General features: G+C 39.0%; 1 protein-coding gene and 1 long non-coding RNA gene across 2 annotated transcripts; both read right to left on the reverse strand.

Moving 5' to 3' along the window:
* Nucleotides 1-1,163: 1,163 nt before the first annotated feature.
* Nucleotides 1,164-3,775, reverse strand: sox1b (SRY-box transcription factor 1b). The gene has a single exon (XM_061985128.2). It carries the CDS (start codon nucleotides 3,544-3,546, stop codon nucleotides 2,569-2,571), a length of 978 nt encoding a protein of 325 aa, XP_061841112.1. The 5' UTR covers nucleotides 3,547-3,775; the 3' UTR covers nucleotides 1,164-2,568.
* An 8,650-nt stretch (nucleotides 3,776-12,425) lies between these two features.
* LOC133622599 (uncharacterized) lies at nucleotides 12,426-49,109 on the reverse strand. Its single transcript, XR_009817805.1, has 2 exons — nucleotides 48,735-49,109; nucleotides 12,426-12,522 (listed from the first exon to the last, which is right to left on the reverse strand). It is a non-coding gene; the product is annotated as an uncharacterized lncRNA (long non-coding RNA).
* Nucleotides 49,110-72,089: the final 22,980 nt, after the last annotated feature.

Below are 72,089 nucleotides of genomic sequence, written 5' to 3' on the forward strand. Positions count from 1 at the left end.
ATTACAATTGTGAGGTTACGGAATTTAGTTGTAACATTATGGCCATAAAAATCACAGCTCTGCAGTTAAGATCACTGCTCTCTCCCCTACCCTAGATGAACTGTACATTGCCAGGTGCCTCAAAAAGGCCCAAAACATCATAAGGGACCCATTTCACCCTGGACATAAACTTTTTGAACTGCTGCCCCTTGGGCAGGAGATACAGGACGATTAAATGCCGGACAAACAGGTTCAAGAACACTATACCCAGAGCAATAGTGTCGCTGAACACAAGGCATGAAAAATAATGACTGTGCTTGTGAGCTGTGTGCTTGGTGTTTTATGTTTTTTTATGTATTTATTTGTATCTATTTATCTTAGTACCAATGTTTTTATGTGTCATTATGAATTTGCACTAAATGAATTTGCTTGCAATTTTGTTGTACAATGTACAATGACAATAAAGAGCTATTCTATTCTTCTATTCTAATAAATTACTGGAAATGTTACTGTACCAGTAATGCAATTATTAGCCAGTAATTTGTTTTAAATTTTTTACAGTGTTGTTTTTGGTGTTTTTTTCTTTTGTCCGAGTCATGCCAAATATAAATGTTTACTTAGAGGACTCTGCATGGTTCTCATGTTATGGATTAATTATGTAATTAATTACTGGTGACTAAAACATTTTGGTCCCAACAAAATGTATTCAATAATCTCATATTTAAAAAAAAAAGCCTAACCAGGGACAAGGGTTGCAAATTAGCCAGTGGCTATAAGTCTTATGTACTTTGACATTGGTTACTATGGGTACCAATGTTTAATTGTACTGTCCCTGTCAAATAATACATGAATGAATGAATTATCTGAAGCAATGTAAAAAGAATTGTGATCAGCCATTCTGCATTAAGTATAAATATGTGAAATAATTCAATTTGCCAGCAGCCACCTTAAACAAATAAAAAATAAATGGCCTTACCTTAATATTTATACATTAGTTTCCAAGTCTCAATTTTGTATGCATGTAATTCCCCCAAAATGGTCCATGGGTCAGTTTCTTTTTGGTGGGGGTTTAATACATGCTATAGCAAAACAACTCCCCCCCTCCTCCCCTCTCAGCATAGTAGAACTAATCCCCATTTTCCTCAAGACAAAACCCTCCTCCTCACCTTGGCCTCATCCTCCTCTGCTCATTCATCCTACAAACCCACACCGCCTCCCCATCCTGGGACTACAAGTTTAAAGAATGTCTCAATTGAACACAAGGACCCTGTAGTGGAAGTGCAGGCTTTAAGTGGACCCAATTTAGGAGGTCTAGCAGATACCGTTGTCGTTGTTGCCGGATTTGATTTACTGAGGCCATGGTAAATAAACATGGTTTTGCAGTTTTTAACATCCATCCGTCCATTTTTCTACCGCTTGTCCCTTTTGCATGTGAATTGAAAAATGAATGAGGCCCATATAGCCGGTGACACTGCAATTATTCAAGCTTTGGAGAAAAATATATAATTTAGCAAAAAGAAAAAATAGGCGTGGGTTACAGCAAAACTTTATGGGAATGCAGTTTAACCTTGAACATGTTATTCTGCATAACACAGAAAAAAAATATTACAATGGGATTTCAAACACCAAATAATGAATTAGATAAAGTAGTCCTGTTTGTATATTGAATCAACAATAATGGAAAAGAATATGTGATCAATGATTTTCTTTTTTTTTCGTCTCACAATTATGATCATGGAATCCTTGCACATATATTAAAAACAATCTTAAAATAGAGTGCACTCATTAAAAAAAACAATTCATAATCAAACTGCACTGTAATTTTTTTTTTTTTTTTTTACAGGATTTCAAAGCATTTACCAGTATTATTATTTCACAGTAAAATACTGGAATCAAAATGTACTGTAACCTTACAACAAATGACTGTAGACATTACAATATATTTTCCACAGCATTTAACTTCACAGGAAATGACTGTAAATATAATGCAGTTATTAGCCAGTATTTTACTGTGAATTTACCAGGAAAATGTTTACAGCATAGACATGAGAAATAATGAGCTGAAGCATACAACAATGATGAAAGAAGCAAATTGATACAGGTTTTGTTTGCTGTCATTTTTCAGATCACTTTAAATTAAATGGCAAAAATAAATAATAAGGGGGGTGACACTAATAATGCATTTGTACAATTGCATAAAGCGTTCCAGTGGCAATGTTTATTCACAATTTACAAGACTTACAACAAAAACAAAACAAAACAAAAAAAAATCAAAAAAATCACACCGACCGACTGTTTTTACAATTGGATTAAAATTGGGAATCAGTTGAAATTGTCTGCCTGCAGCAAAGTTGTTTAAAAAAAACACATTTTCCACGCCTTCAATTCCACACAAACTTGCAGGATTATCATTTAAATGGTGTGAAAACTTGGAGCGAGTTGAAAGAAATCCGCGTGAAGGAGAAAAATAAAGTTTGTTCAGGTGATTGCATTTTTAGGGCTCTAAAAGCCTTCATTTACATGAGCGCAGCAGCGGCCCAAAAGTATTTGGTTGCGGTTTAGTGCTTTTTTTTTTGCTGATGATGATCATTATATGTGCGTCAAAGGAACCGTCCCGTTCACCGCCGTGCTGCTGCCCTGGTAGTGCTGCGGGTGCAAGACGTGCAGGCGGCCGTGCACGGAGGAGTCTCCCGCCACCTCGCCCGTGGGCAAGTACATGCTGATCATGTCCCGGAGGTCCCCCGAGGGGCAGGTGGGACGCGCCGCGGACACCGGGGGGCTGGCGCTCGGCTCGGACTTCACCAGCGGGCCCAGGGTACCTCCGTGCGCCCCCGACACGGGAGACACGCCGGCGCCCTGGTGCTGGTGCGTGTAGCCGGTGATGCCCCCGTAGCCCGGCGGTGAGGCGCTCATGTAGCTCTGGGAGTTCGAGATGGGGCTGTAACACAAGGCGCTCATGTCGTACCTGTGCGGGTTGTGGTGGTGCGGGTGAGTCCCGGTGCCCGGGTGCTGCTGCGTGTACGCCGCCTCCTGCATCATGGCGTGGGCCGCGGCCGCCGCAGCCGCCACCTGGCCCGGGTAGGCGCTGCTCGGCCAGCCGTTGACGTGCGCGGCATAGCCCAGGTGCCCGCCGCCGCCGCCGGGACTCTCCAGCCGCTGCCCGCCGCCCATCCCCACACCCGCCGCGTGGCCCAAGAGTCCACCGGCCAGCGAGTACTTGTCCTTCTTCAGCAGGGTCTTGGTCTTCCTCCGCGGGCGGTACTTGTAGTCCGGGTGCTCCTTCATGTGCATGGCCCGGAGCCGCTTGGCCTCGTCGATGAAGGGTCGCTTCTCCGCCTCGGTCATCACCTTCCACTCCGCCCCCAGCCGCTTGCTGATCTCCGAGTTGTGCATCTTCGGGTTCTCCTGGGCCATCTTCCGCCGCTGGCCCCGGGACCACACCATGAAGGCGTTCATGGGTCTCTTGATCCGCTCCTGGGGGACTTTGCCGCTCCCCCCCGGGTTGGACGCGTTGGCCTGCGGCCCCACCGGGGAGTGCAGGTCGGTCTCCATCATGATGCTGTACATTCACCTTGTCTCGGAAGAGCCGCTTAGACCCACACAATCATTGAATAGTGCCGGGAAAATAATGACAACTTCTTCCTCACTTCCCCCTTTTTGTCCTTTTCGCTGTCATCCGCCGAGAAGAATAGACCCCCTTTTTTTTGTTGTTGTTTGGAGCCCACTTTGCTGCGAGCTGTGCGGGTCAAAGTTAGTGGAGCTTGCCCGGGGCCGCGCGCGCTGACAGCGGCTAAATGAGCGCGGGCGGCCAATGGAGAGGCTCGAGCGTGGACGTGATTTGCATGCGCGGGCTCGAGCTTCTGCCGACGTCACAGCACGGGACTTGTGATTGGCTGCGGCTAAACCTTCAGTTGTCAAACTCAATGTTGACACAATTCCATGCATTTTGTACCCAAGAAATAGTTGAGCTCAAACTGCTTTTAATCATTTCAAATTGTATTGCATTCAGGGCCATTTTTAACATTTTTAAATGTGTATACAGGCTAAAACCATTCACAAAAAATAGCCTCTATCATATTATATCAACATGTTTGTTGTTTGTTTATCCATCCATTTCCTACCGCTTGTCCATTTTGGAGCCACGGGGGGTGCTGGAGCCTATAGCTCATTATTTTTTTAATACAAAAGTTAAAAAGTTAAAGTACCAATCATAGGCGCCGATCCCGCGGGTGCTTCGGCCCGAGCACCCACGGAGAATGCGAGTACACACGTAGGCTTGATGGCAACTTTCAATCTTTATAATAATTTTTGAAAAATCAATATTGTTGTCATCAATTTTGTGGCCCGTTTTATATGATGTAAAAGTCACAAATCACATACCGTATTTCCTTGAATTATCGCCGGGGCGGTAATTAATTTAAAACCTCTTCTCACTCCGGCGCTTACCAAAGGCATGCGGTAAATTTAGTGTGATGTAAGGATACCATCTTGAAAAGCACATTTAAAAAAAAAACAAACGTATTATGGTCTTACCTTTACTTATAAATGAAGTCCATGCGCCGCTCCTTTTGAACAAAAGCATCGATAACTTGTTTATAGAAGTCTTCTTTATCTTTCTTCAGTTTTAAAAGTCTCTCTGTCTCCATGGAGATCTTCCTTTAATTATTACCTCCTGCTTCGATTGAAAGTCCAGTTTAGAAAACTGTTGTTGTCACTTCTTCTGCAGCCGAGTAGTCGCAAGAATGATCCCTGTGATCACTAGCGCCCTCTACCACCATGAGGCGGGAGTCATTTAATGACTCATATTTGACACACGCAGCTATATTAATACAACATTTTTTCAAAATAAAGCGCTTTGAAAGACGCAACTCCAACAACAAAAAGTCAGCTCTCCACCACTACAAACTAACACAATATTAATAATAAGAATTGCAGTTATACAATAACACAATATTGATATTGTTTATTTAAAGCGTATTTTACAATATTTTTTTTCGTAAATTAAGCATTTCAAGCTTGTAAATAACAATACTACAGTAGTATTGGCCACAAGATGAGACTGACATATGTGTTTAGAAGGTAATAAACTGAGCAGTTCCCTCCTTACTGTTCTTTTTAGCATATTAAATAGCTTGGACCTTAAATCCTACTGAATAGCTCTTTATCTTCTTCCCTTTCTGCAATTTTAAATTATTGAAATTAGCCTCTTCCATTTGGGAAAATGATGCCTTGAAAGGTGAAGTGTCACTCGTGACGTGACGAGTTTGACCCGGCGGTAAAACGAGGCATATGCTAATTATTCTGCTAAACAAGTTTGACCCGGCAGTAATTCTAGGCATGCGCTAATTATTTTGCGAAGCGAGTTTGACCCGGCGGCAATTCGAGGCAATACGGTAGTCTATAATTAATAAAATCTAACCAAGATGTTAAATGAACTAATGACGCAGTCACCTTCACTTTGAACACACTGCACACGAGCGGATGAAGGCCATACTTACTCAACAGCCATACATGTCACATTAAGGGTGGCAGTATGAACAATGCCAACACTGTCCTAAACATGTGCCATATAGTGAAAACACACTAAACAACAACGACAAACACATTTTGGAAGAATATTTGCACCGCAACACAACAAAACACCACAGAACAAATTCCCAGAATTCCCTGCAGCACCAACTCTTCCGGGACGCTACAATATAAACAAACGCCATTGGTGGATCTACACGTAACATCCACTGTGATGATACCACGTACAATAGCGTATCTAGTCGATACTACCACGATTACGTCGATATCTTTTAACATCACAAAACCTTCTTTAGTTTTTTTTTAATTTATATTATGTTCATAAACTCAGGAAATACAACCCTGGAAATATGACTAATGTATGATCCTGTAACTACTTGGTATCGGATTGATACCCAAATTTGTGGTATCGTCCAAAACTTATGAAAAGTATCAAACAACAGAAGAATAAGTGATTATTACATTTTAACAGAAGTGTAGATAGAACATGTTAAAAGAGAAATCAAGCGGATATTAACAGTAAATGAACAAGTAGATGAATAATTAATTTTCTCCCACTTGTCCTTAATAATGTTGACAAAATAATAGAATGATAAATGACACAATATGTTTCTGCATATGTTCACTATTTTATTTAAGGACAAACTTGCAATAAGAAACATAATGTACCCTAAGATGTTTTTGTTTAAATAATGCCAATAATGACATTTTTTGTGGTCCCCTTTATTTAGAAAAGTACCGAAAAGTACCAAAATATGGGTATCAGGACAACACACCGAGCATCCACTGGCAGAAATGTAGATCGGCGCCTATGGTACCAATGATTGTCACACACACACTAGGTGTGGTGAAATTACTCTGTGCATTTGACCCATCCCCTTGTTCCATCCCCTGGGAGGTGAGGGGAGCAGTGAGCAGCAGCGGTGGCCGCGCTCAGGTATAATTTTTGGTGATTTAACCCCCAATTCCAACCCTTGATGCTGAGTGCCAAGCAGGGAGGTAATGGGTCCCATTTTTACAGTCTTTGGTATGATATATACTGCTGGCCAATGAAATCTAAAACAAAATAGGCCCAGTATCGCACTTTGGACACCGCCACTCTAAATAAAAATATTTATCAAAATATATTTTATTTTATATGAGGTTGTTAAAAATGTTATTGTCAAATCAGGTCAATTCACATGTGCAATACTGACATTTCACTCCAAAACAGACCCTGACTGGACTTGAGATGAATTTGTTGGCAAGTTTTGATCAAAGCCTGCTCAGTGGCCTTGTGGCTAGAGTGTCCGCCCACAGGTCGGTAGGTCGTGCGTTCAAACCCCGGCCGAGTCATACCAAAGACTATAAAAATGGGACCCATTACCTCCCTGCTTGGCACTCAGCATCAAGGGTTGGAATTGGGGGTTAAATCACCAAATTGATTCCTGAGCCCGGCTACCGCTGCTGCTCACTGCTCCCCTCACCTCCCAGGGGGTGGAACAAGGGGATGGGTCAAATGCAGAGAGTAATTTCACCACACCTAGTGTGTGTGCGTGACTATCAGTGGTACTTTAACTTTAAATACGTAATGTACATTGAAGTAAAACATAAATAAATGTCACCGGATCACATTCTGACATTAAAATTGCATTTGTGTCAAAATATTGGGGTCTTTTCCAAGTTAATATATGTGCTAGGGAGTGATTCATCCTGATTAATCCAAATTCAAAAACCTTATTAATCTGATTAAAATAGCACTTTTTTTAATTGTAAATCCCAAATGCAAATACCTATTATATTGTAATACTTAGAGATGTAAAAAAAAAGAGCTTTCCCAAACACTAAATTAATTAGGTGACTTTTATGAAGGTTTTTTAAAAAAAGGTTTCCTGACAAGTTGTAGCTAAACCAGTGGTTTCCAAAGTGCGGTCCGGGGGCCATTTGCGGCCCGCAGCTAATGTTTTTACCAGCCACATGCATTCTGAAAAAATACTATTGCAAAAAAGTGGAATAAAAGAGCATATTATGTTTTTTCTTTCAAAAGTATTGGTTGTGAAAGTGAAAAACATCAATATAGTCCCCACATCCTTTGACTTTCTATAGTCTGAGACACTCAGTGGAAAAAGTTTGGGCACCCCTCATCTAAAAACACACAATTATAGATGCCCTTGGAGACTATAGAGATGTGTACATTTTTAAACAATGTGCAAAAATTTGGCTTTTGCCTTGGATTTTTTTTAAATTCTATTTTAATTTTAATTTTAATGTGGTTTATTTTGCATTGCTGCCATTGCTCTACGATGTCGCTGCTCCTGGAACCTTCATCCCCCTGATGGCTCAATTGATACATAATTCATGTGTTTTAAACACACCAAGTTGTGTGTTTTGCATATCTTTGTTTTTTTCGCCACCAACAGGTCTCCCATTCAGCGCCACAGGTGCATTTATGCTGCTCTGTTGCTAGGTAACGCTTGACTGACGCGGAGCACGTGCCATTCAAAGCGCCCTTTTGTTTGCTACCAGAGAGCGCCAGAGAGAACGGCATTTAACCCACACATGCGCGTGCTAATGGGATCTTTTAATACGTTTTAATAAGTGTATTTTTAAAGAATGCCGCAAGGCCTGTTACATGACTCGCACTCCTTCACGTAATCGAAACCTATTTCCCCAAGTCTCTCTATATGACATTTCATATTTTGTTTCCTAATTAGTGACAGTTGATCAACAGTCCTCGCTCTTTCCGCCGTGCTGGATTTCTTAATTTCCATATGCATGCTCCCTCGCACATGCTGGTTATTGGCCTCCTGAGTGCTGGTATTGGATACTCACTGAGTTGTTCCCTTTCTTTTTTGGTCAAACTGAATTAGACAAAGGTTATTTTAATCAATGAGCTGAGATTCTGGCTCCTTGTGGGTGTCCTGCAGACTTTTTCTGCCTAATACCATTTCTGCATGTCTCATCATTGGTGCCGATCTACATTTCTGCCAGTATGTGCTCGGTGTGTGTGTGTATTAGTGTTGTCCCGATACCAATATTTAGTATTTCGGTACTTTTCTAAATAAAGGGTACCCCAAAAAATTTAATTATTGGCTTTATTTTAAAGGGGAACATTATCACCAGACATATGTAAGCGTCAATATATACCTTGATGTTGCAGAAAAAAGACCATATATTATTTTTAACCGATTTCCGAACTCTAAATGGGTGAATTTTGGCGAATTAAACGCCTTTCTATTATTCGCTCTCGGTTGTGACGTCACATCGGGAAGCAATCCGCCATTTTCTCAAACACCGAGTCAAATCAGCTCTGTTATTTTCCGTTTTTTCGACTGTTTTCCGTACCTTGGAGACATCATGCCTCGTCGGTGTGTTGTCGGAGAGTGTAACAACACGAACAGGGACGGATTCAAGTTGCACCAGTGGCCCAAAGATGCGAAAGTGGCAAGAAATTGGACGTTTGTTCCGCACACTTTACCGACGAAAGCTATGCTACGACAGAGATGGCAAGAATGTGTGGATATCCTGCAACACTCAAAGCAGATGCATTTCCAACAATAAAGTCAAAGAAATCTGCCGCCAGACCCCCATTGAATCTGCCGGAGTGTGTGAGCAATTCAGGGACAAAGGACCTCGCTAGCACGGCAAGCAATGGCGGCAGTTTGTTCCCGCAGACGAGCGAGCTAAACCCCCTGGATGTCTTGGCTCACACCGTCCCTTATGCCACCGAAGGTGATCAAGAGAAGAATATGGACCCTAGCTTCCCTGGCCTGCTGACATCAACTACAAAACTGGACAGATCAGCTTTCAGGAAAAGAGAGCGGATGAGGGTATGTCTACAGAATATATTAATTGATGAAAATTGGGCTGTCTGCACTCTCAAAGTGCATGTTGTTACCAAATGTATTTCATATGCTGTAAACCTAGTTCATAGGTGTTAGTTTCCTTTAATGCCAAACAAACACATACCAATCGTTGGTTAGAAGGCGATCGCCGAATTCGTCCTCGCTTTCTCGTCGTGTCGTTTTCGGCGGTTTCGCTTGCATACGGTTCAAACCGATATGGCTCAATAGCTTCAGTTTCTTCTTCAATTTCGTTTTCGCTACCTGCCTCCACACTACAACCATCCGTTTCAATACATGCGTAATCTGTTGAATCGCTTAAGCCGCTGAAATCCGAGTCTGAATCCGAGCTAATGTCGCTATAGCTTGCTGTTCTATGCGCCATGTTTGTTTGTGTTGGCATCACTATGTGACGTCACAGGAAAATGGACGGGTGTATATAACGATGGTTAAAATCAGGCACTTTGAAGATTTTTTTATGGATATTGCGTGATGGGTAAAATTTTGAAAAAAACTTCGAAAAATAAAATAAGCCACTGGGAACTGATTTTTAGTGGTTTTAACCCTTCTAAAATTGTGATAATGTTCCCCTTTAACAACAATCTTACGGTACACTAAACATGTTTCTTATTGCAATTTTGTCCTTATAGTGAACATACAAGACAACTTGTCTTTTATTAGTAAGTAAACAAACAAAGGCTCCTAATTAGTCTGCTGACATATGCAGTAACATATTGTGTCATTTTCCATTCTATTATTTTGTCAACATTATTAAGGACAAGTGGTAGAAAATTAATTATTTATCTACTTGTTCATTTACTGTTAATATCTGCTTACTTTCGATTTTAACATGTTCTATCTACACTTCTGTTAAAATGTAATAATCACTTATTCTTCTGTTGTTTGATACTTTACATTAGTTTTGGATGATACCACAAATTTGGGGGTCAATGCGATACCAAGTAGTTACAGGATCATACATTGGTCATATTCAAAGTCTTCATATGTTCAGGGACATATTTCCTGCCTTTATAAACATGCCGTATTTTTCGGAGTATAAGTCGCACTGGCCGAAAATGCATAATAAAGAAGGAAAAAAACATATATAAGTCGCACTGGAGTATAAGTTGCATTTTTTGGGGAGATGTATTTGATAAAACCCAACACCAAGAATAGACATTTGAAAGGCAATTTAAAATAAATAAAGAATAGTGAACAACAGGCTGAATAAGTGTACGTTATATGAGGCATAAATAACTAACTGAGAACGTGCTTGGTATGTTAACGTAACATATTATGGTAAGAGTCATTCAAATAACTATAACATATAGAACATGCTATACGTTTACCAAACAATCTGTCACTCCTAATCGCTAAATCCCATGAAATCTTATACGTCTAGTCTCTTACGTGAATGAGCTAGATAATATTATTTGATATTTTACGGTAATGTGTTAATAATTTCACACATAAGTCACTCCTGAGTATAAGTCGCACCCCTGGCCAAACTATGAAAAAAACTGCGACTTATAGTCCGAAAAATATGGTAATATAAATTTTAAAAAACCAAAGAAGATTTTGTGATGTTAAAAAAATATCGATATAATCATAGTAGTATCGACGAGATACGCTATTGTACGTGGTATCATTACAGTGGATGTTAGGTGTAGATCCACCAATGGCGTTTGTTTATATTGTAGCGTCCCGGAAGAGTTGGTGCTGCAGGGAATTCTGGGAATTTGTTCTGCAGTGTTTATGTCATACTTGCCAACCCTCCCGGATTTTCCAGGAGACTCCTGAAATTCAGCGCCTCTCCCGAAAACTTCCCGGGACAAATTGTCTCCCGAAAATCTCCCGAAATTCAGGCGGAGCTGGAGGCCACGGCCCCTCCAGCTCCATGCAGACCTGAGTGACGTGTCGACAGCCTGTTTTCACGTCCGCTTTCCCACAATATAAACAGCGTGCCTGCCCAATCACGTTATAACTGTAGAATGATCGAGGGCGAGTTATTGGTTTCTTATGTGGGTTTATTGTTAGGCAGTTTCATTAACGTCCTCCCAGCGCGGTAACAACACACACCAACAGCAGTCACGTTTTTGTCTACCGTAAAGCAGTTCGTCTGCCGTAAACAGCAATGTTGTGACACTCTTAAACAGGACAATACTGCCATCTACTGTACATGCATATGTGACAATAACATCTACGGCTTTTAGAGAGTGCAGTGCGCACACAACAAGGAGACGAAGAGAATGCATCATCAGAGAGGGTGTTCAGCGTGGTTAGAAAAATAGTGACAGAGAATAGAACAAGGATGGACAATTCAACCCTTAACTCAACAATGAGTAGATGAGTGTTATGTGTGTGTATATGTGTAAATAAATGAACACTGAAATTCAAGTATTTCTCTTATTTATTTATTTATATATATATATATACTAAAATAAAAAAATATATATATATAGCTAGAATTCACTGAAAGTCAAGTATTTCTTATATATATAAATATATGAAATACTTGACTTGGTGAATTCTAGCTGTAAATAAACTCCTCCCCTCTTAACCCCCCCCCCCCCCCCCCACACCCCCTTCACACACACCTCCCGAAATCGGAGGTCTCAAGGTTGGCAAGTATGGTTTATGTTGTGTTGCGGTGCAAATATTCTTCCAAAATGTGTTTGTCGTTGTTGTTTAGTCTGGCTTCACTATATGGCACATGTTTATGACAGTGTTGGCATTGTTCATACTGCCACCCTTAGGGCTGTTGAGTAAGTATGCACTTCATTCCTTCGTGGGCAGTGTGTTCAAAGTCAAGATGATTGTGTCATTAGTTTATCATCGGGCACTATAAAGCCTTGGGTAGATATTGTTAATTATAGACTATTTGATTTGTGACTCTTTTATTATGTGAAACGGACCAAACACGCCACTAAATTAACAACAGGATTGTTTTTTCAAAAATTATGTAAAAGAATGACAGTTGCCGTCAATCCCACGTGGGTCCTCGGCCCCGAAGCAGGATCAGCGCCTATGTGTCTCATTATCTAAAGCAGACATTATCAAACCAAATAAGAAGTAGTAAATCCATGGAGAGTTGAATGTTGTTTATATATTTTAATAGTTGAAGTACATGTGCAAGACAGGAAGTTATAGGTGTGCTGGATTCAGATGGGGGGAGTCTTGCTCGGTTGACTTTCTGTAATGACAAAAAAACAAAATTTTTGGTTAATTAACGACAAAAACGCACATGAAGCTGGATGGTCCTGGACACTATGGCTACGTTCACACTACAGGGTTGAATGTTCAATTTGGTTAATAATAAACAATAAATAATAATAAATAATAAATAATAAATAATAAATAATAAATAATAAATAATAATAATAATAATAATAATAATAAATAATAAGTAATAAATAATAATAAATAATAAATAATAAATAATAAATAATAAATAATAAATAATAAATAATAAATAATAAATAATAATAAATAATAAATAATAAATGTTCAATTTATTTTTGTCAAATATGATAAAACAAATAAATAAGTAAAATATTTCTAATGTGAATGCAATCTGACTATGACGTCGCACACACTGCATTGTTTACGGACGTGAACATGGCTTCCACTCTAGTCGGTCGCAGTACTGGCGCATTTGTGGCAATTTCGAGGATTTTGTGCAATTAAAGTCAACATTTTCTGAATCTAATTTTTGCGTGTAGTGCAGTGGTTCTTAACCTTGTTGGAGGTACCGAACACCACCAGTTTCATATGCGCATTCACCGAACCCTTCTTTAGTGAAAAATATATACATATTTTTTTTTTCAAATTCAAGGCAAAGTTATATGTTTTTTTTTACTGCTGCACAAAATGAACCGTGCATGAACATCACCTTGTTCAAAGAACAAAACCAACACAGTGCGTGAACTCACAACAAATTACACACCTGCAAATCAGTCTGACTTCTGCTGTTGCCTTTGAGAGACGTGAAGTGAATTATATTTATATAGCGCTTTTCTCTAGTGACTCAAAGCGCTTTACATAGTGAAACCCAATATCTAAGTTACATTTAAGCCAGTGTGGGTGGGTAAAGTGTCTTGCCCAAGGACACAACGGCAGTGACTCGGATGGCGGAAGCGGGAATCGAACCTGCAACCCTCAAGTTGCTGGCACGGCCACTCTACCAACTGAGCTATGCCGCCCTAAGACCAGTTCAGATATACGTGGCTTCACCTTGGCAAATGCCACTCTCATGTCATTTTAAATTATAAATGATAAAATACAATTATTTATTTATTTTCACAGCAAAGTCTGTTCCTTTTCTTCGTTTTCCACCCAGACATACAATACTGTAATACACAGCTCATGAAAAACAATATTTTTTGTTATTGTCATTGTAAGTGGGCCAAAACACCTATATTAGAAAATAATCTCATGGAAATTACTGCTGTCATTTGATTATAATAATAAAACATTTTATTTGTTATTTAGTCAGGTTTGGGACAGATGTGCTCACATATGCTCCACTGAATGCTCAAGGAGTTTTCGCGTTTGCTCACGCATATGGAAAATTAGAGGGAACATTGTTTGAGGGTATCCATAATACGCCGATAGGGAGAAGTTTTTATTTACACAATGAGTCGGGTGTGTCTTGACCTCCGCCGAACCCCTGAAGCCGACTCACCCGATCGAACCCAGGTTAAGAACCACTGGTGTAGAAGATTAAGAAGGAAGAGGATAAGTATTTCGCAGTTTTATGGGATAATTTGCTTCGATGTCGGCGAGCAGTCGGAGACAGGAGTGGTAAAACCTTCACGTGAGTTCCCAAAACATTTTAGTTTCACCTGTTTTCTGCACCTGTTTAATTTTTAACCGTCGAGTTTGGCGAAGAATTATGACTCTTATGGCTTTCTGATAACGTTCTGGTCGGATGAATGCGACTTGAGGACGCATCGCATATACCGTATTTTTCGGACTATAAGTCGCAGTTTTTTTCATAGTTTGGGGGTGCGACTTATACTCAGGAGCGACTTATGTGTGAAATTATTAACACATTACCGTAAAATATCAAATGATATTATTTAGCTCATTCACGTAAGAGACTAGACCGGGGGTCGGCAACCCGCGGCTCTATGCGGCTCTTTTGCGCCGCCCTAGTGGCTCTCTGGAGCTTTTTCAAAAATTTATGAAAAATGGAAAAAGATGAGGGTAAAAAAATATTTTTTGTTTGTTTTAATATGGTTTCTGTAGGACGACAAACATGACACAAACCTCCCTAACTGTTATAAAACACACTGTTTATATTAAACATGCTTCACTGATTCGAGTATATGGCGAGCGCCGTTTTGTCCTACTAATTTTGGCGGTCCTTGAACTCACGTTAGTTTGTTTACATGTATAACTTTCTCCGACTTTTCAGGACGTGTTTTATGCCACTTCTTTTTCTGTCTCATTTTGTCCACCAAATTTTCAAGGTTGTGCATGAATGCACAAAGGTGAGTTTTGTTGATATTATTGACTTGTGTGGAGTGCTAATCAGACATGTTTGGTCACTGCATGACTGCAAGCTAGTCAATGTTAACATGCTATTTAGGCTAGCTATATGTACATATTGCATCATTATGCCTCATTTGTAGCTATATTTGAGGTCATTTCGTTTCCTTTAAGTCCTCTTAATTCAATGTATATGTCATGACACACTATCTGTATGTAATATGGCTTTGAATTTTTTGCGGTTCCAGACAGATTTGTTTTTGTATTTTTGGTCCAATATGGCCCTTTCAACATTTTGGGTTGTCGACCCCTGGACTAGACGTATAAGATTTCACGGGATTTAGCGATTAGGAGTGACAGATTGTTTGGTAAACGTATAGCATGTTCTATATGTTATAGTTATTTGAATGACTCTTACCATAATATGTTACGTTAACATACCAGGCACGTTCTCAGTTGGTTATTTATGCCTCATATAACGTACATTTATTCAGCCTGTTGTTCACTATTCTTTATTTATTTCAAATTGCCTTTAAAATGCCTATTCTTGGTGTTGGGTTTTATCAAATAAATTTCCCCCCAAAATGCGACTTATATATGTTTTTTTCCTTCTTTATTATGCATTTTCGCCCGGTGCGACTTATACTCCGGTGCGACTTATACTCCGAAAAATACGGTATATCCGATTAATTTCCACATACAAAATAGGAAAAATTAAAAATTGCACTGTTCTCACTGACATGAAAAAATTCAATACAGGTCGCATATGAGCCAAACAAATCTGAATTGATCTGTAATGTGAACAAGGCCTATGTGTCACCTACACACACACACTAGGATGCAGTTCTAGCACAAAATAAAGTTGATTTGATTTGATTTGATGTGGTCAGAGTTCCAGACTTGATTTATCAGATGTTATATAATCCCACGCTTCAAAGGCATTTCTCCTGTGCATTATGGCACAGCGAGTTGTTGTTGTTTTTTTTACTCCCTGTCATAGCAAGCTGTCAACTCCACTGGAGCTCAGAGGCACTGACAGAGCAAACATGCACATATACGCCTCAAAAAGTCTTGCCGTTTCAATGCAGAGTGCAAATGAACCATTTACTGTCATTTTATGATGCAATTTCAATAAAAAGGTTTCTAGAATTCGAGGTTCTTGCATGTGTGGTCGCTGATACCTGACATGGGATAGATTCCTGTTGGTCTCTGTGTAAAAGTTTGGTAACACTTTAGTATGGGGAACATATTCTAAGTAACAAAGACTTAATTTAGAGTTATTTGGACACTAGGGGAACATACTGTATAAGGGTTAGGGTTAGGGTTACTAATAAGCAAAAATTCTGAGGTTATTGAGTGAAACATTCCGCAGAAATCAATGGTCAACTTTTACAACTGTGCCATCAGTAGTGTCCTCACTTACGGATTTTTAGTTTGGTTTGCTAGCTGCACTAAAGCAAACCAACAGGCCCTCCAGCGAGTAGTTAAAGCGGCGGGGAAAATTACAAGGACAATACTCCCAGAGATGAGTGCCATGTACACAACTCGCTGCCTAAAGCGAGTACACAACATCCTGAAGGACAGATACCACCCAGCACATGGCCTCTTCAGCCTGCTACCCTCTGGAAGGAGTTATAGATCGATTCGCGCCAGGACCACCAGAATGTCTCACAGTCTGTATCCTCAGGCTGTGAGACTGCTAAATGAACAGCCTGCCCCTTTGCTGCCCCAGACCATCTTATTACCTCACTCTTCACCACCTCAATAATTGTGCTCTGGACATTGCATTGCTGCAACATTAACATAACACCCATCAGACATCTGACTGTTCCCACCCCCACGTCCCTCTTATCGCGATCTTCCTGACAATGCTAAAATGCTAAAATGTAAACTATTGTCAACCTGCACATCAATTCAGTTTCTATGCCGCTGGACAATGCTCAAACAAAATCTCGTTGTTCATGTATGACTTAAGTGTTATTATGACAATGACAATAAAGGAATTGATTGATTGATTGATTGATTGATTGATTGATTGATTGATTGATTGAAGACTTATAGTAAATGGCTTACTGGTTGTATAATAAGGCCATGCAGAAGAAGGCATTAATAAGTACTTAATAATGACTAATTAAGAGCCAATATGTTACTAATTTGCATGTTAATAAGTAACTAATTAATGGTGAATATGTTCCCCATACTAAAGTGTTACCAAAAGTTGATATGGCCTGCACATCAAATTAGATTTTTTCTTGCCCTCAAGTGACACAAATCAGATTTTTTTTCTTGCCAGTCTAAATGCTCCAAAGTCCTTCAAATCAGATCTTTTCCCATTAAATTCAGGCCACATCAGTAGGTAGTCCGAATCCGAATGTAATATGTAATATATGTAATATATGAATATATGAATATATATTTTTATTCATAATAAATAGCGGTAACACTTTAGTAGGGGGAACATATTCTTCATAAGAAATAGCAGTAACACTTTAGTAGGGGGAACATATTCTAAGTAACAAAGACTTAATTTAGAGTTATTTGGACACTAGGGGAACATATAAGGGTTAGGGTTTGGGTTACTAATAAGCAATAATTCTGAGGTTATTGAGGGAAGACTCTTAGTTAATGGCTTACTGGTTGTATAATAAGGCCATGCAGAATAAGGCATTAATAAGTACTTAATAATGACTAATTAAGAGCCAATATGTTACTAATTTGCATGTTAATAAGTAACTAATTAATGGTGAATATGTTCCCCATACTAAAGTGTTACCAAAAGTTTATATGGCCTGCACATCAACTTAGATTATTTTGCCCTCAAGTGACACAAATCAGATTTTTATTTTGCCAGTCTAAATGCTCCGAAGTCCTTCAAATCTGATCTTTTCCCATTAAATTCAGGCCACATCAGGAGGTAGTCCGAATCCAAATGTAATATGTAATATATGTAATATACTGTATGAATATATGAATATATATATTTTTATTCATAATAAATAGCGGTAACACTTTAGTAGGGGGAACATATTCTTCATAAGAAATAGCGGTAACACTTTAGTAGGGGGAACATATTCTAAGTAACAAAGACTTAATTTAGAGTTATTTGGACAGTAGGAGAACATATAAGGGTTAGGGTTAGGGTTATTAATAAGCAATAATTCTGAGGTTATTGAGGAAAGAGTCTTAGTTAATGGCTTACTGGTTGTATAATAAGGCCATGCAGAATAAGGCATTAATAAGTACTTAATAATGACTAATTAAGAGCCAATATGTTACTAATTTGCATGTTAATAAGCAACTAATTAATAGTGAATATGTTCCCCATACTAAAGTGTTACCAAAAGTTTATATGGCCTAGACACCAAATTTGATTTTTTTGCCCTCAAGTGACACAAATCTGATTTTTTTTCTTGCCAGTCTAAATGCTCCAAAGTCCTTCAAATCTGATCTTTTCCCATTAAATTCAGGCCACATCAGGAGGTAGTCCGAATCCGAATGTAATATGTAATATATGTAATATATGAATATATGAATATGTATTTTATTCATAATAAATAGCGGTAACACTTTAGTAGGGGGAACATATTCTTCATAAGAAATAGCAGTAACACTTTAGTAGGGGGAACATATTCTAAGTAACAAAGACTTAATTTAGAGTTATTTGGACACTAGGGGAACATATAAGGGTTAGGGTTAGGGTTACTAATAAGCAATAATTCTGAGGTTATTGAGGGAAGACTCTTAGTTAATGGCTTACTGGTTGTATAATAAGGTCATGCAGAATAAGGCATTAATAAGTACTTAATAATGACTAATTAAGAGCCAATATGTGAAAAATGTGCATGTTAATAAGCAACTAATGAATGGTGAATATGTTCCGAAATAGCAATTGTGGAAAGACCGTAAATGACACAGTGGGGTATTTGCTTATATGTTACGTGCATTTTGTAAGTTGTTTACTATACATTTTTTTATTTGTAAAAAAAAAAAAAAAAAGTCAGATGCATATAATTCTTTCAAAACCGCACATTCTTCAAGCAATGCTCCTACATTACATCTGTCTTTCAAAATGTTTTATGGAAAAATGACATAAAGGTCGGATAAAAGCTGGAAAGGTTTTAACAGCGGGGGCTCTATTGATTGTCCCTTTTGGAACACTATTTCGATGTCATGTGATGTGACATCATCCGCAGTCGCTACAATTTTCCACGTCAGATGGAATGCCTAAATTGCATGGACTCAACAAAATGTAACTTGTCAATCATTTTAGGACTCACACTGTTCTTATGAATCAATGATTTGTGGCAGCTCTGGTGATTGTGTGCAGAGATGACAAACTTTTTTTGAGTTCAGTAATGACTACTCGGACTTTAAGGGGAACTACAGTTTTTTGGAGTTTTGCCTATCGTTCACAATCATTATGAAAAAAGACAAGATGTATATATTTTTTTAACAATATTCTAAATTTTAAATAAATGCGATCACAAGCTTACAATGGAGTTTATAGAAGTTGCTTTATTCTGGCAATAAAAACCCTTAAAAACATCCAAACACCTCCATTAAGGATTTATTTACATGATCTAAATACAAACCCCAACACCAGTGAAGTTGGCACATTGTGTAAATGGTAAATAAAAACATATCAAATGATTTGCAAATCCTTTTCAACCTATATTCAATTGAATGGACTGCAAAGACGAGCTACTTAACGTTCAAACTGGAAAACCTAGCTATTTTTTGCAAATATTAGCTCATTTGGAATTTGATGCCTGCAACATGTTTCAAAAAAGCTGGCACAAGTGGCAAAAAAGACTGAGAAAGTTGAGGAATGCTCATCAAACACTTATTCGTAACATCCCACAGGTGAACAGGCCAATTGGGAACAGGTGGGTGCCATGATTGGGTATAAAAGCAGCTTCCATGAAATGCTCAGTCATTCACAAACAAGGATGGGGCGAGGGTCACCCCGTAGTGAAAAAATGCGTGAGCAAATTGTTGAACAATTTAAGAACAACATTTCTCAACGAGCTATCGGTCCGTAATATCATCAAAAGGTTCAGAGAATCTGGAGAAATCACTGCACGTAAGCGGTGATATTACGGACCTTTCGATCCCTCAGGCGGTACTGCATCAAAAAGCGGCATCGGTGTGTAAAGGATATCACCACATGGGCTCAGGCACACTTCAGAAAACCACTGTCAGTAACTACAGTTCGTCGATACATGTGTAAGTGCAAGTTATAACTCTACTATGCAAAACGAAAGCCATATATCAACAACACCCAGAAACGCTTCCGGCTTCGCTGGGCCCAAGCTCATCTAAGATGGACTGATGCAAAGTGTTAAAGTCTTCTGTGGTCTGACGGGTCCACATTTCAAATTGTTTTGGAAACTGTGGACGTCGGGTCCAGACTGTGCAAAGTTCAAAATGTTTAAAAGCCAGCATCTGTGATGGTATGGGGGTGTTTTAGTTCCCAAGACATGGGTAACTTACACATCTGTGAAGGCGCCATTAATGCTGAAAGGTACATACAGGTTTTGGAGCAACATATGTTGCCATCCAAGCAACGTTACCATGGACGCCCCTGCTTATTTCAGCAAGACAATGCCAAGCCACATGTTACAACAGCGTGGCTTCATTGTGAAAGAGTGCGGGTACGAGACTGGCCTGCTTGTCGTCCAGACCTGTCTCCCATTGAAAATGTGTGGCACATTATAAAGCGTAAAATACGACAATAGAGACCCCTGACTGTTGAACAACTTAAGCTGTACATCAAGCAAGAATGGGAAATAATTCCACCTGAAAAGCTTCAAAAATTGGTCTCCTCAGTTCCCAAACGTTTACTGAGTGTTGTTAAAAGGAAAGGCCATGTAACACAGTGGTAAAAATGCCCCTGTGCCAACTTTTTTGCAATGTGTTGCTGCCATTAAATTCTAAGTTAATGATTATTTGCAAAAAAAATAAAAATGTTTTCTCAGTTTGAACATTAAATATCTTGTCTTTGCAGTCTATTCAATTGAATATAAGTTGAGAAGGATTTGCAAATCATTGTATTTTGTTTTTATTTACGAATTACACAAAATGCCAACTTCACTGGTTTTGGGTTTTGTATATATGTAATGTAGTAACAGGCACATTTATAATAACAATTAAATTTATATATTTTGCTAATTTCAAGCATACACGCCGCATTCATTTCAAAAACGCATTACAACATTCGCTTTTTTTCCTCCTCATCACTCACTCACTTACTGTGCAATGTCTGCTGTCATTAGAATGCTGACTGCTAGGATGTTCATATATTCCTATTTAGATAAAGAATGAGTGATAATCCTTGCGAAGAAAAGGGGGGTGGAACTAAGCGTCTTTTTGTGTCCTCGCCATTCCGGGGTCTAAATTGGCCGTCAAAGTGTACCAACTTGTCGGAATACGTCCTCATCCTTCTACTATCCAGGTGAGAGGCATGATTTGTGATCGACAACAAAGTTTGACGCGCAAAGTAGACAAGGAAGCAACTTAACACTCGATTATGTCAACATTGAGTGTGAATGTTGTCTATCAATCTGTGTTGGCCCTGCGATGAGGTGGCGACTTGTCCAGGGTGTACACCGCCTTCCGCCCGACTGTAGCTGAGATAGGCTCCAGTACCCCCCGTGACCCCGGAGGGAATAAGCGGTAGAAAATGGATGGATGGATGGCACACAAGCTTGGGATCATGGCGCCGCTATAAATAGTTTGTCTGCGTCAGCGCTTATAATAACAATATTACTAATACTTAGTTAATATTCAAGTAAAGTAAATGGAGTATTTTTGGCATTTTTTTGATGTTTTTTATTGGGTTTTTCGGGCGGAATAGAGGACATCCCATTGGCTCAGCTGTAAGTGGAATTTTACTTTGGTTTATATTAAACATGTCCGATAATATCGGACTGCCGATATCAGCCGATAGATAGATAGATAGATAGATAGATAGATAGATAGATAGATAGATAGATAGATAGATAGATAGATAGATAGATAGATAGATAGATAGATAGATAGATAGATAGATAGTACTTTATTGATTCCTTCAGGAGAGTTCCCTCAGGAAAATTAAAATTCCAGCAGCATTGTACAGAATTGAGATCGAATTTAAAAAGTAAAAAGTAAATAGTGGGTGCATAAATGGAAACAAAATAGAACAATATTACAATAGAATACAAATAAAAAGCAACAATGAGAATAACAATATAACAGTAAAATAATAATATAACAAGTGAAACTAATATGCTAAATAAATAAATATGCTAGATAAAATAAATGCTTTAAAATGTAATATCGGAAATTATCGGTATCGGTTTCAAAATTATCGGTATCGGCTTCAAAAAGTAAAATGTAAGACTTTTTAAAAGAGACGTATGGAGAAGTACAGAGCGCCAATAAACCTTGAAGGCACTGCCTTTGCGTGCCGGCCCAGTCACAAAATATCTACGGCTTTTCACACACGCACAAGTGAATGCAAGGCATACTTGATCAACAGCCATACAGGTCACACTGAGGGTGGCAGTATAAACAACTTTAACATTGTTACAAATATGCGCCACACTGTGAACCCACACCAAACAAGAATGACAAACACATTTCAGGAGAACATCCGCACCGTCACACAACATAAACACAACAGAACAAATACCCAGAACCCCGTGCAGCTCTAACTCTTCCGGGACGCTACAATATACACCCCCCGCTACCCCCTACCTCTAAACCCCGCCCACCTCAACCTCCTCACGCTCTCTCAGGGAGAGGATGTCCCAAAATCCAAGCTGCTGTTTTGAGGCATGTTAAAAAAAAATAATGCACTTTGTGACTTCAATAATAAATATGGCAGTCCCATGTTGGCATTTTTTTTTCCATAACTTGAGTTGATTTATTTTGGAAAACCTTGTTACATTGTTTAATGCATCCAGCGGGGCATCACAACAAAATTAGGCATAATATTGTGTTAATTCCACGACTGTATATATCAGTATCGGTTGATATCTGAATCGGTAATTAAGAGTTGGACAATATCGGAATATCGGATATCGGCAAAAAAGCCATCTCGAGTTGTAATGGGTATCAGGATTATCTCAGGGAGAGCATGTCCCAAATTCCAAGCTGCTGTTTTGAGGCATGTAAAAAAAAAAAGCTCTTTGTGACTTCAATAATAAATATAGCAGTGCCATGTTGGCATTTTTTTCCATAACTGGAGTTGAAGTTGTGCTCTTATTTTGGAAAACCTTGTTTTTGATTGATTGATTGAAACTTTTAGATTGCACAGTACAGTACATATTCCGTACAATTGACCACTAAATGGTGACACCCAAATAAGTTTTTCAACTTGTTTAAGTCGGGGTCCACGTTAATCAATTCATGGTAAAGTTACATTGTTTAATGCATTCAGTGGGGCATCACAACAAAATTAGGCATAATAATGTGTTAATTCCACGACTGTATATATCGGTATCGGTTGATATCGGAATCGGTAATTAAGAGTTGGACAATATCGGAATATCGGATATCGGCAAAAAAGCCATTATTGGACATCTGTAGTTTATATATGAGTTAGAATGCATAAAAAAAAATACATCCGTCATCATGTTTTTCATAATGATTGTGAACGATGAGCAAAAAAAAAAAAAAAAAGTGCAGTTCTTCTTCTTTAAACACACTTTCTTTAATCACCACCACGATTACGGTTGTTCGATCTAAGTGGACATGTCATGTTTAAGTAGCCACGTGCGCTCAACACATTTAATCATCATACCTTGTGCTCTGATTGACGCCTAATGAATCGCCGGGTCTTGCTTTTGCTAATGGAATCTTGTCAGACCGCCGAACGGCGTTGATGCTCCAATTACTCACGGACTTAAAAGTATTCTTCTTGCTTGCGTAAGTGAGAAAAAAACCTCGTAGATTTAGTCGTATTGTTTCCGGACTGTCGGAGCTTGTGCGGGGGAAATGTGACATTTCGGTCCTTTTTGGGATTTCGCTCATTTCAATTCGCAGCAAAAGTTGCGATGTTTTGAGGTAGGCCTGCACGATTTTGAGACAAAGCCTAATTGCGATTTGTCCCTCCAAAATTGTGATTCGCGATTTTTACATTTCATTTTGGGATGGTCTCCTGCTGGCCCCTCTATGGACTGGACTCCCACTATTATGTTAGATACACTATGGACTGGACTCACACTATTATGTTAGATCCACTATGGACTGGACTCCCACTATTATGTTAGATCAACTATGGACTGGACTCACACTATTATGTTAGATCCACTATGGACTGGACTCCCACTATTATGTTAGATCAACTATGGACTGGACTGCCACTATTATGTTAGATCCACTATGGACTGGACTCCCACTATTATGTTAGATCAACTATGGACTGGACTCCCACTATTATGTTAGATCCACTATGGACTGGACTCCCACTATTATGTTAGATACACTATGGACTGGACTCCCACTATTATGTTAGATCTACTATGGACTGGACTCCCACTATTATGTTAGATCCACTATGGACTGGACTCCCACTATTATGTTAGATCCACTATGGACTGGACTCCCACTATTATGTTAGATCCACTATGGACTGGACTCCCACTATTATGTTAGATCCACTATGGACTGGACTCCCACTATTATGTTAGTCCACTATGGACTGGACTCCCACTATTATGTTAGATCCACTATGGACTGGACTCCCACTATTATGTTAGATCCACTATGGACTGGACTCCCACTATTATGTTAGATCAACTATGGACTGGACTCCCACTATTATGTTAGATCAACTATGGACTGGACTCCCACTATTATGTTAGATCCACTATGGACTGGACTCCCACTATTATGTTAGATCCACTATGGACTGGATTCCCACTATTATGTTAGATCCACTATGGACTGGACTCCCACTATTATGTTAGATCCACTATGGACTGGACTCCCACTATTATGTTAGATCAACTATGGACTGGACTCCCACTATTATGTTAGATCCACTATGGACTGGACTCCCACTATTATGTTAGATCCACTATGGACTGGACTCCCACTATTATGTTAGATCCACTATGGACTGGACTCCCACTATTATGTTAGATCCACTATGGACTGGACTCCCACTATTATGTTAGATCTACTATGGACTGGACTCCCACTATTATGTTAGATCCACTATGGACTGGACTCCCACTATTATGTTAGATCCACTATGGACTGGACTCCCACTATTATGTTAGATCCACTATGGACTGGACTCCCACTATTATGTTAGTCCACTATGGACTGGACTCCCACTATTATGTTAGATCAACTATGGACTGGACTCCCACTATTATGTTAGATCAACTATGGACTGGACTCCCACTATTATGTTAGATCAACTATGGACTGGACTCCCACTATTATGTTAGATCCACTATGGACTGGACTTCCACTATTATGTTAGATCCACTATGGACTGGACTCCCACTATTATGTTAGATCCACTATGGACTGGACTCCCACTATTATGTTAGATCCACTATGGACTGGACTCCCACTATTATGTTAGATCAACTATGGACTGGACTCCCACTATTATGTTAGATCCACTATGGACTGGACTCCCACTATTATGTTAGATCCACTATGGACTGGACTCCCACTATTATGTTAGTCCACTATGGACTGGACTCCCACTATTATGTTAGATCAACTATGGACTAGACTCCCACTATTATGTTAGATCCACTATGGACTGGACTCCCACTATTATGTTAGATCCCCTATGGACTGGACTCCCACTATTATGTTAGATCCACTATGGACTGGACTCCCACTATTATGTTAGATCAACTATGGACTGGACTCCCACTATTATGTTAGATCCACTATGGACTGGACTCCCACTATTATGTTAGATCCACTATGGACTGGACTCCCACTATTATGTTAGATCAACTATGGACTGGACTCCCACTATTATGTTAAATCCACTATGGACTGGACTCCCACTATTATGTTAGATCCACTATGGACTGGACTCCCACTATTATGTTAGATCCACTATGGACTGGACTCCCACTATTATGTTAGATCCACTATGGACTGGACTCCCACTATTATGTTAGACCCACTATGGACTGGACTCCCACTATTATGTTAGATCCACTATGGACTGGACTCCCACTATTATGTTAGATCCACTATGGACTGGACTCCCACTATTATGTTAGATCCACTATGGACTGGACTCCCACTATTATGTTAGATCCACTATGGACTGGACTCCCACTATTATGTTAGATCAACTATGGACTGGACTCCCACTATTATGTTAGATCCACTATGGACTGGACTCCCACTATTATGTTAGATCCACTATGGACTGGACTCCCACTATTATGTTAGATCCACTATGGACTGGACTCCCACTATTATGTTAGATCCACTATGGACTGGACTCCCACTATTATGTTGGATCCACTATGGACTGGACTCCCACTATTATGTTAGATCCACTATGGACTGGACTCCCACTATTATGTTAGTCCACTATGGACTGGACTCCCACTATTATGTTAGATCAACTATGGACTAGACTCCCACTATTATGTTAGATCCACTATGGACTGGACTCCCACTATTATGTTAGATCCCCTATGGACTGGACTCCCACTATTATGTTAGATCCACTATGGACTGGACTCCCACTATTATGTTAGATCAACTATGGACTGGACTCCCACTATTATGTTAGATCCACTATGGACTGGACTCCCACTATTATGTTAGATCCACTATGGACTGGACTCCCACTATTATGTTAGATCCACTATGGACTGGACTCCCACTATTATGTTAGATCCACTATGGACTGGACTCCCACTATTATGTTAGACCCACTATGGACTGGACTCCCACTATTATGTTAGATCCACTATGGACTGGACTCCCACTATTATGTTAGATCCACTATGGACTGGACTCCCACTATTATGTTAGATCCACTATGGACTGGACTCCCACTATTATGTTAGATCCACTATGGACTGGACTCCCACTATTATGTTAGATCCACTATGGACTGGACTCCCACTATTATGTTAGATCCACTATGGACTGGACTCCCACTATTATGTTAGATCAACTATGGACTGGACTCCCACTATTATGTTAAATCCACTATGGACTGGACTCCCACTATTATGTTAGATCCACTATGGACTGGACTCCCACTATTATGTTAGATCCACTATGGACTGGACTCCCACTATTATGTTAGATCCACTATGGACTGGACTCCCACTATTATGTTAGACCCACTATGGACTGGACTCCCACTATTATGTTAGATCCACTATGGACTGGACTCCCACTATTATGTTAGATCCACTATGGACTGGACTCCCACTATTATGTTAGATCCACTATGGACTGGACTCCCACTATTATGTTAGATCCACTATGGACTGGACTCCCACTATTATGTTAGATCAACTATGGACTGGACTCCCACTATTATGTTAGATCCACTATGGACTGGACTCCCACTATTATGTTAGATCCACTATGGACTGGACTCCCACTATTATGTTAGATCCACTATGGACTGGACTCCCACTATTATGTTAGATCCACTATGGACTGGACTCCCACTATTATGTTGGATCCACTATGGACTGGACTCCCACTATTATGTTAGATCCACTATGGACTGGACTCCCACTATTATGTTAGTCCACTATGGACTGGACTCCCACTATTATGTTAGATCAACTATGGACTAGACTCCCACTATTATGTTAGATCCACTATGGACTGGACTCCCACTATTATGTTAGATCCCCTATGGACTGGACTCCCACTATTATGTTAGATCCACTATGGACTGGACTCCCACTATTATGTTAGATCAACTATGGACTGGACTCCCACTATTATGTTAGATCCACTATGGACTGGACTCCCACTATTATGTTAGATCCACTATGGACTGGACTCCCACTATTATGTTAGATCAACTATGGACTGGACTCCCACTATTATGTTAAATCCACTATGGACTGGACTCCCACTATTATGTTAGATCCACTATGGACTGGACTCCCACTATTATGTTAGATCCACTATGGACTGGACTCCCACTATTATGTTAGATCCACTATGGACTGGACTCCCACTATTATGTTAGACCCACTATGGACTGGACTCCCACTATTATGTTAGATCCACTATGGACTGGACTCCCACTATTATGTTAGATCCACTATGGACTGGACTCCCACTATTATGTTAGATCCACTATGGACTGGACTCCCACTATTATGTTAGATCCACTATGGACTGGACTCCCACTATTATGTTAGATCAACTATGGACTGGACTCCCACTATTATGTTAGATCCACTATGGACTGGACTCCCACTATTATGTTAGATCCACTATGGACTGGACTCCCACTATTATGTTAGATCCACTATGGACTGGACTCCCACTATTATGTTAGATCCACTATGGACTGGACTCCCACTATTATGTTGGATCCACTATGGACTGGACTCCCACTATTATGTTAGATCCACTATGGACTGGACTCCCACTATTATGTTAGATCCACTATGGACTGGACTCCCACTATTATGTTAGATCCACTATGGACTGGACTCCCACTATTATGTTAGATCAACTATGGACTGGACTCCCACTATTATGTTAGATCCACTATGGACTGGACTCCCACTATTATGTTAGATCAACTATGGACTGGACTCCCACTATTATGTTAGATCCACTATGGACTGGACTCCCACTATTATGTTAGATCCACTATGGACTGGACTCCCACTATTATGTTAGATCCACTATGGACTGGACTCCCACTATTATGTTAGATCAACTATGGACTGGACTCCCACTATTATGTTAGATCCACTATGGACTGGACTCCCACTATTATGTTAGATCCACTATGGACTGGACTCCCACTATTATGTTAGATCAACTATGGACTGGACTCCCACTATTATGTTAGATCCACTATGGACTGGACTCCCACTATTATGTTAGATCCACTATGGACTGGACTCCCACTATTATGTTAGATCAACTATGGACTGGACTCCCACTATTATGTTAGATCCACTATGGACTGGACTCCCACTATTATGCTAGATCAACTATGGACTGGACTCCCACTATTATGTTAGATCCACTATGGACTGGACTCCCACTGTTATGTTAGATCCACTATGGACTGGACTCCCACTATTATGTTAGATCCACTATGGACTGGACTCCCACTATTATGTTAGATCCACTATGGACTGGACTCCCACTATTATGTTAGATCTACTATGGACTGGACTCCCACTATTATGTTAGATCCACTATGGACTGGACTCCCACTATTATGTTAGATCCACTATGGACTGGACTCCCACTATTATGTTAGATCCACTATGGACTGGACTCCCACTATTATGTTAGATCAACTATGGACTGGACTCCCACTATTATGTTAGATCCACTATGGACTGGACTCCCACTATTATGTTAGATCCACTATGGACTGGACTCCCACTATTATGTTAGATCCACTATGGACTGGACTCCCACTATTATGTTAGATCCACTATGGACTGGACTTTCACAATATTATGCTAGACCCACTCGACGTCCATTGCATCCGGTCTCCCCTTACCATGAATTGATTAACGTGAACCCCGACTTAAACAAGTTGAAAAACTTATTGGGGTGTTCCCATCTAGTGGTCAATTGTACGGAATATGTACTGTACTGTGCAATCTACTAATAAAAGTTTCAATCAATCAATCAATCAATCCAAAAAAAAAAAACACACATCTGCGGTCCTCTCCAAGGTTATTCACATTGACATCCCACTGGGTTGTGAGTTTTTCCTTGCCCTTATGTGGGCTCTGAACCGAGGATGTCGTTGTGGCTTGTGCAGCCCTTTGAGACACTTGTGATTTAGGGCTATATAAATAAACATTGATTGATTGATACATAAAAATGCATAAAACTGTGAACATAACAAGAGAAGGAAGACATGTTACTTTAAGACTGTCAATCAACATATTTTTGTTTCAAGGTGCCACACATTGGAACGATAGGCAATAATTTACTTTTAAAAATATTTGGTTTCATGCAGACCGAGTCAGAGCTTACATCATGCTCTCAAACCGAAGAAATAATCAATAAAACTATACTCGTCCTTTGAGGCATTTGTGATATAGATCTATATAAATGAACTCTGATTGATTGATCTACAGTGATTATAATGTAATGCAATCATTAAGGGTGTAACGGTACACAACATTTTCGGTTCGGTACGTACCTCGGTTTAGAGGTCACGGTTCGGTTCGTTTTCGGTACAGTAAGAAAACAACAAAATATACATTTGCTGGTTATTTATTTACCAAAATTTGTAAACAATGGCTACATCCTTTTAACATAACAATAACATACATATACACACAGGGTCCATTGCCAGGGTTAATGCAGTCAACATATATAAAATAAAAACGAAATAAGATAAGGCTCAGAATTGGTTTCTTAACAAAACCTTTCTACATATAAAGTGCAACATTTCTACATATAAAGTGCAACATTTCCAGATATAAAGTGCCTTTAACTCTGGTGACTTTCACTCAATTTTCATGTTTTTTGCCAGAAAAATCCGTTTATCCACATTGTCTGCAGAAAGAGCAGACCTGCTTGCAGTTAAAATGTCTCCAGCTGTGAAAAATACCCTTTGGCTGGGCACGGAAGTAGCGGGTATGGCGAGGTAGTGCCTGGCTAACTTGGCAGTAAGAGGATATATGGGCTCATTGTTCTTCCACCATAAAAGTGGGTCAAAATCTAGTTTTTAATGCAATATGGTCTTAAATCTGCTGCTATAAAAACATGTGTTATTGCTTTAGCCCTGCCTGACTCGCCGAGGAGAGGCTGCTTGAATGCGGTGGGAGCTGTGTTTGTTCGTCTTTCTCTTCGTTGAAGCGATGTTATCCATCCCAAAAATGTGTTTGGAAATAAAGCAAAGGGATTAGGGTCATTGATGTATCAATATCAAGGGTGTAACGGTACGTGTATTTGTATTGAACCGTTTCGGTACGGGGGATTCGGTTCGGTTCGGAGGTGTACCGAACGAGTTTCCACACGGACATATTAAGTAGCGTACCGCACGTTGTGTAAACAATGCACACTGAGGCACAACACACGGCATGCTAGCAGCTAATGGGCTACTAAAACATGTAAAAGCCAGAGCTGGAAGACCCTCCTGCCTCGTTAAGATCTCCCGTTTGGGAACATTTCGGTTTCGCGGTGCGATACGACAATGGATAACATCGCTTCAACGAAGAGAAAGACGAACAAGCACAGCTCCCACCGCATTGAGTCAGACAGGGCTAAAGCAATAACAAATGTTTTTATAGCAGCAGATTTAAGACCATATTGCATTAAAAACTAGATTTTGACCCACTTCTTTGGTGGAAGAACAATGAGCCCATATATCCTCTTACTGCCAAGTTAGCCAGGCACTACCTCGCCATACCTGCTAGCTCCGTGCCCAGCCAAAGGGTATTTTCCACAGCTGGAGACATTTTAACTGCAAGTGTCCTGGCTCCACTCACTTCCACGGCGTCCTCCTGCACACAAATTAAAACGGAGGCAGGCCACGGGGATGAAATCATTTAAAAACACGGAGAATGCTCTCAGGGCTGACGTCACACTTACACGCAACCCTTTATTTCCGCGTAGAAATATTGAGTACGCCCACTCTCCTCACCAGTCTCCGGTGGGACCTACGTGGCCGTACAGAAAATGTGGATAAACTGATTTTTCTGGCAAAAAACATGAAAATTGAGTGAAAGTCACCAGGGTTAAAAGCTGGGGGGGGGGAAAGAAAAGTACATTTGAGGCTGAATTGACTTGAAACTATTTAATGTTGCACTTTTTGTATGTAGAAGAAAAGTTTTGTCATTTTATTTAATCTGAGCAACAACTTGAAGCAGTTTAATGTTGCACTTTATATGTAGAAAGGTTTTGTTAAGAAACCAATTCTGAGCCTTATCTTATTTAGTTTTTATTTTATATATGTTGACTGCATTAACCCTGGCAATGTGTGTATATGTATGTTATTGTTATGTTAAAAGGATGAAGCCATTGTTTAAAAATTTTGGTAAATAAATAACCAGAAAATGTATATTTTGTTTTTGTCTTACTGTACCGAAAATGAACCGAACCGTGACCTTTAAACCGAGGTACGTACCGAACCGAAATTCTTGTGTACCGTTACACCCTTAATCAATATTAAAACAAATTAAATTAAAAAAATGTAAATGGGCGTCAGGTAAACACAGATAATATTAGCTCATTTCAAGGGGCAAAATGAAGACATAACAGGAGGAGAACCTGAACATGAGCAGTGAATAGAGGGAGGGGGTGATGATGCAGGGTGGGTGTAGTAAGTAACCCCAGCGAAAACAGATTAGTCGACCATGAAGAGGATTACCAACAATGATAGTCCCTCCGAGGGACCCGAGAGTCGGTCGGAGCCAATGCAAACACACACACGCACACACACACACACACACACACACACACACACACACACACACACACACACACAACACACCCCTACACCCACACACCCGTACATTCATACATACATACAAATGCTGTGTTTAACCCACCGCTACTTTGTAGTTGCTTTTTGGAGGTCATTTTACAAACCATTACATTTACACATGCAGTGTTATCTTTACAGGGAACTTCTTGTTTTATTATTATTTAAAAACCTGAACTAATAACCCAGAATATTACAAACCCTGTTTCCATATGAGTTGGGAAATTGTGTTAGATGTAAATATAAACGGAATGCAATGATTTGCAAATCATTTTCAACCCATATTCAGTTGAATATGCTACAAAGACAACATATTTGATGTTCAAACTGATAAACATTTTTTTTTTTTTTTTTTGCAAATAATCATTAACTTTAGAATTTGATGCCAGCAACACGTGACAAAGAAGTTGGGAAAGGTGGCAATAAATACTGATAAAGTTGAGGAATGCTCATCAAACACTTATTTGGAACATCCCACAGGTGTGCAGGCTAATTGGGAACAGGTGGGTGCCATGATTGGGTATAAAAACAGCTTCCCAAAAAATGCTCAGTCTTTCACAAGAAAGGATGGGGCGAGGTACACCCCTTTGACCACAACTGCGTGAGCAAATAGTCAAACAGTTTAAGAACAACGTTTCTCAAAGTGCAATTGCAAGAAATTTAGGGATTTCAACATCTACGGTCCATAATATCATCAAAAGGTTCAGAGAATCTGGAGAAATCACTCCACGTAAGCGGCATGGCCGGAAACCAACATTGAAGGACCGTGACCTTCGATCTCTCAGACGGCACTGTATCAAAAACCGACATCAAGGATATTACCACATGGGCTCAGGAACACTTCAGAAAACCACTGCCACTAAATACAGGTGGTCGCTACATCTGTAAGTGCAAGTTAAAGCTCTACTATGCAAAGCAAAAGCCATTTATCAACAACATCAAGAAACGCCTCCGGCTTCTCTGGGCCCGAGATCATCTAAGATGGACTCATGCAAAGTGGAAAAGTGTTCTGTGGTCTGACGAGTCCACATTTCAAATTGTTTTTGGAAATATTCGACATTGTGTCAAAACCAAAAGGCCAAAGGGGAAGCGAACCATCCAGACTGTAATCGACGCAAAGTTGAAAAGCCAGCATCTGTGATGGTATGGGGGTGCATTAGTACACAAGGCATGGGTAACTTACACATCTGTGAAGGCACCATTAATGCTGAAAGGTACATACAGGTTTTGGAACAACATATGCTGCTATCTAAGCGCCGTCTTTTTCATGGACGCCCCTGCTTATTTCAGCAAGACAATGCCAAGCCACATTCAGCAGGTGATACAACAGCGTGGCTTCGTAAAAAATAGTGCAGGTATTTTCCTGGTCCACCTGCAGTCCAGACCTGTCTCCCATCGAAAATGTGTGGCACATTATGAAGCGTAAAATACGACAGCGGAGACCCCGGACTGTTGAACGACTGAAGCTCTACATAAAACAAGAATGGGAAAGAATTCTACTTTCAAAGCTTCAACAATTAGTTTCCTCAGTTCCCAATCATTTATTGAGTGTGATGTAACACAGTAGTGAACATGCCCTTTCCCAACTACTTTGGCACGTGTTGCAGCCATGAAATTCTAAGTTAATTATTATTTGCAAAAAAAAAAAAAAGTTTATGAGTTTGAACATCAAATATCTTGTATTTGTAGTGCATTCAATTGAATATGGGTTGAAAAGGATTTGCAAATCATTGTATTCCGTTTATATTTACATCTAACACAATTTCCCAACTCATATGGAAACGGGGTTTGTATTTAGGGGTGTAATGTATGCTATAATCATGGTTCGGTTCATTTTCGGTACATTATGGGAAGAAAATGCGAAACATGAAAAGCTTTTATGATTTTTAAAATGAAACATAAAACTGCTGGCAGCTAATTCTTTAATAAATGCAAATATAGATGTGGCATAGAGAAAAAGTTATGGATGTATAGGCAGTAAAGGTAGGTTCATATCAGGGTTGTAGTATAGTACCTTGATACTAATTAGTCATATTCGGTACTATACCGCCTCTGAAAAGTACCGTTTCTTTTATTTTTTGGTATCACAACATCTTCATTAGTTTTTTTTTAAAATGTATATTATGTTTATAAACTCAGGAAATATGTCCCAGGACACATGACGACTTTTAATATGACCAATGTATGATCCTGTAACTACTTGGTATCGGATTGATACCCACATTTGTGGTATCATCCAAAACTAATGTAAAGTATCAAACAACAGAATAATAAGTGATTATTAAATTTTAACAGAAGTGTAGATATAACATGTTAAAAGAGAAAGTAAGCAGATATTAACAGTAAATGAAGAAGTAGATGAATAATTAATTTTCTACCACTTGTCTTTAATAATTTTGACAAAATAAAAGAATAATAAATGACACAATATGTTATTGCATATGTCAGCAGACTAATTAGGAGCCTTTGTTTGCTTACTTACTACTAAAAGACAAGTTGTCTTGTATGTTCACTATTTTATTTAAGGACAAACTTGCAATAAGAAACATATGTTTAGTGTACCCTAAATTTTTTTTGTTAAAATAAAGCCAATAATGCAATTTTTTGTGGTCCCCTTTATTTAGAAAAGTACCGAAAAGTACCAAAAAGTATCGAAATAATTTTGGTACCGGTACCAGTACCAAAATATTGGTATCGGGACAACACTATTTCATATACTGTATTAAAAGCTATACTGTATACAGTAAGCCTTGTTTTATAGGTGATACAGCCAATTAATGTATAATATATAACAATTAGGGCTGTCCAGAAAAAAGTTGACTCATGTGATTAATCACAAAAAATATTCCAATATTCATGTATAAACGCAGATTTATCACAATTGTTTTTGACCGCACATTTTAACCGTGGATAGTCAATGATCAAATCAGTGCATATACGTCAGTGCAAAATAATTGAGGAGACTGACTGGTGTGCTTGCTCATTCAACAATAAACCCAGACAGGACATTAGATAAAACTGTCTCAAAGTTTTGTGCAAATAAGTGTGAGTAAGTACAAACCCCGAAACCAGTGAAGTTGGCACGTTGTGTAAATCGTAAATAAAAACAGAATACAATGATTTGCAAATCATTTTCAACCTATATTCAATTGAATAAACTGCAAAGACAAGATATTTAGTGTTCGAACTGGAAAACGTTATTTTTTGCAAATATTAGCTCATTTGGAATTTGATGCCTGCAACGTGTTTCAAAAAAGCTGGCACAAGTGGCAAAAAAGACTGAGAAAGTTGAGGAATTCTCAAACACTTATTTGGAAAATCCCACAGGTTTTGGAGCAACATATGTTGCCATCCAAACAACGTTATCATGGACGCCCCTGCTTATTTCAGCAAGACAATGCCAAGCCACGTGTTACAACAGCATGGCTTCATAGTAAAAGAGTGCAGGTACTAGACTGGCCTGCTTGTCGTCCAGACCTGTCTCCCATTGAAAATGTGTGGCGCATTATAAAGCCTAAAATACCACAACGGAGACCCCTGGACTGTTGAACAACTTAAGCTGTACATCAAGCAAGAATGGGAAATAATTCCACCTGAAAAGCTTCAAAAATTGGTCTCCTCAGTTCCCAAACGTTTACTGAGTGTTGTAAAAAGGAAAGGCATGTAACACAGTGGTAAAAATGCCCCTGTGCCAACTTTTTTGCAATGTGTTGCTGCCATTAAATTCCAAGTTAATGATTATTTGCAAAAAAAAAATTAAGTTTCTCAGTTCGAACATTAAATATCTTGTCTTTGCAGTTTATTCAATTGAATATAAGTTGAAAAAGATTTGCAAATCATCTGTTTTTATTTACGAATTACACAACGTAAAACTTCACTGATTTTGGGCTTTGTAAAATATAAAAAAAAACGTTCCTATATCACATTCCAACAATAAAATTGTATTTGTGTCCAATTATAGGGGTCTTTAGTTAAACTAAAATACGCAAGCGAGTAGTAACCCGTGATTAATCATGATTAATCCAATTTCAAAAGAGTGATTTGTCCGAACAATTTAATCATTTAACAGCACTAATAATAATACAACATATTATTAACTAGAAAAGCACTCAGAGAACGCTTGCATACCTCCGCCAAGTCCTATTTCCCAATCGTATAAAATCCTTAAAAAAAATCCTGTATCTTAATCACCTGCTCCTTATCCCATTTGTGACATTTTTGGAAAGTTTAATCAAAATCCCCACATGCATTTTTGAGTTATGTTGCTAACTAACTAATACAAACCTCAGCAAAATACATAGCACATTTTCTAGCGGACATAATGCTGATTATGCCGGTGGCTAATAAAAACAAGCTGGTTAACAGTTATTCTTTGTTCCTAAAGTGCGAAAAACTGTTTCAGTTTATTTTTTGTTCAGATTATTAGTTCCGGTTTGTACAATATCAAAATGAATCAGACATACTTCTAACATTTTGTAGAAAGGGCTTGATCAAGTGAAATGACTCAAATAGAAAACAATGGTAGCTATGAAAAATACTAACCTATTTATTAACCGGAATTGACTTCAATTATATTGAGGTGGAGTGGTAATTTGTTTTTAAGACACCTAGTGGTCACAAAAATTAACTTAAGTGAATTACTTTGACACAGGAATTTGAAAGGATGCGGACACATTTGTTACTGAATACTTTCTAATACACTTCGGCCTTGGAGACTTTGTATCTGTAACACGCAACCATGATTATAAGATACTTGTTTATCATATAAACAAATGTGGTGTTTTAGACTGCAATATTGTTATTCGTGACTTATTCGACATGGCTAGCTTGTGCGCTATTGTGTGCTTAGCTTTGGTGTAGCTGCTAGCTCCTAGTAGACTACAGCCTACCATGTTTACCTTTTTGTAAATGACTTCACTAAAACAGAAGAAAATACCAACCTTGTGTACTTATTAGGGGAGCATTTACAGTAGGGATGGGATTCATATGGCTCCATTCCTGGATGGGGGTTAATCATTTTGCAATGCAGTCTGTTGAAAATGATGGAAAGCGCCACTTTACGTAGCAACTTTCTTTTTTTCCCCCTCATGATTGTCACACACACTAGGTGTGGTGAGATTATCCTCTGCATTTGACCCATCACCCTCACTCCCTGGGAGGTGAGGGGAGCAGTGAGCAGCAGCGGTGGCCGCGCCCGGGAATAATTTTGGTGACACTGTCGTCAAAGTTGGAATTGCCACAAAACACATTTTAAGATATTCAACACTCTACTGCCGTCTGGCAGCTGAAGTGGATTGCGCATCCCCACAATTCGTCACGATTCATGTGTCAGGTAAAATGTCACAAATGAGGCCATATGAATCCCCTTCCTACTGTAGATGTTAACTGGCTTTGCGGAAGTAAACATGCTGCAGGACTGCAAGTATCGGAGCTCTTATCAGACATTTTTTTAAATGCAAGCCAATTGTTTGTTTGTTTTTGTTGCTGATATCTGACCGATATTGGATATCTATATCTAAATCAGCACAGCCCTAAGACAGGGGTCGGCAACCCAAAATGTTGAAAGAGCCATATTGGACCAAAAATACAAAAACAAATCTGTCTGGAGCGGCACAAAAGTAAAAGCCATATTACATACAGATAGTGTGTCATGAGATATAAATTTAATTAAGAGGACTTAAAGGAAACTAAATGACCTCAAATATACCTACAAACGAGGCATAATGATGCAATATGTACATATAGCTAGCCTAAATAGCATGTTAGCATCGATTAGCTTGCAGTCATGCAGTGACCAAATATGTCTGATTAGCACTCCACACAAGTCAATAACATCAACAAAACTCACCTTTGTGCATTCATGCACAACGTTAAAAGTTTGGTGGACAAAATGAGACAGAAAAAGAAGTAGCATAAAACACGTCCTAGAAAGTCGGAGAAAGATATATATGTAAACAAACTATGATGAGTTCAAGGACCGCCAAAATTAGTAGGACATAACAGTGCTCGCCAAATACTCGAATCAGTGAGGCATGTTTAATATAAACAGTGTGCTTTATAACATTTAGGGAGGTTTGCGTCATGTTTGTCCTTCTACGGAAACCATATTAAAACAATTTTTCATACATTTTTGAAAAAGCTCCAGAGAGCCACTAGGGCGGCGCTAAAGAGCCGCATGCGGCTCTAGAGCCGCGGGTTGCCGACCCCTGCCCTAAGAGAATCCCACGTGTTGGTGACTCAGTCTCTGCGCTTTTTATATTGAGTTCGACTGCAAAATAAGGGGTCAAAGGAAGTTGCAAGTGACAGCACTTTGAGGGTAACACGTTTGAATTCACGACAGAACTCGTAGAAAAGAATGAAAGTGGCGTCTGCGTGGTTCTCTCCTGGCTCATGCGCATCTTCGCCGATAAAAATTAAAATGATGGTAAATAGGGATGTCCGATAATATCGGACTGTTGATATTATCAGCCGATAAAGGCTTTAAAATGTAATATCGGAAATGATCGGTATGGGTTTCAAAAAGTAGAATTTACGACTTTTTAAAACGCCGCTGTGTACACGGACGTAGGGAGAAGTACAGAGCCCCAATAAACCTTAAAGGCACTGCCTTTGCGTGCCGGCCCAGTCACATAATATCTACGCCTTTTCACACACACAAGTGAAGGCAACGCGTACTTGGTCAAAAGCCATACAGGTCACACTGAGGGTGGCCGTATAAACAACTTTAACACTGTTACAAATATGCGCCACACTGTGAACCCACACCAAACAAGAATGACAAACACATTTCGGGAGAACATCCGCACCGTAACACAACATAAACACAACAAGAACAAATACCCAGAACCCCTTGCAGTACTAACTCTTCCGGGACGCTGCAATATACACCCCCTGCTACCTCCTACCCCCCACCTCAACCTCCTCATGCTCTCTCAGGGAGAGCATGTCCCAAATTCCAAGCTGCTGTTTTGGGCATGTTAAAAAAAAAAAAAGCGCTTTGTGACTTCAATAATAAATACGGCAGTGCCATGTTGGCATTTTTTTTCCATAACTTGAGTTGATTTATTTTGGAAAACCTTGTTACATTGTTTAATGCATCCAGCGGGGCATCACAACAAAATTAGGTATAATAATGTGTTAATTCCACGACTGTATATATTGGTATCGGTTGATATCGGAATCGATAATTAAGAATTGGACAATATCGGAATATCGGCAAAAAAGCCATTATCGGACATCTCTAATGGTAAACATTCATTTATCACGTATTTCACATTGCATGTAAAACCACAGTAATTCCCTTTTAAAATGTGTTTTGTGGTGTAATGTTTGGGTGTCAGGAACAATATAATTAGATTTGTACTTCTCCTGGGAAAATTGCTTCAGTTTTTGTACAATTCAGTTTTTAGTGGGCATTTTGGAACAGATTGCTGTTACACTGCATTGGCTTTCTGTGACTGGCCACTAGTGCCTCCATGGAAATGCCCCCCCTCTACCTCAAAGAACTACTCACCCCCAAATCCTCCACACGACACCTTTGCTCCGGACAGGCTAACCTCCTCCAACCTCCGAGGACAAAGCTATGAACAATGGGAGACCGGGCTTTCTGCTGCGCCGCTGCCAGTCTGTGGAACGCTCTCCCTGACCACCTGAGGGCACCGCAGACTCTGGATGCTTTTAAAAAAGGCTTAAAAACCCTTTTTTTTTTTTTTTAGATATATGCATACTAGTTTTAGCTATTTGGCTGTTCTAGTTTTTATTTTTTATTTATTTAAATTTTTATTTTTTTTATTTTTTATTTTTTATTTGTATTTATCTATTTATTTTTTTAAAATATTTTTATTTTTATTTATTTTTTTTAAACACTGTAGCACTTTGAGGTTGTTTACTAAATGTAAAGTGCTTTTTACAAATAAAATCTATTATTATTATTATTATTATTATTATTCTTTAGAGGCGTTAACGGGGCTGCGAACATTTGTTGCATCCAATTGTGTCTCTTTTTTTTTTTTAAACACAGAAATCTCACAAAATCGTGTGGATTGCAAGGTTTGTGTGCACAAATAATTAGCAGATAAACTGCTGCTTATACTGTCCCTGACATTTCCCCGGGATTAAAAACACACACTCCCACTCCACACCTCACAGAGAAGAGGAGGACGGGGTCTCTCCCTCCCTCCCTCGGTCGCAAATTAGGCTTTTTTGTTGCGGCTGCCGCTGCTGTGGAGAAGAATGAGGACTTCCTGCAGAGGACCTTTAAGTGCAGGTCTGAGGAGTCTCTCTCTCTCTCTCCCCCCTCTTCAGAGCGCTCTCGCTCATCCTAAATGGGGTCAAGCTCCCAGTCAGGACCTGCTGCTTTCAATGATCCCAAAGAACGACACCCCTCCACCTGGCCTTTCCTCCCTCCCATCAGTAACCTTTTTTCTCTTCCCTCTCCCCGCATCACTCAGCCTATCCCGCTTCCTTCAGTCTCGTGTCTGATTTTCCGCAGCTTTGTGCGATTGCATCCCAGTTGCACCCGGCAAAAGTGCCGGTGGAGTCCTGATGGAACAATAGCGCTCTTCCCCACATGGTCAATTAAAAAAGAGTCGACGGAAAAGTCGGTCCCACTTATGTCGACAACCGTATTTGTCAATAAAGTCATCGAGTCTCGCTCCACCGTGTTCTTTTTATTGCTAAAAATGTTGACATCCATGTTCTCATGATCTCATAGTAGTATTTAACCTCCTCATTATTACAATCGTGATCAAAAGTTTACATACACTTGTAAAGAACATAATGTCATGGCTGTCTTGAGTTCCCAATAATTTCTACAACTCTTATTTTTTTGTGATAGACTGATTGGAGCACATACTTGTTGGTCACAAAAAACATTTATGAAGTTTGGTTCTTTTATGAATTTATTATGGGTCTACTGAACATGTGACCAAATCTGCTGGGTCAAAAGTATACATACAGCAATGTTAATATTTGGTTACATGTCCCTTGGCAAGTTTCACTGCAATAAGTGTCACCAGGGGGTTTTGCGGCTCACTGCAAGGTCGTTCTCCCAGGAATGCAGAACGGACAACTCCGGACGACAGCGTGAGGTAGGAGATGATTTTAATCTTCTCAAGAAATCTTGGCAGGGCATGAGGTAAACAAACAGAAACTATGGCGTGGAACAAACACAAAACTGTGGCATGAAACAAACAGCATAAATATGGCGTGGAACAAACACGAAACCGTGGCATGAAACAAACAGCATAAACTATGGCGTGGAACAAACACGAAACTGTGGCATGAAACAAACAGCATAAACTATGGCGCGGAACAAACACAAAACTGTGGCATGAAACAAACAGCATAAACTATGGCGTGGAACAAACACAAAACTGTGGCATGAAACAAACAGCATAAACTATGGCGTGGAACAAACACGAAACTGTGGCATGAAACAAACAGCATAAACTATGGCGTGGAACAAACACGAAACCGCGGCATGAAACAAACAGCATAAACTATGGCGCGGAACAAACACGAAACTGTGGCATGAAACAAACAGCATAAACTATGGCGTGGAACAAACACGAAACCGTGGCATGAAACAAACAGCATAAACTATGGCATGGAACAAACACAAAACTGTGGCATGAAACAAACAGCATAAACTATGGCGTGGAACAAACACGAAACTGTGGCATGAAACAAACAGCATAAACTATGGCGTGGAACAAACACGAAACTGTGGCATGAAATAAACACGACTTACGTGGACACGGCATGAATCGAACAATGACACCAGGCCGACTGACTGGCAAAGGCAGGCTTAAATGATGCCTCTGATTAGTGCTGGCAAAGCAAGTGAGCTGGCGAACACTAATCAGAGCCAGGTGGAAATAATAAGTAACCATGGTAACCAAACCAAACTCAGAGATGTCACAAACAGGAACTAAAAGAGTCCAAAGCTAACAGAAAATAACAAAAACATGATCTGGATCACGGATCATGACAATAAGTCGCTTTTGGTAGCCATTCACAAGCTTCTGGCAAGCTTCTGGTTGAATTGTTGACTACTCTTGACAAAATTGGTGCAGTTCAGCTAAATTTGTTGGTTTTCTGACATGGACTTGTTTCTTCAGCATTGTCCACATGTTTAATTCAGGACTTTGGGAAGGCCATTCTAAAACCTTCATTCTAGCCTGATTTAGCCATTCCTTTACCACTTTTGATGTGTGTTTGTGGTCATTGTCCTGTTGGAACATCCAACTGTGCCCAAGACCCAACCTCCGGGCTGATGATTTTAAGTTGTCCTGAAGAAATGGAAGGTAATCCTCCTTTTTTTCATTGTCCAATTTAAAGCACCAGTTCCATTGGCAGCAAAACAGGCCCAGAGCATAATACTACCACCACCATGCTTGACGGTAGGAGTGGTGTTCCTGGGATTAAAGACCTCACTTTTTCTCCTCCAAACATATTGCTGAGTATTGTGGCCAAACAGCTCAATTTTTGTTTCATCTGACATCACATGGACAAAGATAAGACCTTCTGGAGGAAAGTTCTGTGGTCAGATGAAACAAAAAAATATTTGTTAACTTTTTGAACAAGGTTTGTAAATCGAAAAGTTTGTATAATGAAGCAAATTTCTCCATGAAAAACAATGTAAACATGAACAATGGGTTCCAGCCCTGACAAAAGTCCATGTTTTAGTGAAGGTTTGTACATAATATACAGTAAAGTGCTATATAGTATTGTATAGCAAACAAACATAACAAAACAATTTATTAAAAACAACAACAAGAAGCTGGACTGTTTCGTATGGCCAACACATGCGTATTCACTCAAAAGTCCCTTTGGTTGCCCTCACAAACGATCAAAAATCACAAAAACTTTAACAACCATATTGGTTCAATTATAAACATTTTAAAAAGTAAAATGCACTTTTACTTTTGTAAAGGTTTCAAATAATAATTTAAAAGAGGAAAACTATACTGGGCAGGAAGGCAACAGGGCTTGCAGAAACTGGAATGGAAAAGAAGAATCCCGAGCATGAATCCAAAATTCTTTGTCCATGTGGAGTAATCAGCCAGTCTCAACAAACAAACAACCAATGTCCCGACAAAGAATGGTGGCTCACACTCAATGTAAATAGTCTTAATCACCAACAGAAAACAGGTGATAGAAAAAGTGCTTCACGTTTGTGTAAAGCAGTTATATAAAAAAAAACACAAGCACAGCAGGAAGTGCCACCAAAATAGGAACACAAAAGCCAGAGAGATTTGTTTCACTATACAAACTTTTTAATTTACAAACCCTGCTCAAGAACCAATGAAGTTCCTAAATCGAGGTTCCACTGTATTTGAATTTATTAAAAACAACAACAACAAGAAGCTGGACTGTTCTGTATGACCAACACATGCGTATTCACTCAAAAGTCCCTTTGGTGCCCTCACAAACGATCAAAAATCACAAAAACTTTAACAACCATATTGTTACAATAATAAACATTTAAAAAAAGTAAAAAAAACCACTTTTACTTTTGTAAAGGTTTCAAATAATCATTTAAAAGAGGAAAATCCACTTACATTCAAAGGTCCTCTTGGGAGCTTTTTTGTTCCCAAAGGAAAGAAAGGAGAAAACAGAAGAGGGAAAAGTAGGGGACGAGGGTGAAGGGCCGTGTGTGCGTGCTCTTGGAAGAATGAGAGGTAGTCCTCTCCTCCGCTGTGAAATAAGTCTGCTTTGGCTTCTTTTTCCTGAAAACTTTGTTCTCATCACAATTAAAAAACATGCTGTGGTACAGAGCCGGCTTCCTCAACCTCTTCAACACGAGCAAGCACAGAATGGCGGCCAGCGGGATACAAAATGAATGAAGGAAGTGTTCGTACACAGAGGCATACATGTACTGTATGTGGCCCAATCTAAAAAAGTGTAAACTGAAAAGTTTGCAAATAGAAGAGTTCCTAAATTCAGGTTCCTCTGTAGGGTGTACCAGTACGTCATACTCACGGGTCGTCATTAATACCACTGTTCGGTTAATATTTGATACGGTGTAGGCACAGGTGTCAAACTCAAGGCCTGGGGGCCACATCTGGCCCGCCACATCATTTTATGTGGCCCACGAAAGCCTGTGTCAATAAGGCATAAATTCATGAACACCTCAATGTGCAAACTTTGGATTTACAAACTTTTTGATCGAGCCACATATGCCTCCGCGTGCAAACCATGTCTCTGCGTACAAACACAAATTCAGTCATTCATTTTGTGTCCTGCCTGGAAGCAAAAAGCAGGGCGCAGAATTTTTGGGAGGTGGGGCCCTCTACGTCACTTTCTACGCAGTACTCTACTACTCACTACTCAGTGCTTCAGCGTATGTGCCTTTTTTTTTTAAACCTTTGCACAGGCTTTGTCCTTTTTGCTACCTCAATATGAGTCCCAAAAAGACAATAGACCAGCACGGAAAGAAGACGGGAATTGCTATGGAGTTAAAAAAAAAGAAGAAGAAAGTATTTGTACATTAATGGCGCTCACAAGTATGGAATTCAAGTTTTAATTGTGATGAGACCGGACTTTTCTGGAAAAATATGCCTAAGCAGACTTATTTCACAGCGTAAGAGAAGAGTTCAGGTTACCGTACTTTTAGACCTCCACCCCAGATCACACCTCACTCCTACCCACTTCTCCAAAGTGGGCTGGCTCAGGGTGGAGGACAGAGTAAAACAACTTGCACTGAGCCTAGTCTATAAATTTCGCTACACCTCCCTGTTACCGAAGTACATGTCAAACTAATTTCATAACGTAAATGACCGCCATAACCACAACACCAGGGGGAGCTCCACAAACCACGTTAAACCCAGATTCCGATCTAACAAAGGTCTTAACTCATTGTCTTTCTATGCCACATCAATGTGGAATGCACTCCCAACAGGTGTAAAAGAAAGTGCATCTCTATCCTCCTTCAAAACCACACTAAAAGAACACCTCCAGTCAACTACAACCCTAGACAAACACCCTCCCCCCACCACATCCCACCTCCCCGGATTGTAATTAATCAAATGTAAATAATCAAATGTATATACTTGTTCTTATGCTTTCTGAGCTCACTATGTTCACTGCTCGCTGTACATATCCTACCAAGTCAGACCTACACTGTTTCAATGTCCATTTCTCTGATGATGCAATTATTGATGACTGAAGTGCTCATATCAACCAAACCAAACCCCCCCCCCCGCTCTACATCTCACCCCCCGGATTGTAAATAATGTAAATAATTAAATGTATATACTCTGATGATTAACTTGTGTGATGACTGTATTATGATGATAGTATATATTTGTACCATGAATTGATTAACGTGGACCCCTACTTAAACAAGTTGAAAAACTTATTGGGGTGTTACCATTTAGTGGTCAATTGTGCGGAATATGTACTGTACTGTGCAATCTACTAATAAAAGTTTCAATCAATCAACAACAAAAAAGCCTCTTTCAAAGCCCACACACACAGAAGCACACACGGCCCCTCCCCCCGATCCCTTCTTTCTCTCAATCTGTCTGTCTGCTCCTTTTTCGTCAGCTTTTTGCCAATGCTAATGTAAGAGGTTTTTACTTTTAGAAATTTTTATTATTGTAGCAATATGAATTTTGCCTATCGTTCACACTCATTATGAGAGACAGGAACACACTTTTTTTTTTTTTAGGATTCTAAAGATTTAAAAAAAAAAAACTCTCAAGATGAGACATGCAGCATGTCGAGCTAGCTGTGTCCAAACAAAACATGAAATGTGGGCTAATACCTGAAAAACATGTTTTTGACTTTCATAAGGATTGTGAAAAATAGCCAAAATTCCAAAAAAGCGCAGTTCCCATCTAAAGTTAAGGATTTTTGTGATTTCTGATCATTTGTGAGGGACTTCTTTGTGTGTGCGAGTGTTGGCAGAGCAATGCATACAGAGGACAGCAGCTTGTTGTTGTTGTTTTGGCTTGTTAATAAGGAGAAAGATGATCCATTACCCCCTGGTTACGTTTGTTTGATATACAGTACTGTATAGCACTTTATATTGTGCTCAAAGTGTACAAATCTTAATGAAAATATGGACTTTTGTCATTGTTTCTTGTCTTGCGGTGAAGGCCGGTGCGTCATGGGAGACGCCGGGGATTGTCGTGATTTCAGGAATGCAGATTAAAAGGGGTATTTATTAACAAAGACAGGAATAATGAGCAACACTTAAGTGGATAACAAAAAACTACGATGCATAAAAAGGGGAAACCGCTAGAATATACTAAAATAAGCTCTTCCTGAGGGCGTTTCAGTGTTATAACTTCACCTTTATCGTTAGTTTTTAAGCCAAAATGCGTCCGTTCTCCCTTTTCTGTCCACACACTGTGTCTGCTTGTAAGTACTCCGTGATTGTGCGCTGCCGAACATGCTCCTCTGCTCTTAAAACCAGCAATGTCAAAATTGGCGGGTGTGGGGGGGGGGGGGGGGGGATTCTGCTGGACCGGTACCTTTCAGAGGTGGTATAGTACTGAAAATGATTCATTAGTATCGCGGTACTATACTGCATTAGGGTTGTACGGTATACCGGTGTATACCGTACAACCCTAATGCAGTGTAGCTTGTTTAGCTATTGCCAACAACACTTGTACAAAACGTAGTTTATTTTTCACCAAATTTATACTATTTGATTTGTACCATACAGTATATCGCACAACCCTAAATACAAATCAAATATTTTCATAGCCGTAACATTAAAAAAAAAAACAGTTAACAACCTTTTAAATACGTTTTTCAACATTAAATCCAATATACTAAAGCAGCCTGAGGCTGAGCCAATCAGTGGCCACTATATTGAACAGCGCGATCTGATTGGTTTGGCCTCATCAGGTGGAAATACTACTGTAGTAATTAATATTTAGTACATTTAGCCGTTTTATGCTTGAAAATGCCTAATTTGGGACCACAAATGGTAGAATATGCTTTAAAAAAAATAAAATATCAAAAAGAAATGTGCAAAGTGGTAATATTGGTGGTGAGGGACGACTGTATTGTGAACGTAAACGGGACATGCAACTCTGTGAGATAAAAGACTAAAACATCATTTGTAGGGATGTCCGATAATATCGGACTGCCGGTATTATCGGCCGATAAATGCTTTAGAATGAAATATCGGAAATTAGAGTAAAATGTATGACTTTTTAAAACGCTGCTGTGTACACGGACGTAGGAAGAAGTACAGAGTGCCATTTAACCTTAAAGGCACTGCCTTTGTGTGCCGGCCCAATCACATAATATTTACGGCTTTTCACACACACAAGTGAATGCCAACATTCTTGGTCAACAGCCATACAGGTCACACTGAGGGTGGCCATATAAACAACTTTAACACTGTTACAAATATGCGCCACACTGTGAACCCACACCAAACAAGAATGACAAACACATTTCGGGAGAACATCCGCACCGTAACACAACATAAACACGTCAGAACAAATACCCAGAACCCCTTGCAGCACTAACTCTTCCGGGACGCCACAATATACCCCCCCCCCCCCCGCTACCCCCTACCCCCCTACCTCAACCTCCTCATGCTCTCTCAGGGAGAGCATGTCCCAAATTCCAAGCTGCTGTTTTGAGGCATGTTAAAAAAAATAATGCACTTTATGACTTCAATAATAAATATGGCAGTGCCATGTTGGCATTTTTTTTTCTTCCATAATTTGAGTTGATTTATTTTGGAAAACTTTGTTACATTGTTTAATGCATCCAGCGGGGCATCACAACAAAATTAGGCATAATAATGTGTTAATTCCACGACTGTATATATCGGTATCGGTTGATATTGGTATCGGTATTTAAGAGTTGGAGAATATCGGAATATCGGCAAAAAAAGCCATTATCGGACATCTCTAATCATTTGAAAACAGTACAATAAAAACATGCAAATCGTGCTTTAACCGTTCTATTGAGGTCTCTAGTCAAGGTCAGGAGTTAATGTGCATGCAATGGCTAATTTTGCTGATGTTGACGTCAGGGCGGTGACCCAGAATTAGCGTCATGACTACAGTACGGCCTGCTGAGAGGTATGAAACACACCTACTCAAACATTTACTCTACATTTGATGCCCTTTTTTTGGTCCTGGTGTGGGTTCTTCGCAAACAACAATCGTGCAAACAGTCCAAATTTGAATACAGCTGATCGTTAACTCAGCCATGTCTGACACGCACGCACACGCACGCACGGCTGAGAAAGGCCTGTCAGGACTGGAGTAGTGACATACCTTCCCTCCTCTCACCAGGCCTCAGGCGTCAGTTTGCAGGACAAGCAGAAAAACACTCAACAAAGTCGCCTCACATCTTTTGGTTCAGGTGGCGTCCACCGTCATCGAGGGTGTTCTCGGCGCTTCCCTCTCCTCTCGCTCCACCGAGCTCCTCCCGGGCCGGAGCGCCACTGTGGGTGGACAGCGGCGCTCTCAGCCCTCCTCCGTGCCCATACTGGCTTTTATTTAATTTCTCTGTATAATGGATGTGAATGAAGCCAAGGGAGGGGCAGGCCTCTCAGCCAAAGAGTAACAATAAGTGCCATTATTTTTGATTGGCTTCCCCACTTTTTGAAAATGACTTTCAAAGTGTGATTTCCCATTGTCGGGGCACAATAATGGCGAACAATGCAGCTGTGGGGGCGAGGCGGGGTAGGTTTAGTCTTATACACGCAAGCTTATATTGAAGGGGGCTTTGGCAGCGGCGGCCGGTGTGCACTGGGTAACCCTGCAGGGCCGCGACTGGGCCCGGGGTTAGTCTCATAATGGGAGGCCTTTAGCTGCCATTGTGGCGGCTGTGTCAACAGAGAGGCCGCTGGGAGTTTCCTGGCATGGCGGGGGTGGGGAAGAATCCTTTTAGGCCAGGGGTGTCAAACTCATTTTAGATCGGTGGGCCACATGCAGAAAAATCTACTCCCAAGTGGGCCCGGACTGGTAAAATCACGGCACGATAACTTAACAATAAAGACAACTTCAGATTGTTTTCTTTGTTTAAAAATAGAACAAGCACATTCTGGAAATGTACAAATCATAATGTTGTTTTTTACACTTACATGTTGCGGTTAATAGTATTCTATCTTTATTTGTCATTATTTATACTTTCTGAATTAATTATATGGTAATGTTCACCAGTCAACTCATTGGTGTTAATTTTCAATCTATCAAGATAAAAAAATAAGTAGAGATGTCCAATAATGGCTTTTTTGCCGATATTCCAATATTGTCCAACTCTTAATTACCGATTCCGATATCAACCGATACCGATATATACAGTCGTGGAATTAACACATTATTATGCCTAATTTTGTTGTGATGCCCCGCTGGATGCATTAAACAATGTAACAAGGTTTTCCAAAATAAATCAACTCAAGTTATGGAAAAAAAAATGCCAACATGGCACTGCCATATTTATTATTGAAGTCACAAAGTGCTTTTTTTTTTTTTTAACATGCCTCAAAACAGCAGCTTGGAATTTGGGACATGCTCTCCCTGAGAGAGCATGAGGAGGTTGAGGTGGGGGTGTGGGGGGTAGCGGGGGTGTATATTGTAGCGCCCCGGAAGAGTTAGTGCTGCAAGGGGTTCTGGGTATTTGTTCTGTTGTGTTTATGTTGTGTTACGGTGCGGATGTTCTCCCGAAATGTGTTTGTCATTCTTGTTTGGTGTGGGTTCACAGTGTGGCGCATATTTGTAACAGTGTTAAAGTTGTTTATACGGCCACCCTCAGTGTGACCTGTATGGCTGTTGACCAATTCTGCTTGGCATTCACTTGTGTGTGTGAAAAGCCGTAGATATTATGTGACTGGGCCGGCACGCAAAGGCAGTGCCTTTAAGGTTTATTGGCACTTTGTACTTCTCCCTACGTCCGTGTACACAGCGGTTTTTTAAAAAGTCATAAATTGTACTTTTTGAAACTGATACCGATAATTTTGAAACCGATACCGATAATTTCCGATAATACATTTTAAAGCATTTATCGGCCGATAATATCGGCAGTCCGATATTATCGGACACCTCTAAAAACATGGTATGGGGAACACATATTCACCATTAATTAGTTCCTTATTAACATGCAAATTAGTAACATACTGGCTCTTAATTAGTTTTTAGCGTTTAACTAACCCCTAACCCTAACCCTTATTAAGTACTTATTAATGCCTTATTCTGCATGGCCTTATTATACAACCAGTAAGCCATTAACTAAGAGTCTTCCCTCAATAACCTCAGAATCATTGCTTATTAGTAACCCTAACCCTAACCCTTATATGTTCTCCTAGTGTCCAAATAACTCTAAATTAAGTCTTTGTTACTTTAATAAGAAACTAATTAATTAATTAAAGATGTTCCCCATAGTAAAGTGTTACCAAAAATTATATCAAAATCAAATTACAGGATGTTATTTATGGATTTTCATCATGTGGTTTATTTTTTTTTGTACATATATAGCATCATCTACAACGATACAGAGAATTGCTATTGTGACATCTAGTGGACAAATTTAGAACAGCAGTTTCTTTCATTCAAAAATGTCGCCTAACTTTTATACTTTGCAAACTCATCCCGCAGGCTGGATAAAACATGTTCGCGGGCCGAACGTTTGACACCCCTGTTTTAAGCCTTTTCTATTTCGACATTAGGGATGGAAGAAGTGAGACAGCAGCTTGTGGTGCCACCCTTCTGTCTCCCATTTGGTTGGGAGGTCTTGTATACTTAAAGGGGAACTAAACTTTTTGGGGAATTTTGCCTATCTTTCACAATCATTATGAGAGACAAGAACACATGTTTTTAGGATTCTAAAGATGATTAAAAAAATGCTTGCAAAATGCGGCTAATAGGAGTCACCATCGTAGCCTTCAAAGAGAAGTATATTTATATAGTGCTTTTTCTCTAGTGATCACAGAAAGTCTTATCTTTGTCCATGTGATGTCAGATGAAACACAAATTGAGCTGTTTGGCCAAAATACTCAGCGATATGTTTGGAGGAGAAAAGGTGAGGCCTTTAATCCCAGGAACACCATACCTACCGTCAGGCATGGTGGTGGTAGTATTTGGCCTGTTTTGCTGCCAATGGAACTGGTGCTTTACAGAAAGTAAATGGGACAATGAAAAAGGAAGATTACCTCCAAATTCTTCAGCACAACCAAAAATCATCAGCCCGGAGGTAGGGTCTTGGGCGCAGTTGGGTGTTCCAACAGGACAATGACCTGAAACACACGTCAACAGTGGTAAAGGAATAGCTAAATCAGGCTAGAATGAAGGTTTTAGAATGTGGACGTGTGGACAATGCTAAAGAAACAAGTCCATGTCAGAAAACCAACAAATTTAGCTGAATTGCACCGATTTTGTCAAGAGGAGTAGTCAAAAATTCGAACAGAAGCTTGTGGATGGCTACCAAAAGCGCCTTATTGCAGTGAAACTTGCCAAGGGACATGTAACCAAATATTAACATTGCTGTATGTATACTTTTGACCCAGCAGATGTGGTCACATTTTCAGTAGACCCATAATAAATTCATAAAATATATATATATATATATATATATATATATATATATATATATATATATATATATATATATATATATATATATATATATATATATATATATTATATATATATATATATATATATATATATATATATATATATATATATATATATATATATATATATATATATATATATATGTATATATATATATATATATATATATATATATATATATATATATATATATATATATATATTTATGTATATATATGTATATATATGTATATATATATATATATATATATATATATATATGTATGTGTGGGGGAAAAAAATCACAAGACTATTTCATCTCTACAGGCCTGTTTCATGAGGGGGGTACATATATTGCGCTCTACTACGGTATCGAGCACTATTTTTTGGATAACCTTATTAAGACATATATATATATATATGTATATATATATATATGTATATATATGTATATATATATATATATATATATATATATATATATATATATATATATATATATATATATATATATATATAGTGATATGAGTATATATATATATATATATATATATATATATATATATATATATATATATATATTATATATATATATATATATATATATATATATATGTATATATATATATATATATATATATATATATATATATATATATATATATATTTATGTATATATATGTATATATATGTATATATATATATATATATATATATATATATATATATATATATATGTATGTGTGGGGAAAAAAATCACAAGACTATTTCATCTCTACAGGCCTGTTTCATGAGGGGGGTACATATATTGTGCTCTACTACGGTATCGAGCACTATTTTTTGGATAACCTTATTAAGACATATATATATATATATGTATATATATATATATATATATATATGTATATATATGTATATATATATATATATATATATATATATATGTATATATATATATATATATATATATATATATATATATATATATATATATATATATATATAGTGATATGAGTATATATATATATATATATATATATATATATATATATATATATATATATATATATATATATATATATATATATATATATATATATATAGTGATATGAGTTTAATTGGTTCTGTGATGGAGCTCTTTACTCAAAAGTACTTGTATCTCAAATCAATTAAAGACCAAAATATTATGCAAAACCAACTTTTCTTACCTATTGGTACCTCTTTTTGTGTATTTGGGATCTGCATAAATCCGGAAAGTTTGAAATCAAGCCAAGGAGGCATGATTATAGCGGATATATTTAGAAAACAGCCTGTCCTTCCTTCATACTTTCTTTCCTTTTGCACCATTAGCGATGTTTTTTCCTAACTGTCACGTTAGCTGATATCTCCATATATGGTAGAGATTTATCCAAAGTGCTTTTGCGCGAGTTCGCCATTATAGTCCGCGCTGTAGTCAATAAGCTCCTTTTTCGCTATCCTCTTGTTGTGGGGCAGACTGGCTCGTACATGCACATGTATCCTCCACTGTTGCTATTTCTAATACAAAGTAGTGTGTATAGTTTAAAATGTAATCTGTCAGTCGACTCTAAATGCTAAAAACTACAACATGAATGACGGGGAGAAGACACAGTCGAAGTGGAGGCACGTAAATAAGACCGCCCACAAAACAGCGCATCATTGAAGGACAGTCAGAAAGCAGCTTGAAGACAGTCCGTAAAACAAAAACCCCACCATTACGTGTTATGTAGACCACAAAGAAGTGTTGTAAATGTTGAAAAAAAAACATAATATTTTTTGGGCCTCCCAAAATCACCACCAACATGTAACATGCTTTAAAAAAAATTACATTTTGCTTATTAGTTGGTCTGGAACTCCAAGATGCAATGACAGCAGCTAAAAATTTGCTTAACTACAAAAAACTAAAATTGTGCAGCTGGGAAGTGCACAGGAAACACAGCAAATGATCCAACATAAAAAGCATCCTGATAGGCGACCAGAGACAAGTGTGCCCTAATTGCCAATCAGGGACAGGTGAGGGAGCCTGCGCTCAGACAAGAAAAGTGGTGGAGGCAAACAGGAAGTGGAAAGCAAAAATAAGAGTGCTGGACAGGCAAATAATACAGAAACTTAGGAAACTAATAATAACTAAACTACTATGACATTACTCGTACATAATGTGTATCGTATCAAAAACAATACAATAGAATATACTACAAACGGAGCGGACTTAAAACACTTTGTGGAGGTTTTGCTCCTCCGGGTTCCTTGGACCGCCAATAACGGACATGCCAGGCTCTTCCAGGTTTACAACAATGTTTATTTTACAATAAATTGTTGTCGTCTCGTGCAAAGTCTCTCTTGGGCTTTTCAGCAAATGTCTTTCCGTCTCGCTCTCCCTCGGCTCGTGCTCGTGCTCGTCGTCCAGCATTGACCTCCCTCTCCTTCCCGGCTGCTGCCTTTAACAGCGCGACAGGTGATTACATAAACGCGCCCAGGTGGGCCATCTACGCACCTGTCGCTGATATCGAAGCCGATCCTGGCACACCCCGCTTCGCTGCAGGTCCGCAGGCCACGCCCCCCCCACACACTTCCTTGATAATACATATCAGATATGCTTTTTCTATGCATTTTATGTAAATGTTGCTCCACAATTACATTTATAACCCATTTTTTGAGTCTGTCTGCAAAATAACTGTGAGTGAAGGTGTTCCCAGATTGCAAATGAAACCACACCCCACCCTCTCCAAAAGTATTGTAATTTATCTTTTGAAAATGTACACTTTTTAAAATATATCTTGAAGACTAATGTAACTGCATTTTTTTCCCCCCCCAGATATGTTCGAAAATAAACATAAACATTATATAGATTCACCCGGTCACTACATTAGGTACACCTGCAAAATCATCCGTCGATTCAGTCGCACGTTGGCGTTATTATGCTCATGCTGCGATTGCATTAAAATAATACTTTGTTGTGCCTATTTTTGTCTTTCTTCATGCTCAGCTGGCCTTGTACAGGACCCTCCTGCCCCCCCCCAAACACCCCCCCCCCCCCCCCCCCCCGCCCCCCGCCCACACCCCCCGGCTGATTGCTTTACTTAAAGGGAATGTTTGCAACTTGCTCACAGTCACGTTTTTAAAACCCAAAAATATGTTACAGTTAGTGATTCGACAGAACATATACTTTTTAAAACTGTGTAGGTTTTTGAATTTTTTTTTTACCATTTCTAATTTTACGGAATAGAAAATTGCTCAATAGCACAAGGAATTTGTTTGTCTTTCACCTTGTCACTCATCCTGTCTCGTCGCGCGTGAACACAAACAAAAGCAGTCCTTGAGAAGCAGCTAACAATTTGCAGTCATGTTGTTGTTATGATAGAATGTACCATATTTTTCGGACTATAAGACACTCCGGAGTATAAGTCGCACCGGCCGAAAATGCATAATAAAGAAGGGAAAACACATATATAAATCGCACTGGAGTATAAGTCGCATTTTTTGGGGACATTTATTTGATAAAACCCAACACCAAGAATAGACATTTGAAAGGCAATTTAAAATAAATAAAGAATAGTGAAAAACAGGCTGAATAAGTGTACGTTATATGAGGCATAAATAACCAACTGAGAACGTGCCTGGTATGTTAACGTAACATATTATGGTAAGAGTCATTCAAATAACTATAACATATAGAACATGCTATACGTTTACCAGAGGTGTGGACTCGAGTCACATGACTTGGACTCGAGTCAGACTCGAGTCATGAATTTGATGACTTTAGACTCGACTTGACAAAATGTAAAAAGACTTGCAACTCGACTTAGACTTTAACATCAATGACTTGTGACTTCACTTGGGCTTGAGCCTTTTGAATTGACATGACTTGACATGACTTGCTACTTTCCCCAAAACCCAAAGATGAAAAAGTTATTCGGGAGCGCTCCGTATTTTTCATTGTGTACTTGTCTATCAGCGTTGCGTGTGTCAGCTGGTGTGGTCTCAGTACAACAGCCAATCAAATTAGATCTGCTTTGTTTTCATCACACAGCATTCATCCAATCAAATTGCAGGACAACCAATGAAGAAGACATGTCCAAACCACACGCCAGTGAACAAAAAATGATACCTAAAATAATTTTGTTTGGGTATAAAAATTACGAGGTGGTCAACACAAAACGGTTTGCAGTATGCAACACATGCGGTTCGAAAATTACTGATGGAGAGGCAACAACTTCCAACTTCGTCCGGCATTTGAAGTTGCACAAAGAACGGTAAGTTTTGAATGTAAGATAACGTTTATTGGCTAAGTAACGTACGTGACTTTTATTTGCTGTGTAGTTAAATCAGTGAGGCTGTAAACTCACTGCTAGCATTATAACGTTATTGCAAACACGGGAATCTGTTGCAGTTCACTACCTTATTCATACTTTTTGTTCGGTGATTTTTTTCAAGCAGGGTTACGTTAGTCAATATATCACACGTAACGTTAGACGGCGGTCAGCAGCACCGCGTATTTTAGCCACCTAAAAAAAGACAAAAATAGTAAAATAAAGGTCAGTTAAAATGTATACTATATTATGAATATGTGTACCGTTTTAGCTAGCTTTCTGACATACTGTTGGTTGTTTACCTCAGTGGTCCCCAACCACCGGGCCGCGGCCCGGTACTGGTCCGTGGATCGATTGGTATCGGGCCGCACAAGAAATAATTTTTTTTTCTTTTCTTTTTTTTTAATTAAATCAACATAAAAAACACAAGATACACTTACAAGTAGTGCACCAACCCAAAACAACTCTCTCCCCTCTTTTGTTCTGGGCATTGAACATGAAGACTCTTCCTTCACTGTTCCGAGTGGCCATGAGAGTCTTGGCAGTGCCTGCCTCCAGTGCTCCAGTGGAGCGAGTTTTCAGCCATGGTGGCATCATACTACGCCCCCATCGTGCACAAATGACTGACAGACTCTTCGCTAATTTGGTCTTTTGCAAATGCAATGCAGCATAGGGCCCTGACATATAAAAAGTACAACTTTTTTGTTATGTTCACGTATATGTCATGTTTTTTCAATGTTAACACTTTTGTACAAATAAGTACATTTGCACTTTATTTTTCAATGTGTTTGTTCTGTAAAGGAATGAGTTAATGTTTAAAATGACTGGTTAATAGTGCTATTATAAAGTGCAATGTCAGCACAATTTTCTTTCCTGCAATTTAAAATGCACTTGTTTTAATAAATAAATACAGCGTTTGAAAAGCATACACAATCTGTGTTAATATATTAGTCTGTGGTTAAAAGGACTTGAAAGGACTCGAAACTCAAAATGCAGGACTTAGGACTTGACTTGAGACTTTCCACTCGGGGCTTGCCTGTCTTGACTCGGGACTTGACTCGGACTTGAGGGCAAAGACTTGAGACTTACTTGTGACTTGCAAAACAATGACTTGGTCCCACCTCTGACGTTTACCAAACAATCTGTCACTCCTAATTGCTAAATCCCATGAAATCTTATACGTCTAGTCTCTTACGTGAATGAGCTAAATAATATTATTTGATATTTTACGGTAATGTGTTAATAATTTCACACATAAGTCGCTCCTGAGTATAAGTCGCACCCCCGGCCAAACTATGAAAAAAACTGCGACTTATAGTCCGAAAAATACGGTACATTCAATGATAGCTAACTTTAGCTATACAAATCACTGTCATTGGCTAACAACACACAAACCAATGCGCGTGCACATGTTACGTACGAGCGTAGTTATGTCATTATGCTAAAATGCAAAAAGGGCGCGATGTAATGCTTAAAATACAATGGAACATTAGCAAACATCTCATCATTTGGTTTTCAGATAAGTAGGTGCACCTAACTGTGACGTCACAATGTAGCCAGGATGCAAAACACCAGATGAATCCAAAACTGCGTGAAAGCTCACCCCCAAACGCATGAACCTTGTTCATTGTTAAACACGACTATCCAACATTATAACATTTATAAGTCAGAAAAGACAAAATACATCATAAGTCCACTTAAAGCGATGTAATAATGTACAGTAAGTAACATTCGGAAAGCAGCTTCCCGATATTTTCATGGATACATGTCGGCCAAAAAATCGGATCGGTATCGTAGGCCGAAAATGTCGACGAGGACATCTCTCACATGAATGTTAGCTATTTTACTTGCTGTGCTGGGCTGCGGTCTTTCCCAAGGGAGTCTTTGCTTGCCTAATGACCGCAGTGTGCGAATACGTTTTACTTCAATAAATCTGCAGCAAGGTGTTCACGTTCCCCACCTGCAGTGATACATTTGCAGCTTCAATCCGTCAACCTCTTCCACTCAAACTTGTGATCATGTGGATTCAGTTTCTTCGAGCAAGCACACGTTCACTCGAGTTTTCGTCGATACGGAAACCTTGAGAAAGCAGTGGAAGCTGAACAAATTGCCGCATACACAACACACACACACACACACACACACACACACACACACACACACACACACACACACACACACACACACACACACGCCTTCTCTTAATGTAAATATACATGTTTAGGTCACCAACCCCTAAACAAAGAGGCCCAGCACAAGTGGCTCTCATTACTTTAAGCAAGCATACGCAGCAGGGACGTGCGGTCAGGGTAGACGTGTAGGGCAAAGCCTCACTTGTCATGATGAAAAAAATAATAAAACCAACAAATACATGTAAAATGTATCCAATAAACTGTTGTTATTGTATTTTCTGTATTATTAACATTGCTTTCTAACAATCACTCAATCTGCACACAAACCAATCATGAGGCCTCATGATCAGCACAATTTCGCCAAAATAATGTTTGCAGATACATTTTTACACCTCCTTAAGGCAGCAAAGACTTAATGCGGTGCTTGGTGCGCCCTGGCTTTTCCCCCTGCCAACCACTGAGGAACCTGTTTTGTTAGTATTCATGGTGTGCACTTCTGCCCCATCGCTTTTTGTTACACTTTTTGACCTATTAGATTTATTCCTTTTTGTATTTCAAACTTGCCTCCCGTCTCTGCATCCCGGGGTCACCCCCCTTGACCAGTTCATAACATACATAAGGCTTTTAACTTTTTGCGGCTCCAGACAGATTTGTTTTTTGTATTTTTGGTCCAATATGGCTCTTCAATCAATCAATCAATCAATCTTTATTTATATAGCCCTAAATCACAAGTGTCTCAAAGGGCTGCACAAGCCACAACGACATCCTCGGTACAAAGCCCACATACGGGCAAGGAAAAACTCACCCCAGTGGGACGTCGATGTGAATGAATATGGAAACCTTGGAGAGGACCGCATATGTGGGTAACCCCCCCCCTCTAGGGGAGACCGAAAGCAATGGATGTCGAGTGGGTCTGACATAATATTGTGAGAGTCCAGTCCATAGTGGATCCAACATAATAGTAAGAGTCCAGTCCATAGTGGGGCCAGCAGGACACCATCCCGAGCGGAGACGGATCAGCAGCGTAGAGATGTTCCCAGCCGATGCACAGGCGAGCGGTCCACCCCGGGTCCCGACTCTGGACAGCCAGCACTTCATCCATGGCCACCGGACCTGTGCCCCCCCCCCCCCCCCCCCCCCCCTCAAGGAAAAGGGGAGCAGAGGAGAAAAGAAAAGAAACGGCAGATCAACTGGTCTAACAGGGGGGCTATTTAAAGGTTAGAGTATACAAATGAGTTTTAAGATGGGACTTAAATGCTTCTACTGAGGTAGCATCTCTAATTGTTACCGGGAGGGCATTCCATAGTACTGGAGCCCGAATAGAAAACGCTCTATAGCCCGCAGACTTTTTTTGGGCTCTGGGAATCACTAATAAGCCGGAGTTTTTTGAACGCAGATTTCTTGCCGGGACATATGGTACAATGCAATCGACAAGATAGGACGGAGCTAGACCGTGTAGTATTTTATACGTAAGTAGTAAAACCTTAAAGTCACTTCTTAAGTGCACAGGAAGCCAGTGCAGGTGAGCCAGTATAGGCGTAATATGATCAAACTTTCTTGTTCTTGTCAAAAGTCTAGCAGCCGCATTTTGTACCAACTGTAATTTTTTAATGCTAGACATAGGGAGACCCGAAAATAATACGTTACAGTAGTCGAGACGAGACGTAACGAACGCATGAATAATGATCTCAGCGTCGCTAGTGGATAAAATAGAACAAATTTTAGCGATATTACGGAGATGAAAGAAGGCCGTTTTAGTAACACTCTTAATGTGTGATTCAAACGAGAGAGTTGGGTCGAAGATAATACCCAGATTCTTTACTGATTCGCCTTGTGTAATTGTTTGGTTGTCAAATGTTAAGGTGGTATTATTAAATAACATGTTGGGTTGCCGCATACTTTTCCCGGGAGACTCCCGAATTTCAGTGCCCCTCCCGAAAATCTCCCGGGGCAACCATTCTCCCGAATTTCTCCCGATTTTTTTATATATTGGGGGCGTGCCTTAAAGGCACTGCCTTTAGCGTCCTCTCTCACTTGAAACCTTCACCCCTTAACAACCGCATGCTGTCCAGGCGTCCGCTTTTCCTCCATATAAACAGCGTGCCGGCCCAGTCACATAATAATGTAGCGTTGGACGGGTTTAACAATGGTCTTTACTCGAAGAGGTCAAGAAATGCCGACACGTTGTATGATCTTTTACAGACCTCGTTTCCATATGAGTTGGGAAATTGTGTTGGATGTAAATATAAACAAAATACAATGATTTGCAAATCATTTTCAACCCATATTCAGTTGAATATGCTACAAAGACAACATATTTGATGTTCAAACTGATAAACATTTTGTTTTTTGCAAATAATCATTAACTTTAGAATTTGATGCCAGCAACGCGTGACAAAGAAGTTGGGAAAGGTGGCAATAAATACTGATAAAGTTGAGGAATGCTCATCAAACACTTATTTGGAACATCCCACAGGTGTGCAGGCTAATTGGAAACAGGTGGGTGCCATGATTGGGTATAAAAACAGCTTCCCAAAAAATGCTCAGTCTTTCACAAGAAAGGATGGGGCGAGGTACACCCCTTTGTCCACAACTGCGTGAGCAAATTGTCAAACAGTTTAAGAACAACGTTTCTCAAAGTGCAATTGCAAGAAATTTAGGGATTTCAACATCTACAGTCCATAATATCATCAAAAGGTTCAGAGAATCTGGAGAAATCACTCCACGTAAGCGGCATGGCCGGAAACCAACATTGAATGACCGTGACCTTCGATCCCTCAGACGGCACTGTATCAAAAACCGACATCAATCTCTAAAGGATATCACCACATGGGCTCAAAAACACTTCAGAAAACCACTGTCACTAAATATAGTTTGTCGCTACATCTGTAAGTGCAAGTTAAAGCTCTACTATGCAAAGCGAAAGCCATTTATCAACAACATCCAGAAACGCCACCGGCTTCTCTGGGCCCGAGATCATCTAAGATGGACTCATGCAAAGTGGAAAAGTGTTCTGTGGTCTGACGAGTCCACATTTCAAATTGTTTTTGGAAATATTCGACATCGTGTCATCCGGACCAAAGGGGAAGCGAACCATCCAGACTGTTATCGACGCAAAGTTCAAAAGCCAGCATCTGTGATGGTATGGGGGTGTATTAGTGCCCAAGACATGGGTAACTTACACATCTGTGAAGGCACCATTAATGCTGAAAGGTACATACAGGTTTTGGAGCAACATATGTTGCCATCTAAGCACCGTCTTTTTCATGGACGCCCCTGCTTATTTCAGCAAGACAATGCCAAGCCACATTCAGCACGTGTTGCAACAGCGTGGCTTTATAAAAAAAGAGTGCGAGTACTTTCCTGGCCCACCTACAGTCCAGACATGTCTCCCATTAAAAATGTGTGGCGCATTATGAAGCGTAAAATACGACAGCGGAGACCCCGGACTGTTGAACGACTGAAGCTCTACATAAAACAAGAATGGAAAAGAATTATACTTTCAAAGCTTCAACAGTTAGTTTCCTCAGTTCCCAATCATTTATTGAGTGTTGTTAAAAGAAAAGGTGATGTAACACAGTGGTGAACATGCCCTTTCCCAACTACTTTGGCACGTGTTGCAGCCGTGAAATTCTAAGTTAATTATTATTTGCAAAAAAAATAAAGTTTATGAGTTTGAACATCAGATATCTTGTCTTTGCAGGACATTCAATTGAATATGGGTTGAAAAGGATTTGCAAATCATTGTATTCCGTTTATATTTACATCTAACACAATTTCCCAACTCATATGGAAACGGGGTTTGTAACTGGTTTAATGATAACGTTAATTTCAAACACACGCACACATACATACACATATATACACACACACACACACACACACACACACACACACACACACACACACACACACACACACACACACACACACACACACACACACACACACAAACAAGTGAATGCATACATACTTGGTCAACAGCCATACATGTCACACTGAGGGTGGCCGTATAAACAACTTTAACACTGTTACAAATATGCGCCACACTGTGAACCCACACCAAACAAGAATGACAAACACATTTCGGGAGAACATCCGCACCGTAACACAACATAAACACAACAGAACAAATACCCAGAACCACTTGCAGCACTAACTCTTCCGGGACGCTACAATAACATCTACGGCTTTTGGAGCTCAGTGCACAACTGCACACACAACAAGAAGGAGACGAAGCAGAAGAACGAAGAATAGACATGGCGACGACGAGTAAGAAGAAGAAATACGCTTGCAAGTTCCAAAATGATTGGAAAAAATTATTTAATTTTATCCAGGACAGCTCAAACAGGAAGGGGTATGCTGCCTGCCCCCAACCCCCTCCCCACACCCCATCTCCCGAATTCAGAGGTCTCAAGATTTTCAAGTATGGGTTGCCGACCCCTGATCTAGCGGAAGCCAGTGGTTTTTTTTTTTCAAACAACTTAATTTGTTAACAAACATGGCATTAATAATACAGAAAGCCAGGGTTTGATATTGTTTTAGGTCAGTTGCAAAAACATGCCTTCTAATAGGGAGGCTCATATATTTAAACATCCAAATGTGTTTTTTTTTTTTTCAAGCAAAGGGGACCAAAAAGTATTTGATAATGATAATCGTCCAATTAATCATATCTTAAACTCATTATCATAATGTTTTTATGAAAGTGAAGCGTCCTTTCTTTTTCTTGTTATTTTAATGTGCAGCCTGTATTAACAATGATTAGAGCATATGAATTTAAGTTAAAAAAAAGAAAAACAACTTCAAAGGTATCTAGGCCTCACCTGGTGTTAACCGCATGTCACTGACACGCAAGCTTCAAAAACGTTGTGCAAAACATTAGCACAGATTGTTGGAAGCACGTGTGAGCAAAGAGCGCATGAAACAGCCGAACCAGGCAGGCGGGTGGATGGCACTAGATGAGGTTTGTTTGCAAGCGGAGCACAGTCAGCAGTTTCTGCAGCTGCACCCGAGCGAGAACGGCCAGTCAGCATGGAAAGCGTCCGAAAGCAGGAAAATCCCAGGCGAGCGTCTGCAAAAACACACACACTGGAAATGCCCGTGTGTGTGTGTGTGTGTGTGTGTGTGTGTGTGTGTATTTATTCTTGTATTTATATCCTTCTTGAGACATCAACAAGGAAAAGTACCTGTCATATGAGGACCGGTGAACAAGTTAGGACATAAATCATGGTCCCAATACGGAAAACCATTGCATCTAATAGAGAATGTCTCATTTGCACCCCTGGTGGTGAAATCTATCAAAATTAGGGTGGTCCCAAAAAGGAGGGATTTTTCAAATTGACTGTGTGTCGGTTTTAAAAGAGCTCCCCCACTGGTCAACATATGAAATAACAAGTGTGTGTAAGATATTTAAATGCGCCCCCTTTGGCCAAAATTAATTAAAATAAATAAATACATATGTATATAGAGACATATTGTAAAAACTTGAAGTAAATAATGAAGATTAAAAAACAATTACAAACAAAAAATTCAACAACAAAAATTAACTACAAGCAGTCTTTTTCTCACAATGTGTCGAGTTTTTTCTTATAAAATTGGGAACAATTTCTCATATTCTTTCTGTTTTTGTAATAATGCAATATTTTCTCATAAAATTATTACTTTTTCATATAAAATTATTACTTTTTAGTGCAAAATGGTGACATTCGTAATATAAAATTCAGACTTTTATCACAATATTGCCAAATCTTTTTGTTGTTCCTGTAAAATAGTGATATTTATTGAGTAAAATGATGGCTTTTGTCATAATTTTGCCAAGTGAAATTCAGATTATTATTATTATAATATTGCCAACATTTTACATTATTATCTTTTTTAAAATAAAATTGTGACTTTTGTCAAGTAAAATTACGACTCTTTTCATAAAATTGCCAACATTTTTAGCTTTTCTTTTAAAATTGTGACTGTTATTGAGTAAAATTCCAACTTTTATCATAATATTACACAAATGTTCAGTTTTTCTTGTAGCATTTTGACTTGCATTGAGTAAAAATTACGACTTTTATTGTAATACTGCCAAAATTCCAAGTTTTTCTTGTGAAATTGTGACCTTTTTCTTGTGAAATTCCAAATTCCAACTCATATTAATGTTGTAAATACAAATCTTTATATATCTAGAAAGGGTGGTCCTAAAAAGAGAGGCATTTTTCAGATGTCTCAAGAAGGCGAAAAATACAAGAATGTGTGTGTGTGTGTGTGTGTGTTTGTTCTTGTATTTATATCCTTCTTGAGACATCAACAAGGAAAAGTACCTGTCATATGAGGACCGGTGAACAAGTTAGGACATAAATCGTGGTCCCAATACGGAAAACCATTGCATCTAATAGAGAATGTCTCATTTGCACCCCTGGTGGTGAAATCTATCAAAATTAGGGTGGTCCCAAAAAGGAGGGATTTTTCAAATTGACTGTGTGTCGGTTTTAAAAGAGCTCCCCCACTGGTCAACATATGAAATAACAAGTGTGTGTAAGATATTTAAATGCACCCCCTTTGGCCAAAATTAATTAAAATAAATAAATACATATGTATATAGAGACATATTGTAATAACTTGAAGTAAATAATGAAGATTAAAAAACAATTACAAACAAAAAATTCAACAACAACAAAAATTAACTAGAAGCAGTCTTTTTCTTACAATGTGTCGACTTTTTTCTCATAAAATTGGGAACAATTTCTCATATTCTTTCTGTTTCTGTAATAATGCAACATTTTCTCAGAAAATTATTACTTTTTCATATAAAATTATTACTTTTTAGTGCAAAATGGTGACATTCGTAATATAAAATTCTGACTTTTATCACAATATTGCCAATTTTTTTTGTTGTTCCTGTAAAATAGTGATATTTTTTGAGTAAAATGATGACTTTTGTCATAATTTTGCCAAGTGAAATTCCGATTATTATTATAATATTGCCAACATTTTACAGTTTTTTTTATTTTTATATAAAATTGTGACTTTTGTCGAGTAAAATTACGACTCTTTTCATAAAATTGCCAACATTTTGAGCTTTTCTTTTAAAATTGTGTCTGTTATTGAGTAAAATTCCAACTTTTATCATAATATTGCACAAATGTTCAGTTTTTCTTGTAACATTTTGACTTGCGCTGAGTAAAATTATGACTTTTATTATGATACTGCCAAAATTCTAAGTTTTTCTTGTGAATTTGTGACCTTTTTCTTGTGAAATTCCAACTCATATTAATGTTGTAAATACAAATCTTTATATATCTAGAAAGGGTGGTCCTAAAGAGGTAGGCATTATTCAGAGGTCTCAAGAAGGTGACAAATACAAGAATGTTTGTGTGTGTGTGTGTGCGTGCGTGCGTGCGTGCGTGCGTGCGTGCGTGCGTGCGTGTGTGCGTGTGTGTGTGTGTGTGACATGTGACATGTGGTATTCACAGCCGCCATGAGCTTGAACATAGCATGTACTCAACCTCTCTGAGATTGACTGGAAACGAGCTAAACAATTTCATCCTAATGGAGGAGGCTGTTGTGTGACAATGTTTTCATTTGTTTGTGCGTCAACATCAAGGCCTGCCAAAGTCTGGAAATTAAGCACCAAATGTGTCTACGGCCACGTTCAAACTATAAGGCGGGTCAAATCGGACATATTTATATTGATTAATAAATATTTGAATACTAAGTTTAATGTGTCATATATTAAAATTGGAAATAAATGCATAAATATGTTTAATGTAAAAGTACATTTATTTTTTTCAAAGTATAATTTAGGGCTGCAGCTATCAATGATTTTTGTACAAATTTCGGACTATACGTTGCTTCTTTTCCCCTGCACTTTGATCCCTGTGGCTTATGAGACGGTGCGGCTAATTTATGGATTTTTCTTCACTAATGCCATAAAATGTATTCAATCCAATCCAATCCACTTTATTTATGTAGCACATTTAAACAACAAAATGTTTCCAAAGTGCTGCACAACAATATTAAAAACAATATTCAAATATTATCCTTAGCTCCACCAATGACTGAATAAAAAATATTCATCCATCCAGCCATCCATCCATTTAGGGCTGACTGGAGCTTATCCCAGCTGCTTTCGGGCAGAAGGCGGGGTACACCATGGACAAGTTGCCACCTCATAAAAAAAAACCAAAACAATCAAAAACGCAGAGAAGGTGTTTTATTGTTTGTTCTCTGGCGCCATCTTTTGGACGAGTTTGCTCACTGCAGGTGCTGCTTTTTTTTTTTTTTTCATCCAATGGCGTACCGTTCAGTCTTTTAGCCGTCAATAGCGTTTCTACTCTTATGGATTCTTCATTCATCATTCCAAGCGATAATTTAACTATATCTACTAAACCGTCCCATGTGCGATGTATGTAGGAGTGTTTCCATGCATATTTGTACGTGCTATTGAATGTAATGACGGTAGCATCGCTGACAGTAGCTAATATGCTAACACGTTTACAATTACATTATTTTTGTATTGTTTCACTTTCACAAATTCCTCAGTAAATTCACCAAAATGTCACCGTGGAGTTATTGAGTCTGTTTAGCTGATTGGAGAGCTAGCTCCCGCAGCTAGTGGGTCCATGATGATGACTCCTGTTTTGCTTGATCAGCCGTTTTACTGCCGTGTTACAGGCACCGTTTAAAAACATTTAAGGTAAGTAAATAATTATTTACAGAATCTTTCTGTTTAAATTACTCATTTTACATCCTATATATCTGCGGCTTATAGTCCGCTGCGGCTGGTATATGGAAAATATGTTTTTTCCCCTATAATTTAGTGGGTGCGGCTAATATACCGGTGCGCTCTATAGTCCAGAAAATATGGTAATGCACTCATGAAGAAATGATAATCCAGCGCAGGTGAACCTAAAACTAAACAAAGTGAAAATGCAGCAAAACAAGGCGTAGAAGGAAGTAGAATAAAAAAGGAGCACCAGGACAGGAAATGATACAGAACTGTCATGTGGGCTCATGACACACGTCCAGAGGTGGGTAGTTACTTGAGTAACTTTTATGATAAATTGTACTTCTAAGAGTAGTTTAATGCAACATTCTTTTACTTTTACTTGAGTATATTTATAGAGAAGAAACGCTACTTTTACTCCGCTCCATTTATCTACATTCAGCTCGCTACTCACTACTGATTTTATCGATCTGTTAATGCACGCTTTGTTTGTTTTGGTTTGTCAGACAGACCTTCAAAGTAGGATCTATCGCATGCCTGCGTTTCACCAATCAAATACAGTCACTGGTGACGTTTGACTCCGTTTCACCAATCAAATGCAGTCACTGGTGACGTTTGACTCCGTTTTACCAATCAAACAGAGCCAGGCGGTCACATGATTAACTGCACATAAAGTTTCAGCGGCAAACAACAACAAGCTTCAGCTTACATGAACTCAACGTCAAATTTGAGGAAGCACATCGCGGTAAGTAACGTTAGTAGATATTTTGGCTGTCACCGTAGGCTGATGTTAGCTTCCCTGCTATGAATCACTGTCAAATGTACATTTTGTGGGGACATTTATTAACGCACTGCAGTCTCATAGACGGACACACACACACACACACACACACACACACACACACACACACACACACACACACACACACACACACACACACACGCATGCATAGAAACGCCAATCAGAAGTGTACAGTGTGTTCCCAGGTGCAGCCCACACCTATCAGTTTATGGTTTGCGTAAAGGCTAACTTGTTATTTTCCTTTGTAATCTCTGCCTACTGAGCCTATGGTGCTGTTATTGTGGCTCAACTTGCCTTAATTTTTTTTTTTATGTTAATGTATTATTATTTAATACATATTATTATTTTAGTTGCTTAAGAGATATTCTTGGCTCTGAATTTGCTCATTGCTATTTTTATATTTTTGTGCATTATTTGTTGCCGTCATCATTAAACGAACAGATTACTCATCAGTTACTCAGTACTTGAGTAGTTTTTTCACAACATACTTTTTACTTTTACTCAAGTAAATATTTGGGTGACTACTCCTTACTTTTACTTGAGTAATAAATCTCTAAAGTAACAGTACTCTTACTTGAGTACAATTTCTGGCTACTCTACCCACCTCTGCACACGTCATACTTTTTGATTTAAACAAACACACAAAGTCCTCTCACCTCGAGTTTGGCTATGTTACTCTAGAGAAGACTATGTAAGCGAGCTCTAATCCCAATTTCCAAAAATGTTCATCACCTATTGCTATAATTTTTTTTTTTTTTTCAAAACCGGTTATCCACCTTGATAAAATGCTACTAATCTAATGCAGGAACAGTTATGTAATAATATAAATAAGACAGTTATAAAATCAACTCCTGAAAAAGAAAGTTTGACACTCCTGCCCTAAATGATCTGCTTGTGCTTTTTTTTTTTCTTTTTTTTTTTTCTCCAATCTCCTCAGAGTGGTCATTAAAGGTCCTTGTTATCTTGTGTACACATGTACACACTTCACCTGCGCCGCACGCACATCTATACTCGCCCCCAGTTAATGACAAGCCCCCACCCCGCCTGACCCCGTGACCCTAATCAGAACCACAAAGAGACAGACAGCAGCAGCAGGACAATAAGATGGAGAGGTTGCTCCGGGTGACAAGATAAAAGCGGGGACACGATCCGGAGCCTGACACGGAGACGGCGTGGAAAGGAAGGGGTAGGGGAGGCCATGCGGTGACGTCTCTAAACTCCAGCAGGCTTAAAGGTGTCGACATGTATCGCACATATTCCGGTCTACTAATACTAACGTCTCATAAAATTACAGTTATGATTATTAACAGTTTGACTCAGGGTATCATCAGTTCCTATGTTAGTTAGTTATGTTAGTTCAGGGACAGGGCCGGCCCGTGGCATAGGCCGTATAGGCAAATGCTAAGGGCGCCGTCCATCAGGGGGCGCCACGCCGGTGCCACAAATGTTGGAGGAAAAAAAAAAGTTGGTACTATTATTTCTAAATACAAAAAAATAATCCCTCGTTAATTAAAATGCAAAGTAAAGCCTATATAATAGAAATATTATTTGTTACAACATTACGCCCCCCCCCCCCCCCACGGTGCACCCCCTCCCTTCCCGTATCATGACTCTTTTTGGACGTCACCACATCAAAAAATCAACACAAGATGTCAAAACGGCCAAAACTGTCAGGTGCCCAGGGAAGAAAAAAGAGAAAAGAAGAGGAGGAGAAACGAGAAAAAGACAGAGGTAGCAGGTAGGTAACGTTAGCCTACATGAAATTATTTGTCTGTTACAGACCATCGAGAGCCTGCTGACCTACTGTATTACGGTATGGTACGGCAGCTGCACTGCAGCAGACAGGGAGAGGCTGCAAAGAGTGGTCAAGACGGCTCAGAAGATCATCGGCCGCCCTCTCCCCTCTCTGACGGACATCTACACCTCCCGCTGCCTCAACAGAGCCAGTGCCATCATCAAGGACAGCACCCACCCTGGCTCTGACCTGTTCCACCTGCTGCCCTCTGGGAAGCGCTACAGGTGCATTAAAACCAAAACAAACAGGCTAAAGAACAGCTTCTTCCCCAGGGCCATAACCATCCTGAACGGACTGCCCCATTGTCCCTCATAATTGCCTTCTCTTCGGTGCAATAACCCATTCCACCAACCACTCTGTTTTTTTTTTTGTTTTTTTTTAATGTATATATTCATTTCACACCATATTCATTGCACTTCTACATTTTTTATATTTTTATATATTTGCACATTGTTTTTCTAGCATGCACACATCGCACTGTATGGAATGGCCTCAATCTCATTACCTTGCGTAATGACAATAAAGCTGATTCTGATTCTGAGAATGTGATAGTAACCTGGCTTTTTAGCATTAAGCTAATGTTACATGATTCGGCAATTGCTAATCAATAAATAGCTAGTTCTGTTTTAACGTCGGGTTAATTGTGGAGGGGGCTAAATTGTTATGGAAAATAATAATGTAACGTTAGGTAATTACAGTACTCCCACCTTACATTCCTCAGGGACATTTGTATTAGATCTTTTAAGCAGGTGTTTTTTGTTTACATTGTTATTGCCTTCTGGTTAGCTAATGTTTGCCCTGCAGGTAATAGTCACTTTTCCACCCCTTTATATATTAGGTATAGTTGTAAGCCTAGTTGTTAAAGTGCACATCATTAATGTTAATTAAGCAATATGTATGTAAAAAATATTGTATTTCATATATTCATTTTTTATTTTTTGCATTCATTTATTTATTCATATTTTTTTTTATCTTGTTAACTATTCTGATTGTTAATTTGCTTTCTTTAAGTAAAAAAAAGGTCAAAGACAAAGCTATTCGGTTTCTTGTGAGTATATACACTTCACTGCCGAAGTGGGGGGTGGGGGGCGCCACCTAAAATCTTGCCTAGGGCGCCAGATTGGTTAGGACCGGGCCTGTTCAGGGGTGTCAAACTTGTTTTAATTGAGGGCCACATCACAGTTAGAGGGCCCTTGTAACAGCGAATAATATATTAATTTTAATATTATATATTATTTTTACATACACTGTACAGAAAAAATCTGTATATTTTACAATCAAATTTTGGTGACTGAGTTGCCCGTTTTTTACTGTAAACTCTTTTTTTATGTTTTTTTTTTTTTTTTTTACAACATTTTACGGTAAATAAAAAAACAGTGCCATTGTTTTTTACGATTAAAAAAAACATCTTTAATCACTAGAATTGTACTCTAACATTTCCGGTGTTTTTTTTATTTTTTTTTTTTTTACAACATATTATTGTAAATGGAAAAACAGTACCACTGTTTTTTTACGTTAAAAAAATGGAGGCTTAGTGGCTAGGATTTTACTGTAAACTTAAGGTGGTTTTTTTTTACAACATATTATTGTAAATGGGAAAAACAGTACCACTGTTTTGTTTTAATTCTGGCAACTGAGCTGTTTGTTTTGTACAATAAAAAAAAACGTATGGTACCGTTTTTCACACCGTAAAAACAAAAAAAACCATATATTTTACGGTAAAAAAACTGGCCGCTCACCCGACATAATTTTACCGTTAAAAACAGTGGTAGAGTTTTTTGAATTTGCAGCAATATGTTGTAAAAAACACTGTTAATTTTACTGTGGAATATATTGTCATTTTTACAATGTACAATTTGACATGTATTGCACATCTCATAAAATTGTGTCTCCCTTACAGTTATGATTATTAACAGTTTGACTCAGGGTATCATCAGTTCCTATGTAACTTTAGTTCAGGGGTGTCAAACTTATTTTCATTGAGGGCCACATCACAGTTAGAGGGCCCTTGTAACAGTGAATAATATATGAATTGGATTATTATATATTATTTTTACATACACTGTACAGAAAAAAATCTGAATATTTTATAATGCAATTTTGGTGACTGAGTTGCCAGTTTTTTACTGTAAACTCTACAGATCTTTTTTTATGTTTTTTGGGGGTTTTTTACAACATTTTACGGTAAATGGAAAAACTGTACCATTGTTTTTTTACGATAAAAAAAATTGAATTTTTAATCGCTAGAATTTTACTGTAACATTTCCGCTGTTTTATTTTTTATTTTTTACAACATATTATTG

The sequence above is a fragment of the Nerophis lumbriciformis genome, linkage group LG23 (assembly GCF_033978685.3).
Source record: "Nerophis lumbriciformis linkage group LG23, RoL_Nlum_v2.1, whole genome shotgun sequence".
Classification (NCBI taxonomy): Eukaryota; Metazoa; Chordata; class Actinopteri; order Syngnathiformes; family Syngnathidae; genus Nerophis; species Nerophis lumbriciformis.

Excerpts from the sequence above, each read along its gene's own strand:
- sox1b (XM_061985128.2), bottom strand. The coding sequence starts at position 3,546 with ATGTACAGCATCATGATGGAGACCGACCTGCACTCCCCGGTGGGGCCG.